We start from the raw sequence: 72,089 nt of genomic DNA, 5'->3' as shown, positions 1-72,089 counted from the left end.
AATAGTATTTAAAGAGGAAAGGATTATGCTGACCTTCAGTACAAAAAACAGAGACTATACCGGTGGAGGGTACGGTGGTCTGATGGTGGCAAAGGTCTCAGATTTTTCGCTCTCCACCATCTATGACAGATCGAATCTCTTCCTTTGTCGTTCTCTTTCTCTGTTGTTCTCCTTTTCTTTTCTTTCCGCAACGTATGTTTCTCTGAAGTCTGAACCGTGTTTTGGGTTTTATTCTAACGCAGTGTTTAGGTTTCAGCTTTTACACGTGTTTTAGCGTAACAGTGTAACTTTTGACATTTTTAATTGTAAACGTGGTTAGGTTTTTTTAATTGCAACGTTTCTTTCAATTTTATTTTAACCGGTTTTTTATTTTTAAGATACCAAAAAAACAGTCAAACGGTGTTTAGCTTGTGAGACAATATAATGTATCGCTTTTTAAAGTGAAATGTGTCTGACTTGTGAATAGGCAGTTATTTTATTTGTCAATACGTCCTTAAATGCAAGAATCAACTTTATCTGAGATTCATCTATTATTGTTTGGTATTATGCTGAAAATTTTAGTAAAAAGGTATGCTGAATGATTTTTTTTAAAAATTTATTTCAAGGAATGTAAAATGCCTTTTTTTTCACATTAAATCAATTTTAAATGGACAACTATAGTAACAAATTTTGATTTAATAAAAACGCTTCGTTGTTCTTATAAAGGTGGGTTTGGATAGGAGTCTGCGTCTGACGTTTCACGTTTGAGATTTTTTTTTTTTCCTTTCTGCGCACATGTTCCAACAGGAGACAGGATGTACTGTTCACTACTGTGCGTAAACAGTAACCACACAGTGGTGCACTATTTATGTACTTTTCAGATTTTTTAAAATTAAAAATGGTACTCATAACACTATTCACACATTTAAAAATTATTTTACTACAATGTTTTCAGTTTTTATTTTTCAGTTTTCAGCTGTATCCAAACAGACCCTAAAACCACAACCTGTTGTCTGTTTAGAACAAAGCTACAAGTAGTTGTTGAAGTCTTTAATATTGAGTTGCTCAAATGGCATGTTGTTCACAGAGTTATTCTTTCTCTCGCGTTTATCGGTAAGGCAACGCTGTTCTTCAAGACTGCACTGTCCTCACACTCTGAAGACTTCTCACTCACTCATTGGCCGAATGGCCTCATTTATTTATTATTCAGCTTTTCTTCTCTAGCTTGTAGGACACGCACAAGACAATAAATACATCCTTCGTAAATATGGCTGACTTTTGCACATAAAAGTTTACTTCATATAGTTCTTGACAAGCTTTTCTCACAAGCTCATTTAAGGAGCTTTGACAAAGAGTGTGGGCTGGACTTGTGGGTGTCAGCACCCAACAGTGAGTGCATCCCATTCTGTACTACGATCAAAATAAGGAGTAATAAACTCTCCTTCAATGAACTGTATGTTATGTTACATACAGAAGAAATGTCAATTATAGACAAAGATGAAACTTTCAAATATGTTCATCACATGGCAATGATGACTGTTAGACTTCATACACAAACCAAGGTTCATCAATGGAGTAAGCCAAAAGAGAGAGAAAATATCTGAGAATGTGTATGTACATTGATCATTAATAAACTAGCTCTGCTATTTATATCTAAAGTAGAGAGAAGCGGCAAAAATAAACTAACTATTCTACTGACCAATACAGAGATGCCACCTGTCTTCTAACTCTAACTAACTTCATTATACAAAAACTACTTGTAGCTTAGCATCACTATACACATAAACGACTTACAGTTTAGGTATTATATACAAAGCTAATAGATTTGCTACTCTACTCTACTAAACTACAATACATCGCAATGTGGAATTACAATACATCATCTAACACTCCCCCTCAAGATGAATTGTATTTGTTGATTAAGTTCATCTTGGACAAGAGATACAAGAATTGTTTTTACACTGAATTACTTATCAATATGAGAACTATCCTCAGACTCGCCTGAGGAAGAGTTTACACTGATTTGTTGTTCTATTCACTCCTATTTGTTACCTCGGTTCCATTAGTCTTAGACTTGTGATTATCTCAGCATTGCACTTGACTTAGAAGCTCACTCTCTTAAAAATTCATTGTTTGAACTTAGTTTGAAGATCTAGGCATCACTATTCTAAGTGGGCATGAGTTTTTCTTTATGAGTCATTACAAATATATATTTATTTAAAATTTTGAAAAAGTCTATGTAATATTCAAATATCACTTTTGAAATATAATATTTTTTCTTTTGTTAAAATTTTCGTTTATATTCAAATACGAGGTAAAGTGAAACCGCCAGAGTTTATTATGTAATATATATATATATATATATATATATATATATATATATATATATATATATATCAGAATTAGAAAAGGTAGGATATAGTGTGTAGAAAAGAAATATATATATATATATATATATATATATATATTTTAGTTTTATCATTAGCTATGGGTCCGAACCTAAGAAAACGGATCCAACGATTACAACTGACCTTAACCTCTCTCGTGTTAGTCATCTTTTAATTTTTAATTTTTTAGTTTTTAATGCTTGTATGCATTGAAAATTTGAGAGAGTAGAAAGAGAAAAGGGATAGTAATGATCTTTAGCCTATAACTCCTCTGACTTCTCAATTCAATCCATGAAACAGACTACCAATGGAATGATCACCAACTTTGTCAAATACCTTGAGGTTGAACTACAAACATAGTAGAAGAATCACTATTGACCAAAGAGTTTTGCACTTTGGTGTAAAACTTGAATGCGAAGTAACATGAAAATTCCACTGAATTTTCCCAAGATGTGAAGAATGTTATGAGTTAAGAAATAAGACGAGATGTGAGGACATATGGCCCCCAATTCATGCTAAAAACAATCAATTGAAAACCCACCCAACTTTGGTATTGAGAAAATCAAATGTAATTATACATGACTAGAGATATATCCTCATGGTTATTAATATGATCTGGCTATCAACTGCATGCTTCTCTCATCTCACAAAAGAGTAGGTAATGAACTCCCTTGAAGTAAAGTGAAATGGTTGATGCGGTATAGGGTTCCTGCAATGACAAATGGTAATTTATTAACGATAAGTAATACATGATGATTAGTTAATTTATTTGCAAGTAGTGATTGATGAAGGAAAAAAATATAAGGACACGCACGGTCGAGGGCCGTAAACTTTGATCTGCCGCACATGAGTATCCCTGCCATTCAGGTGGTTTGACAACACAGCAATTTGCAACATAAAAGTGTTGACAAAAGTTTCCCTGCCAAAAAAAATGGTGTAAAGAAGTTCACAATTCAATACAAAAATTAATGCAGACAAAAACTAACCACACAAGGATCAACACATCCCAATCAATTTCCTTGATCTCAAGGACATGAGAAATATAAGGAATCACATGGTTAAGTCACATTGTAATCAACTTTCACTCAGCAATGAAATGACAAATTAAGCACAAATGCATAGCATAATATACCAATGTCATTCCAAAATATAAAAGAGGAATTGTCTCACAAATTCTGTTTTGCTTTGGCACTGTACCATGCACGTCTGGTCCAGAACATTTACAAATTACAGGTGCTTGGATAGTAGAGAGGTAATCTTCTTTTAGAGACTATATTAATCATAGACGATAGCTGTTCTTGATAAGTTACGTGAACAATAAGTGATATTTCACAGATTCTTTATCTGTCAACAGATTGTAAAAAGATAGCTCATGGGCCTTGAAAACATCCACAAGATGTTTTGAAATGAATCTCTCATACTTTCCTATATGTAAGTTCTTTCACAGATTCTTTATCTGTCAACAGATTGTAAAAAGATAGCGAATGGGCCTTGAAAACATCCACAAGATGTTTTGAAATGAATCTCTCATACTTTCCTACATGTAAGTTCTTCTACTAATAATTTTGTGCATAGTTGCAATGATATAAGAAAAAAAGCACTCAAAATAAGATCCATTATTCACTGGTAATTCAAAACTCTCAAAACAAGAAAAGAAATTGAAGATCAATTTGCGAGTAGTTGAAAGAAAAATAGCAAAAATAGTACACGTAAAAGTAGCCTCAACTGCTTACCTAGGATCATTTCCAGACAAGGACAGATATACCCAACCACTTGGCTTGAGAAGTTCCACAGTTTTTATCTCCTAAACATATTTGCAGGGAGAAGAACCAGATTAAACAAATTGACTCTTGGTGAGCAAATTAAACCCAAAACAAAAGAGAAAAAAAATGTAGATTACTGCTTGTGTTAAACATGTTCCGATTAAATACTAGTAAAATTGATGCTTGAAGGGTATTCTTAAAAACCCAAATCAAAGAAATTACCTTCAGATTGTGGAAGCCATCGCCAGCACGAATGGAGATCTTACTGGGTGTGTAGCTCTCATCAAGCTTGAAATCCACATAAAGAACAATTAACTTCATAAACAAACAACCCCATTAATTGCTATTGACCCGCATACACAAACAAAGGAACTAAACAAAAAAATTTAAGATTTAAAAAAGGATTATTAAAAAAAAAAAAGAATCTGCATATGACATACTTGAAGCTTAACTTTCTTCTGAAATTGAATATTAACCAAATGAGGTTGTGCACCATCTGATCTGAGACAAAACAGAAAAAATGTAATCAGGGTTTGAAAGACAGAGAGAGAGGTTCGGGTACAGAGAGTTTGTAATTAATTACTGCCAATAGGTCTCGAGGTTCTCATCACGGAGGGCAGAGACACCATTGCCAGGCTTGCAAGAGCTTACACTCCAGGCAGCCTTTTTCCCCATTTCTCTAAGGTCATCTTCCACTATCAGCACCTGATTCCCACCAGTAACTTTCCCTTCTTCTTCTCCCTCTGACAATTCCGTCGCCATAAGCCTAACTTTTTACTTTGTTGCTATTAGTCTTTTCAAAATCTCTGAAGGAACCTGCAATCTATTGAGAGATCAAACATAAACCCTAAAAAATGTACCTGACCCTTGTAACAAAGAAGCTATTTGAATAAAAACCAAAATATTCAAACTTAAGAATCTAAAATTATCTATACATGTAATAAGTTTGTAAAATAAAATTGAAATAGACTACTGGGATTAATTTGGTATACTGCTGAGTGCTGGCTCCACTTGAAAAGGAAAGGGCTTGTAGGGTGTATATATTGAATTTCATGTTTCATTCAAAATCGTGTAAGAAATCACAGTTTTGTAATGTTATTTTCATCCCATGAGAACTACTAACTTAACTCCATTTCTTAATTTGCAGTTTTAAATTTCAAAACAGAATATTTATCTAAAACAGTGTATCTAGTGCTGACTAGTTCTAGCATGGTTGTTCCTTAAAACAGTCTTTTTCATGAGGAGATGGGGGAGGGGGGGGGGGATATGCCAATCAAATTATCCATGTCAGTTCTCTTGTCTTTTCTTTACTAAAAATTCAGTAAGTTCTACATATAACTACTAGAGATGATAGTAGCCCAATGTCATTCTTATCATTACTATATTCATTTATGCTAAAAAAAGTAGCACCAATACTTATACCAGTAGAACTGAAGATAACCATCAACACATTCCAAACCAACAAGGAGATTAACACATGATTATTATAGTTAGACATTAATTCCCTTATCAGAAATATTTTCTTTTACTTTTTATTTCCTTCAAAATTTCACATCTCCAAAGTCATTTCAATAAATGAACAAAGTCACACACAAACTAACTAACTACTTGATGAAAGACATATTATGTGGGTTAAAAACTTCTGAAACACACTTTGTCAACTACTTTTTCGTGAACCAGTAATCTAGTTTCTATTCTACAACAGTAAAAATTCTAAACAAACATAACAGCAACAAAAAAACAAAAAACAAAAAAATTTGAATGATTCCAGGCCCCAGGGTCATAAATTACAAGTAGCAAAATGAAAACAAATGAACCAATCGAAATTGGCATTCACATACCAACATCTTATCTGCACAAAGTAGATTATGTATCAACAACCCAACAACAACAACAATTAGACTCAGCCATTTACATAGTGGATGACCCAACTTATATCTATACTAGATCAGTTCATAATAAAACGCAAAATTCTTATCCATATATGTTTTCAAATATTAAGGATTGCAACCATGGAATTTATTATCATCCAAATATGCATGGCATCAGCAATAATTATTAATCTTATGAGGTGAGACAACAGAAAATACTAATTATGCAATCACCACATGCTGAGTACATCTTTTGCTTCAACAAAATGTATCCTTGCCTAGGAAACACGGACACAGGTACGACACGGTGAGCTGAGCATTTTTTGATAAATTTTAACATAAAATGGTTGGTACGATAAGGATACGAGTAAGAAACTATAGAATATATGGAACAACACAGAAAGATTTTGTTATAATGAAAGGAGGAGAAGAGAGCTATTAATGAAGGGCTCATCTTTATGATTTTGATCACTTAAATTGATTTCATTGAATTTACAGGTTTTAACCAATAATTAAAAACTCTTCTTCCAATTTGTCATTGATCAATGTTATCAGAAACTTGTATAGATTTTACAGCATCAGAAGTCAATAAATTCAGATAATTGTGGACTATTCAGGAAATTTTCTTAGATCTGCCCATGGGTATATCCAATCTGTGCAATTGAAGCAGTAGTTTTAGGTAGTTGTCAGCGTGTACTGGACCCTTTTCATGTGCTTTTTATCAGTAGTAGCCTCAGAAAGCTGCATTTCAACTTATCAGTAGAGAATAAAGAAAGTACTAAAAGATGACGATTTTACTTTCATGTATAACTCCTGATGTGGAAGCCCTTAAAAAGGACGTCTTTTCTTACATTTTCTACATCTAGATTATGGAAGATTATGAATTTATACATAACATCAAGATTATAGACTGTTAGACATGTTTAATGCATTATAATTTAAGATTCATAGTGTGCTCAATATCATTCAAATTTCCAGCCTTTTCTTATATAAATTTTAAAGCAGAAATTGATACTAGACAGAACCAAACTAATGGATCAATATTTTTTCTTTCCAAAAATTTTAAGTATATTGAAATTTTCTACAATTTTAAATTTATGCAGAACTAGATATTTTAATGATTGGACCCAAATTCCATACAGATTTAAGGCTTCCATTAAGAGCATACTACTAGTAATGGATTGCAATAGCACCAGTGCATTATGCATCCTTGGAGTTGATCAGCAGCATGGGTCAGAAAACAATTGTTTTATATTTAGCTACATTATAATTTTGATAATATAAAGGTCTATTTTAAAAACAACTAGCAATGGATGGATTGCTCAATTTTTCAATGCATAATTTGATTTGGTAACAAATCTCCTAATAAGAATTACCAAACTTAAAAAGCACTATTCTTATTTTATTATTTTGTTTCAAGATTTTTTCCATAACTGTATATAGATGATTAGACATACTAGAAAGCTGTGTAGGGGGGGGGGGGGGGGTTCATTGGTATGGTTGACTGATTTTAGGGTGAGACTTTCCACCACACCCACACGGTTTGTTTTCCAAAAGTGGAAACTAATGCCAGACCATAAAGATTGGAGAGCAAACTTCCGATGGTGGTTTTCTATCAACGAGCTTGGTTGCTGCCAGTGGGAAAAGAATTCACAAAATCAAAGGGAGGAAAGGGAGTTACTCATTAGCCACTGTAAGAGAAGGAGGCCTTGGCGAAGGAGCCCAAACAGAGGGGTGTCCAATGATTGAAGGTTAGAGGTTAGAGATTAGAGTGTTATTGCGATTGCTCTTGAAATTTCTCCCCTTCAAATTGGAGGTGGTGTCTGAGATGTAAGGGTGCAGAAAGGGAGATCTAAAAGAGCAAATGGCAATTTGAGAGGAGAACAGGGAGATCTGTGAGAAGAATTTGGGGAAATGGGAGGTGATCAATGCCCTTTCACTTGGTTTTTAAACCTACCCACCGACGACCGCACTGACCTTATTGGTTTTTTTTTTTTGGTTAATTTCATTTAATAGTTACAATAATGGGGGAGGGGAAATTTGAACCCTGGTTATCCTAGTAAAGGAGAGCAGGCTATACCACTAAGCTACAAGGCTTTTGACTAATTTCATCAGTTTTTTGGATTTTGGTACCGGCTGCTGCACCGATCTCGACAGAAGCTGCCATTGCCTTTTTTTGGATCAACGAGGTTGGCTATTATAGGTGCTGGTTCAGTGGTTGAGCACTCTTATGTGTGTGTGTGTAGTATGATATTACTTGATTTAATCCATGATGAAAATCATTGCCACCTAATTTATCTTATATCCTTACAAATTTACAAAGAAATAATAGAATGACCAGATCAGCTTTCCTTAAAAAACATTAATATATGCATGGATTCAAAGCCAAGTCCTTGGTTTATAAAGTATATACAAAATACTCATGATTTTTTATTCAGAATGGTGAATGGTAAGATAGCTAGGCCAAAAAGACAAGATAGTAATTGCTAGTATGAGTCACCAACAGCTGGGGCATGATATAGATGTGATACAACTACTACTGCCACAAAACATGTATACGAATAATAATGTCTTCCTAATAAATTTATGAAGTGTATAGCTTGCGCCAAGTCCATTAGAAACTCGACATCACAAGGAGCATCCATGTTAAACAAACAGAACATACATTGCCTTGGTGCTAGGATACAAATTGTCTGCAAAGGAGCTTCTCAAGAAGATGAAGAAAGCTTGGTGGAGAAAATCCATTTATGTAGGATAAACAACACAGGCTATCCTTGAGCAGAGAGACTACATTTCCAATCAATGCACTTTTCGCTATCTATGATAAGACGAATTCAGATTTTTGAATCCATTAGTTGCAGAGTGGATTCATACTGCCCTTTACTTAAAGGCAGGTAAAGATTGACCCCGCATCAACTATCAGAGGAAAGTCTACTGACTTTCCTTGAGTACTTTAGAGTTTCCTAAGGGGTCTCTTAGTTCAAGCATAATTATATAATTTGAACCGTGTATTTTTCTATTTTGTATTTTACTGAATTGTTAGACTGTCATTACTTTTTTTTATTTATTTATTTTGCACATATGGTAACGTACGACTATTTAAAAAAAAAACTATATACGTGTCAGAATTTTAAATAGGCAGTTATATTATTTGTCATCACGTCCTTAAATGCAGGAACCAACTTTCTCTCAGCTTCGTCTATTATATATAATATAGATAAACAGACAAAATACTAAAATCAAAGCATCAGTTATAGGAGGAAAAAGACTAATGAAGCATATTTAAATTTAAAAAGTTAAAAAAGAAAAAACATGGGAAATATTAAGAGGAACAAACTACTTCCTAACTTCCCAAATAGCACTTGAATTTACATATCCAGTAATTGAGTTGTATTAAATAAAAGAAAAATACATTAAAAAAATTTAAAACTCACATTTAAAAATTAATTATTTCATTCATAATTTTATATAGCAAAACGCAACAACATCCAACAATTTTGTTTTTCAATTTTTTGAAGTTATACCTGTTGGCAATATTTCCCCTGCTTTGCCTGTGTTTGCTCCACCGCCTTTCTCTTCCTTCTTCTCTAATTATGATTGTGACCGTTGATCAAAACCAATTTTAAAGCAAAACCTTAATAAGAAAACAAATCTCTCATATTTCTTTAAATGGTGTTTAGTGCAAGCCCTTAATATGGTTGATCAAACTTTAAAGTTTAAAGGATGCAATTGCGTGAATAATTATGTTGGTCAGGGGGTTTGTCACGTGAAATAACAAAAGGGAATTGTAATATTGTCTTCTACCCAGATTTAAGAAAAAGAAAAAAAAAAATCTTACCGGACTGTATCTATGTTTCTCTGCTTCTTTCATCGCCTCTCCCTTTCATCTGCTTCTTTCTCTACTTTCAACGCCTCTCCCTGATCGTATTTAACTTTGAATCCCTGAACAAAAAATAGACTTTTTTACACAAACTAAGCCAATCGTAACAGAGAACAACAAAATCCTAAACGAAAATTAGTATATATATATATAGATATATATTCAAAGAATTTTCAAATGGCAAAACCCAAGAAATTGTAAAAATAAATGGGAACGAAGAACTCTCTCCTTCTCTCTTATTTCTCTGTTTTTGCCCTCCGCAAACCTAAATCATATATAACCCCAAATTTCAAAATATCAAATCAAAACCTAAAGTTTCCCAAATACCTAAATAAAAATCAATCCAACCAAATTTCTCAAAACTAATTCATTTTTCATACCCAAACCCAGATCTAAGAAAGAATGAAAAAAAAAAAAAAAAAACTTACCGGTGGTAGTTCTTTCAATGTCTGTCTCCTTCTCATCTCTGTATCGCAAGGTTCATTTTTTTCTCCCTCTCTATCTCTGGATCGCAAGCATCGGTGTTAAGAAAATTGCAAAGGAAGCGAAAAGAACCCTCTCTCTTTCTCGGCCTCTCTCTGTTTCATCACCCTTCTCTCTATCTCGGTCTCTCTATTTCTCTTGATCTCTGTCCTTTCTCCGTGTAGCCATCTTTGTTTTTTGTTTTTAAAGATATCCGTACGGTACAATGGTTGGATTTTTAACCCTGCCACGTCTGACAATTAAAAAGCAAGAAGGAGTCTTTTGGTAAATATTGGTAAAAATAAAGTTTTTTGGGTTATAGTTACTGTTAAAAGTTATTTGGGGAAATGAGGAGAGGGAGTGAATTTTGGTAATAGTATTGCCGAAATTCGAAGAAAAGTATGAGAGAGAAAATCCAATTTGAGGAGAGAGAAATTTTGAGAATTTCGGCAACAGTGTTGCCGAAATTCCTTCTGCTCAGCCTGCCCACTTCACTGAGTGCCCATGCATGAGTGCTCAAAAGGAAAAAAATAAAAAAGGTTTGCGGCAATCCCATTGCCGAAAATGGAGGGAAAAGAAAAAAAAAATTGAATTATGGCAATGGGATTGCCGAAATAGGGGGGAAAGAGAAAAAAAAAAATTTGTGGCAATGAAATTGCCGAAATAGGGGGAAGAAGGAAGAAAAAAAAAGAAAGGAAATGTGGCAATGGTATTGCCGAAATAGGGGGAGAGAGAAAAAAAATGTGGCAATGGTAGTGCCGAAATAGTGGGAGAGAGGAAAAAAAAAAAGAAGGGAAATGTGGCAATGGTATTGCCGAAATAGGGGGAGAAAAAAAATGTGGCAATGGTAGTGCCGAAATAGTGGGAGAGAGAAAAAAAAAAAAGAAGGGAAATGTGGCAATGGTATTGCCGAAATAGGGAGAGAGAAAAAAAAATGTGGGAGAAAAAAAAATGTGGCAATGGTAGTGCCGAAATAGTGGGAGAGAGAAAAAAAAAAAAAAAGGGAAATGTGGCAATGGTATTGCCGAAATAGGGGGAGAGAAAAAAAAAGAAAAAAAAATGTGGCAATGGTAGTGCCGAAATAGTGGGAGAGGAAAAAAAAATGTGGCAATGGTATTGTCGAAATAAGGGGAGAGAAAAAAAAAAAAAAAAAAAGGGAAATGTGGCAATGGTATTGCCAAAATAGGGGGGAGAAAAAAAAAGAAAAAAAAAAGAAAGGTGGCAATGGTAGTGCCGAAATAGTGGAAAAAAAAAATGAAAGGGAAATGTGGCAATGGTAGTGCCGAAATAGTGGGAGAGAAAAAAAAATGTGGCAATGGTAGTGCCGAAATAGTGGAAGAGAAAAAAAAAAAAAAAAAAAAGGAATTGCCAGAGGGGAAAACGACAAACTCAAGTACGTTGAGTGTTTGATTCTTGTCTTGTCCGTCTGTTTGAAACAAATTCAAGTACCGTTTGATTATTATTCAAAGTACTTAAATTCTAAAAAGTACATGAAAGAAAATTATAGAAGAGAAAAAATGATTGATGTGTACCATAAATAAAAAATAAAATAAAAACTGAGATTTTTGTAAAGATTCTTTGTAGTGACATTGCCGAAATAAAAGGAAAAAAAAAACGTAAACAACATTTTTATTTTTACAATAAATTATAGGTGGTTAGTTGTTGTTGGTTCAAATTTGAACATAACGCTAAGATACTTTTTTGTCCTAACAATAACAACTAGTAATAACCTGACACTTATAATTTGTTGTGAAAATATTCACCTCTTCCTCTCATTCTTATTTTCTGCCTGAAATGATTCCATTCATCCTTCCCAATAAAACCATATCACGCCTAAAATTTGGTTTTAGAGATTCTTTTTACTTTTTATCCCTCCTCCCTGTAACAAGTCTCCTCATCTTTTTGGTTTTTTGTTTTTTTATGAACTGTGTTGTAACAAGTCTCCTCATCTTTTTGGCTTTTTGTTTTTTTATGAACTGTGTTGTATTTGGTAAATTTTGATTAGTACAATTTAAAGTACATAGATATTCTTATTCAGATTCTAATCCATGCATGAGAGAAATTTATGGAAGAAAAAATGATTGATTGGCACGGTGTAAACAACAAAAAAACAAAAAAACTGAGAATTTTGCAGAGATTTTTTGCAGTGGCATTGCCGAAATAAAAGGAAAAAAAATCGTACACAACATTTTTATTTTTACAATATTTTTACAATAAATCATAGGTAGTTAGTTGTTGTTGGTTCAAATTTGAATTCAACGTTAAGATACTTTTTTGCCCTAACAATAACAACTAGTAACAACCTGACACTTATAATTTGTTGTGAAAATATTCACCTCTTCCTCTCATTCTTATTTTCTGTCTGAAATGATTCCATTCATCCTTCCCAATAAAACCATATCACGCCTAAAATTTGGTTTCAGAGATTCTTTTTACTTTTTATTCCTCCTCCCTGTAACAAGTCTCCTCATCTTTTTGGTTTTTTGTTTTTTTATGAACTGTGTTGTGACAAGTCTCCTCATCTTTTTGGCTTTTTTTTTTTTTTTATGAACTGTGTTGTATTTGGTAAATTTTTATTAGTACAATTTAAAGTACATAAATATTCTTATTCAGATTCTTATCCATGCATGAGAGAAATTTATGGAAGAAAAAATGATTGATGTGCACGGTGTAAACAACAAAAAAACAGAGACACTTTGAGATTTTTGCAGAGATGGTCCTTGCTGTATTTGGTCAATTTCTATTAGTACAGTTTAAAATCTAAGAATTTAACTTATATTAAAACTTGCATCTTATTTAAACAGCATCAATATTACTTTAGTTTTCACGTTTCTTATTTTCCACTCTTTTCCCCCTAAAAATTATATCAGCCTTCTTCTTCACTCTTATTCCCCTCATAATTCTATCAACTATTTTCAATTCATGCGTGCCATACATTCTACAAACAATTATAAGGAACAACACTTGCAAATACCTATCCGTGGTTATCATTTTACAAGGTGAGTTACATCTCTTTAAGTAGTTACTTTTCTTTTTATAATATTCATGTTGATATGTTTTAGGGGCATAGCTAAGCATGAAAATTTTGTTTTTGTTAAATTATTTGTTCATGAAATCTTGTTTTTGTATTATGTGTTTTGCAACAAGAACTGATTTGTATGATATGTTTTAAATTATGGGTCTTGCCTAAAATTTCATATAGCAAAAATAAATTTTAAAATTGACATAAATTTTTCTTAAAAAAATTCTTACTTTGTTAGCCTAAAATATACATGTATGCTATAAGAAAACCCCAAAAAAAATAAGGTTAGTATATGCCCCTAAATCAAAAATCTAAGTTTTAGTTATAATAATAATAACAAAAATTATACGATATTATAAATATTTATCTATTATCGTAATGATGCATGAGAAATATAATCTGTCTTATTTTAGAAGAAGCAAAATGAAGAGTAACATAAAATAATTTACGTAACCATAACAGATCATTCTAAATAATTGTAACTACTATGATAGACAATAATAAATTATCAGTGAACCAATCCTCTTTAATAGAATTCTTTTAACTCTAGCTATTTAAACATTGAATATTTTTAATAGATTACCTTCTTGTATTGCATTTTAATGGTTGTGTAGTGTTAATATATTAATACTACTTTTATGTTTTAGTGTGAATGACAGAAAAGTTGTTCATTTTTCTCATCCATTCCGGTGGAATAATTAAACATGGCGAAAATGGGGTTTATTACCAAGGGTCACCTCCTTCTATGCTTTCATTAAGCAGGGGTGTGACATTTGAAGATCTATGTGATAGAGTGGCATCCACGCTTCATATAAACAGAGAAAATTCAAAACTTACTATTTGGTATAAATTTCCTTTTCAATGTCATCCACATCCTGTGAATTACCAACAAGTTTTGGTAGAAGATGATAATGGTGTCAATGTAATATTCGATATGTTAGACTGCCAATATGGTTTTGTAGGTGCAGAGTTGTACGTGGGTGTGGAGCCCATAAGAAGCCACCAAGATGTTTTTCCCATTCGATATGGCAACAAAGGACCGAGTGCACCGTTCAGTTATTCACATGGCGGGCACTTTCATGATCCATATGCCACTCATACTGGTCATTATTCTGAAGATGTGTCTCGTTCCCCAATCAACATTGGTGGTGCTGACTATCATGCTCCATATACCCATGTTGCAACTGAGGACCAACATGCTCCTTATCGGCCAATGAACACCAATGATGTTGACTATGATAACCTAACTGAGCATGTTGCACTAGAGTTTGAAGCTCAGTATGACCAAACCGCCACTCAGAGAGCTGCTAATGATCCCAATGATACACACCGCATAGCTGCTACTACTGAAAATACGGTCCATACATTATTTGAAAGGATGCGGGCCATAGATAGTAATGACCAACTTGATAACGACGAGGTCCTTGATGATGTTGGAGATGAACAGGAGCTTCCCGATGAACCTAATCATGAAAGCAGTCCAGCAATGGTGTTCCATCAACCTTCATCACTGAGCTTTTCACAGAACACGTGGGATAATATGATTGATCCAACCCCACCATTTGAAAAGCCCATTCAGAGTACTTGGGACCCTACCCAAGAGTTTTATGTGGGATTGCTTTTTGCTGATAAGGATGAACTACAAGCTGCTGTTAAACAATATCACATCAAGAGGAACCAAACATTTAGTGTAAAAGAGTCAGATCCAGCATGTTGGTCTGTACGTTGCAAAAATTGTTCGTCTTCGAGCATGCTTTCGGGCTACGCATGGGTTCTTTGAGGTTAGGAAATACAATGGTCCACACACATGTACGGAGTCCACGCTCACACAAGATCACGAGCAATTAGACATCCATATTATTGAGAAAGAGTTGAGAGATATTGTCAAAGATGATCCAAACATAAGGATTTCTTCGCTTCAACAAAGTCTTTACAATAAGTACGAATACCGGCCTTCTTATTTTAAGGTGTGGGAGGCGAAACAGAAGGCAATTGGTAGAGCATTTGGTGATTGGGACAAATCTTACCAATTATTGCCAAAATGGTTGAAAGCTTTGACTGATTCAAACCCGGGCAGTAGGGTTATTTGGAGAACGGTACCTGCTACTGTGCCAGGCTGTGCCATATTTGAGAGAGTGTTCTGAGCTTTTGGTCCATTAATTGAAGGTTTTCAACATTGTAGGCCAGTGATTAGTATAGATGAAACTTTCCTATATGGTAAGTACAGAGGTAAGTTATTGATTGCATCAACTTGGGATGGTGACAATAGACTTTTTCCACTTGCCTTTGCCATTGTGGAGGAGGAATCTGATGATAGCTGGTATTGGTTTTTGCGTTGTATTCAGAATAATGTCACTAATTGAGATGAGTTATGTGTCATATCTGATCGCCACCTTGGTATAAAGTCAGCGATATGGGTTATATGTGAATCAACACGTTGGCATCATCGTTTTTGCCTTCGCCATGTGGCTAGCAATTTCAATCAAAAAATTGGAAATAAAAACTTGAAGGCTATGGTAATGTGGGCAGGCATGGAGAATCAGCTACGAAAGTATCAAGTAACAAGGGATAGAATTACTCAATTAAATGCAGATGGTGATAAGTATTTAAGGGAATTACCAGTGCAGAAGTGGACATTGGCACACGATGGTGGACGTCGTTATGGGGCAATGACCACAAATTTGTCTGAAAAGCTTCAACGGTGTTCTAAAGAGTGCTAGAAATCTGCCCATAACTGCGTTAGTCGAGCTTACATACTACCGTTCTGTAGCCTACTTTGCCGATCGGTATACTAAGGCACACGCAGAGATTACAACTAGTGAACGCATTACAGCCTATGCAAAGAATAAATTCAATAAATGGGAAAAAAAGGCACCAAAGCATTCAGTTACTGTGTTTAGTCATGAAGATGGTCTATTTGAAGTCAGAACACCAATAAACCCTAACTCTGCATATAGGGGTAATCATCGTCATGAGGTAAATTTGAGGGAGAGCACTTGTAGTTGTCAAAAATGGCAGGTTTATAAGATTTCGTGCTCACATGTCATTGCTGTGTGTAAATATCAAGGCATCTCTACAATGCGATATATTGACCGTTGTTACTGTTTGGAAGAACAAGTTACTTGTTATGCACCTAGATTTCGCATGGTTCCAGACAGTATACATTGGAATGAGCCTGATTTCCCGGTCTTGTATCCTAATGTGAGGTTGCGCCGTGCAAAAGGTCGACCAAGATCAACTCGGCTTCTAAATGAAATGGATTTAGGGACAGAGCATCAACCAAGGCCACTGTGCAGCCTCTGTAGGCAAGAATACCATAACAGAAGAACATGCCCCACTCGAACTGTGGTTGGCTCCACTAGTGGCCAAACTGAATGACCCAACATAAGTATTCAATCTACTTCAGTAGATTGGTTGGACTGTTTTTTTTTTTTTAGGAGTTAGACCATATTGTTAGTTTGTATTATTTGATAGAACAAGTTGGTACTAATTCCATATGCTACAATGTTTTCTATCACTGCAAGTTTGATTGGGGTGTATGTTTATTTATTTATTTTTTTTTGTGTGCATGTGTGTGTGTATATATATATATATATTGCGTATTATAATTTAGGGGTTCGATAACACCTTCAAATATATACTTTTATGGAGTGCTTGGGTCCTTTACCATGTCTGAAAGCTTCAAATAAGGAAATAAATCAAAGGGCCACAATCTAAAGAGGAAAAATCATATTTGAGCACTAATCAGTATTTTAGACGTATCTCTCTCCTCAAAAACCAATTGACTTAAGACTAGATGGGCTGGAACCGTGACTTAAATATCTACAACTTTTATGTTTTCAGTTTTTTGAAATTCACATTTTTTGAAGGCCGAAATTAACTCACAAATTACTACTGTAAATTTGGACGAAAATTAGATGGTGAAAGTTTTATTTTTCTTTGACACTTTTACAAGGGTTTGGAAGAGAGGTTGTGGATTGGAAAATTATATTAAATAGATGTATGATTAAATTAATTGGGCACTAATTTCAAATACCAAATATGTGTACACATTTCTTATTTTTGCAAAGGCCTTACAGTTAGTAGTATAACATGATATATATACTATCTAGGCATAATATTTTTTGCTACAATGATGCATAAACAACGATAATACTTTAATATATTTTGTTTAATTGGTTAGTGATTTCCACGATGGGGTACATAAAGTTTTTGTTGTGTTCCACAACGTGGAGGATGCCTATTTACTCGTTGAGGGTACCTTCGTGCTTGCATAGGACTATTCCCCATACGCCTTGTCTGTGTTCTAATATCAAAATCTGTTTGATAATTACCACCTTCATCACTTTCATTATCTGATGACACCTCCATCTCTTCTGCATCTTCTGCATCTTCCCCACTATCCTCATTTGAGGCATCTTCCTCAGAGTCTGTTACAGAAGCCTCTTCCTCAGAGTTCGGAGCACATGCACATGTATTTGGTGGTGTGCAGAAATCACCAACATGAGGGGATGGTTGGGAAGGTTGTTCATAACTAAACTGAGCATCTTGGCCATAATTGTATTGCCCAGAATAGCATGGAGGTGGTGATGGATGATAAGAGGGAGGGGTTGAACTAGGCTGGGGATAGTGGTCATAACTAAACAAACCCTCTAATCCTTGTCCTATGGAAATGGATAATCCAATCTGTTGATATAAAGACATACAATACTCGTTGACATTAATTGGATTATACTTGTTGAGGGTGGTAGGCTCATTATGGGCAGATGTGGATGGCCTAGCTTGGGTAGAGGTGGATGGTCCAGCTTGGGTAGACGTGGATGATCCAGCTTCATCATTTCTACATTGTCTACCATGTCTTCCTTGGTGCCTTTGTTGTCGCCCAAAGTGTGTCACCCTCTCAGTAGGGACGGAGGAAATATCTGCTTCCATTGATAACTTCACTCGAGTAAGGCCCTCTACTATTGCCGGAAGGACTTGTTGTGCAGTCAGGTCAGCCCTCCCTTGGTTTGCAACAGCTGAAGTTAACATCTTATTAATTTCCGTTTGCTGCCACATAAAAAGAAAAAAAATTATTAGTGCAGTATTATTGAAAATGCTAAAATAATAATTTGTTATCAATATTAGTGCAGTATTGAAAATGCTAAAATAATAACCTGGTACATATGGGCAGCCGCCTCTGGTGTCGTAAATGAGTGGCCATGTTGGTGGTACCATGTTGTGTAGTCCACATCTAGATTAAAATTTTCATCTCCAACTATATTTTGAGCTCGCTGGTTCCAAAGTTGGTAGTAATGTGCATGATGCTTACACCAATCAACACCAGCCTTTCCTGTCAACTTTACACAATGTACAGATTTATCCAAATTGTCAGTAGGCCACTTTGGACATCTTTGCAACAATCCAAATTGTCGCATGACTCTCTCTGGATGGTAAATCTCAACAATTTGGAAACATAGTAATGGCGCTGTTGTAAGCCATATATGTTGTCTTGCAAGACACCATGGATGCAGATAATTATCGTATGGTGTCCAAATAACCTGCGATTTCAATTACAATAACTATGTTATAATCGATCAAGACAATAATATAACTAGTAAATTAACCATTGATGCATTGTAACAACATATATTACCTGATCCTTATTATGTGTATCGTGATTAGAACGGTACGCAGGTAGAACATGCGTTGGTGTGTGAGTATAAGTTCTCCTAGTATCCCACCTATACACAATTAATGATTGCCACTGATTTTAGGGTTTGGAAGTATCAATGATAAACGCTACAGTATACAATTTTGTATAGAAATAAAAAGTAAATATTATACCTGCAACCGTATGGGTCGTCACCATTTAAATTTATTGGAATTATTGGAATTGGGGTCAGATATGGAAGATGCTCCCATGCCCATAATTGTAATATGAAAATAGGACCTGCAACCTCCGTGGTTTTTTTAATAGAAGCAATACACAACTCTTTATAAAGGAAAGCAAGTGTGGCACTACCCCAGCTATATTGCCCAGCTACACCAAAGTTCGCTAACAGCCTGAGAAAGCAGCAATGCAATTTATTTTGGCTCTTATTTCCAAATAGTAAAGACAAGACTTGGAACATGTATGCCCTAGCATACTGTTGGGTTGTTATAGCATTGGCACCCTCTGGTAGGTTCAAGAATGTATTCCTAACCCATGTTACTTTAAGGCTACCATATGTCAATGCAGTTTCAGGTGGTGTCACTCCAAGTAAATTTTGACAAACTGGTCCCCATTCCATATTAGTGGGCCCGCACACCGCATTGCCATCAATAGGCAATCCTGTAATGATTGCTATATCTTGTAGAGTGATCGACATTTCACAATTTGGTAGGTGAAATGTATGAGTTTCAGATTGCCATCGCTCCACCAAAGAAGTGATAAAACTTCAATCAATATCTATATGTGGTAGGCGGGTAACACGGTATAGTCTATATTGATGCAAATATGGGGTGATACGCTCGCCTAACTACCGGGGGGGTGCAAACTGTTGGGGTCGCACTCGTAACGTGGAAACCTGAATTTTTTTTTAAAATGTACAATGTTATATTGCTAATGTTGAAATTATTTTCATGTAAATTGAATAATTGTAGATATTATTAGAATATTAATAAATTTGGTTCTTGCAACGTACATTGCCTTCCATTGCATCATTAGAGATGTGATATTGTTGTTGGGTTGGCAGAGAATGATCGAATGACCCAGGCTCCATTTCAAATATATCCTACATTAAATGCTACAATGAGTTAAACCATATCTGAAGATGCATGTTCACAGTATCTTTAATATATTGTACTACTGAGATTAAAAAATTACAATATCTGAAAGTACATTTTCTACAAATCATCTATATAAAAAATTACAAACTAAGCAAATAATTTCCAATTAAATTAGGGGCTGAGAAGCTTACTACAATTGTGATACGAAGTGAAGGAATGTAAGAATTATAGAGTGATGCTTGCAAGAAAAGAAAGAAAGAAAAAAAAAATCAGATAATCATAAATATCTTCTAAGAACAAAAGAACAACAATAAAATATAATAACTGTGGGGAGTAAAAGGACCCAAATGGGCATATGGGCCTTTGGACTGTAGCATGGAGGGCCGACCTGCTCCAGAATTAAACTATACGAATTGGCCCATACGCCGAGGATCCGAGGGTATAGCCGAGGGCGAGCTTCTCCTCGGACAGATCCCAGAGAATTCAAGACTTCATTATGAAGGTCAAGGCACAACTCTGGAAAGGCTAATGGTTAAAGGGGGACACCCTGAACCTTCTAGATGCACCAGTATTAAAGAAAATATCTAGGGCAAAGGCTGCCACCTCCGCATTAAAGGCTCTACACCTACCTCCCTGGCCGAATTGATGGGGAAGTGACCCCTGAACAGTAGAACCAAAATTTCTGGTTACTATTCAAAGCATTAAGAGAAGAAATATCTAGGGAAGAAGTATTAAAAGGGGGTGAAGGCCAAAGAAAAAGGGGATCAGCGAGTAATCAAGAAAGAAATTAAGAATTGTAACTTTTAAGAAAGAAAGAGAAATAATACAGAAGTGGTCCTCGGCTTACGTTCGAGGAGGTCCATTTGTTATTATCATCTTCTATTTACAATTATCTTTACACTATAGCCTGTTGTTAAGTTCTCAGTACCTCTAAAGTAGATTTCAAACCCACACTCTACAAATTTCATTGTTTAAGGCTCATTGGGCCTGAGTCCATAATATTGTATTTGGGTCCAGGTGCGATTGTGCACTTACAATTGGCGCCGTCTGTGGGAATCTAGTTTAGAAGAAGTTAGGATACCATGGCAGGCCTGGGTTCTCACCATGCAGAGTCACAGGGATCACAACCGGAGGATCTTTACGAGCGTCTTGAGCGTCGAAGGGACCGTGAGGGAAGTGTCCATACAGAATACCCTGGTGCTAGCCATACTCATGGTGGGGGTAGCACTACCCATGAGGATGGTGCTAAAGCCATGCAGAAGGAGATTAATCGTTTGAAGAGAAAGTTACGCTGCGCCAGACACAGGTCTTCACCGTCCTCATCTAATCCTTCCTCAGAGGAGGTACGGGGAGGTAGCTACAGCTCAAGGTCATGCTCACCCCCCGGTGCATTGTCCTCTGGTGAGGAGGACGACCAGCCAGCTCGCAGATGCAAGAAGCTTCCTTTAAGGGGCTTAGGGAACGATGCTATGAGTCGGGCGTTGCACCAACTCTCCAAATCTCCGTTTTCACGGAGGATTGAGAAGGGAAGGCTTCCCAAGAGGTTTACTCAACCCACCTTTACCATCTACAATGGCCGGACTGATCCGGTGGAGCACGTGAGTCACTTTAACCAGAGGATGGCGGTGCACTCTCACAACGAGAGCCTGATGTGTAAAGTTTTCCCCTCTAGCTTGGGACCTGTTGCTATGAGGTGGTTCAACGGCCTTAAATCGGGGTCTATAGGTTCATTTGGGGAGCTTACTAGAGCATTCGCTTCGTGGTTCATTACGTGTAGTAGAGTACCTCGGCCATTGGACTCGCTGTTATCCATGACCATGAGGGAAGGGGAGACGTTGAAAGCATACTCCGACCGTTACTGGGAGACGTTTAATGAAATAGATGGCGAATTTGATGAGGTGGCGCTTAATACCTTTAAGGTAGGTCTTCCTACTGATCACGACCTGAAAAAGTCTTTGACTAAAAGGCCTGTCCGTAGCGTACGTCGCCTCATAGACCGTATTGATGAGTACAAGAGAGTGGAGGAAGACCAACAGCAAGGAAAGGGTAAGGAGAAGGTTATCCCGCAAGAGAGAAAGGATTTCAGGTCGGACAGGTACCACAATAACAAGCAGAGGAGAGATTACGCTGGGCAGTCCTGCTCGGCAGCGCCCCAAGCCGTGAACACTGTGTTCCGAGAACCAGTACATCAGTTGCTGGAGAAAGTTCGTAAGGAGCCCTTCTTTAAATGGCCTGGTAAAATGGTTGGAGACCCTGCGAAGAGGAATCAAAACCTCTTTTGTCAGTACCATCAGGATGTGGGCCACACTACCGAGAATTTTCAGACCCTTTGGAATCACTTAGAGCAGCTTGTCAGTGAAGGAAAATTGAAGCAGCACTTGTGTCAACCTGGTGGACAGGGCAGTCAATCTGGCTCAAATAATCAGAGGAACGGTTCATCTCGGCCGGCGTTAGGAACAATCAATGTTATTTTTGCTGCACCTGGCAGGACCGGCTCGGGTCCTACCAGAGTGATGGCAGTTTCACATCCTCAGGCCGAGGAACCAGGCTGCAGGCCGAAGAGGTTGAAAGTGACCTTACCCGTCTTGGGATTTTCGGAGGAAGATAAGGTTGGTACCATTCAACCCCATGACGATGCTCTTGTGGTCACTCTTAGGATAGGGAGTTATGATGTGAAGAGAGTCATGATTGATCAGGGCAGCGGTGCAGATATCAAGTACCCTGATTTATTTAAGGGGCTAAGGCTGACGTTGGAAGATCTTACTCCTTATGACTCGCCACTCATAAGCTTCGAAGGAAGGGCCGTTGTGCCGAAGGGGCAGATTCGTTTGCCCGTCCAATCTGGCTCAGAGACGGTTGAGGTGGATTTCATTGTGATTGACGCGTACTCCCCATATACAGCCATCCTCGCCAGGCCATGGCTGCACGCTCTGGGAGCTGTCTCCTCTACCTTGCACGTTAAGGTTAAGTTCCCCTCGGGGGAGTGTGTTGAGGAAATCCTTGGTAGCCAATCAATGGCCAGGCAATGCATATCGGCTGCAGTGATCCGTCAGTCAGAAGCTGAGTCATCAGATTTGCCCATCCAAAAATCATAGCAATTAACAGCTCTGGATGTACCTGGAGCGATGATAGAAGATGAAACTGTTTGTGAGGAGTTAGAGAAGTTTGTAATAGCAGATGACCCAGAGAGGTTCTTCCAAGTTGGCATACGTTTGCCACACCAAGAGAAGATGGAGTTGTTGGAATTTCTGAAGAACAATATAGATGTTTTTGCGTGGGACCCTTATGAGGCTCCAGGCGTAGATCTGAGCTTCATTTGTCATCGTTTAAACGTCAATCCTGCCATTATGCTGAGAAGGCAGCCACCTCGGCGTTCTTCCAAAGAACATTCCGAGGCCGTGAAGTAAGAGGTGCTCAAACTCAAGAGGGCTGAGGCTATTAAAGAAGTTTTTTACCCCGAATGGTTAGCGCATACGGTTGTGGTTAAAAAGAAGAATGGGATGTGGAGAGTATGTGTGGACTTCACAGATTTTAACAAGGCCTGCCCCAAGGATTCGTTCCCAATACCGCATATTGATCAACTGGTGGATGCCACTGTCGGACATCCTCGGATGAGTTTTTTGGACGCCTTCCAGGGTTACCATCAGATTCCACTAGCATTGGAGGATCAGGAGAAAACTGCTTTCATTACTCCAACAGGGAACTACCACTATAAGGTCATGCCATTCGGGTTGAAGAATGCTGGGGCTACCTACCAGAGAATGATGACTAGAATGTTTGAGCAGCAACTAGGGAAGACCATTGAGGTGTATGTAGATGATATGGTGGTGAAGAGTAAAACAATACCTTCACACGTCAAAGATCTAGCCGACACCTTCCAGGTGCTAAGAAAGTACAAGCTGCGCCTTAACGCCTCAAAGTGCTCTTTTGGCGTGGGGTCCGAAAAGTTTTTGGGATACATGATTACTCACAGAGGCATAGAGGTGAACCCAGTGCAGGTCAAGGCTATTCAGGATTTGCAGCCGCCTCGGAACCCAAAAGAGATCCAGAAATTGACCGGAATGATTGCCGCATTGAATAGGTTTATCTCTCGGTCAGCTGACCGATGCCGTCCTTTCTTTCAATTGTTGAATAAATGGAAAGGGTTTCAATGGACCGAGGATTGCGTGTTAGCTTTTCAGCAGCTTAAGCAATATCTTTCTCGGCCACCCATCTTGTCTCGCCCCGAGGCGGACAAGGTCTTGTTTGCTTATCTGGCAGTGGCCGTCCACGCAGTCAGTCTGGTCCTTATAAGGAATGAAAGCGGGGTGCAAAGACCAGTCTACTACGTTAGTAAGTCTTTAAATGAGGCCGAGGTGCGCTATCTGCTCTTGGAGAAAGCGCTTCTGGCCATAGTTCACGCCACGCGCAAGCTTCCTCATTATTTTCAGTCTCATACCGTAGTGGTTCTGACCCAATTGCCTCTCAAGGCGGTGTTACGCAGCGCCGATTACTCTGGTAGGGTGGCAAAGTGGGGAACTATTTTAGGGGCTTTTGACGTTAAATACAAGCCTCGCACCTCAGTGAAGGGCTAAGTCCTCGCTGACTTGGTGGCGGAGTTTACTGAACCATTACTAGAAGAAACTCTAAAAGAAGCACACATGGATGGAAAATCAGTTGGTGTGATCACGGCCGCAGTGCCTTCGACTTGGAAAGTGTATGTGGATGGGGCTGCTAATCAGAGAGGGTCTGGTGTTGGACTTGTTCTAATATCCCCTGAGGGAATTGTCTTCGAAAAATATTTGAGGTTGACGTTCTCGGCTACTAATAATAAGGTTGAGTATGAAGCAGTCTTGGTGGGCATGCAGATGGTACGTAGGATGGGTGGAAAGGAAATCCATGTGTTCTCAAACTCTCAGTTAGTGGTCGGCTAAGTCATAGGGACCATGGAGGCTAGAGACCCCAGAATGTAGGAATATTTGGCCCAGGTCAGGCGTTAGCAAGCTGAATTTAACTCCTTCGTCTTAGCTCATATTTCTAGGAGTGGAAACACCCATGCAGATTCTTTGGCTTTGTTGGCGACGTCCTCGGCTCAGGATTTGCCCAGGGTTATCCACGTGGAGGATTTGTTGGAGCCAACCCTTACCGTTGTCAGCATAATTCACATTCATTTGATAAGGCCTAGACCTAGTTGGATCGACCCGGTTATATCTTTTCTTAAGAATGATACCCTTCCTGAGGACAAATCTGAAGCAGAAAAGATACGTCGAAAGGCGCCACGTTTCTGGTTGTCCGAGGACCAGAAGATGTACAAACGATCCTTCTCAGGACCGTACTTGTTGTGTGTGCACCCTGAATCAACGGAAGCACTACTGGAGGAACTGCATGAGGGGATTTGTGGAAGCCACACTGGGGGAAGGTCCTTAGCCCATAAAGCTCTGACTCAGGGTTATTGGTGGCCCAATATGCAGTGAGAGGCTCAGGACTATGCCAGAAAATGTGATCAATGCCAAAGGATCGCCCCTAATATTCATCAACCTGGAGGGGTTCTTAACCCTCTCTCCAGTCCTTGGCCTTTTGCCCAATGGGGATTGGACATAATGGGGCCATTTCCGAGAGCTGCAGGAAACAAAAGATGGCTTCTCGTGGGGACAGACTATTTCACTAAATGGGTTGAGGCCGAACCCTTAGCAAATATCAGAGACGTTGACTCCAAGAAGTTTGTCTGGAAAAACATTGTCACTAGATTCAGTATACCACACACACTCATCTCAGACAATGGCGTTCAGTTTGACAGCAAGGCCTTTAGGCAATATTGTGGTGACATGGGTATCATAAATAGATACTCCACCCCAGCTTATCCTCAGGGAAATGGGCAAGCTGAGGCCGTTAACAAGGTCATAGTTAGTGGGCTCAAGAAAAGGTTGGACGATGCGAAAGGCAGATGGGTAGAAGAGCTCCCTCATGTCCTGTGGACGTATCGGACCACACCACACAGGTCCACAGGAGAAACACCATTCTCTATGACTTATGGAGCCGAGGCAGTGATACCTCTGGAATCTGGTTTTTCCACCCTAAAGACGAGCTCTTTTAGCCCGGAGAATAACAATGGACTCCTGGAGAAAGGTCTTGATTTACTTGAGGAACGACGCGAGGCAACTATGGTCCAAATGGCTTATTATCAACAGAAGCTAAAACGGGGATATGATGCCCACGTGAAGCTAAGGCCACTTGCACCTGGTGATCTTGTACTAAGAAAAGTTGTAGGCACTTCTAAGAACCCAGCTTGGGGTAAGCTAGGACCCAACTGGGAAGGCCCCTATCGCATTGTTTCAGTAGCAGGCATAGGGTCATATCGGCTAGCTGACCTAGATGAAAGAATTGTACCACGCCCATGGAATGTAAATAATCTTAGAAGGTATTATTATTAATAAAATGTGCTTTTGTCAGTTAACATTTCAAAGTTATAAGTACCTCTGACGCTTGAAGTTACTATTCTTAAGAATTAAACAGAAACTTGGTTAAGCGTAGTCCTCGGACCACAAACCTTGTGGAAATTGATGTCTTGTCATTTGTTAAACAGAACCTTAGTTATGCCGGGTCCTCGGACCTCCTACTTTGGGGAAATTAACATTTGAAGTTACTATTCTTAAGAATCAAACAGAAACTTGGTTAAGCATAGTCCTCGGACCACAAACCTTGTGGAAATCGATGTCTTGTCATTTGTTAAACAGAACCTTAGTTATGTCGGGTCCTTGGACCTCCTACTTTGGGGAAATTAACATTTGAAGTTACTATTCTTAAGAATCAAACAGAAACTTGGTTAAGTGTAGTCCTCGGACCACAAACCTTGTGGAAATTGATGTCTTGTCATTTGTTAAACAGAACCTTAGTTATGCCGGGTCCTCGGACCTCCTACTTTGGGGAAATTAACATTTGAAGTTACTATTCTTAAAAATCAAACAGAAACTTGGTTAAGTATAGTCCTCGGACCACAAACCTTGTGGAAATTGATGTCTTGTCATTTGTTAAACAGAACCTTAGTTATGCCGGGTCCTCGGACCTCCTACTTTGGGGAAATTAACATTTGAAGTTACTATTCTTAAGAATCAAACAGAAACTTGGTTAAGTGTAGTCCTCGGACCACAAACCTTGTGGAAATTGATGTCTTGTCATTTGTTAAACAGAACCTTAGTTATGCCGGGTCCTCGGACCTCCTACTTTGGAGAAATTAACATTTGAAGTTACTATTCTTAAGAATCAAACAGAAACTTAGTTAAGTATAGTCCTCGGACCATAAGCCTTGTGGAAATTGATGTCTTGTCATTTGTTAAATAGAACCTTAGTTATGTCGGGTCCTCGGACCTCCTACTTTGGGGAAATTAACATTTGAAGTTACTATTCTTAAAAATCAAACAGAAACTTGGTTAAGTATAGTCCTCAGACCACAAACCTTGTCAATGTTCTTAATATCTTGTCACTGTTCTTATTCTTATCACCCGTTTTGTGGAAATCATTATCTCACCATTCATTAATTTGGATCTCAAGTTCTTCATTTTTAAGTGTTAAACAAATTTTTGTAAGGAATGGTCTTCGGACCTTACATCCTACTGAAAGCAATATGTCAGATTACAAAGGTTTAACTGTCATGTGAGTTGTCTAACTGTGACATTATTTGATGTCTAAATTAAGTTATGTGGCTGTTTTGAAGTCATAGTGGTTTGCATGGTGGAGTTATACTTATTTATTCTGTTTTCCCTTTAACTATTTGTTATTGAAAACTTTCATGGCAAGCAAAAAAAGAATAAAGTAAAATAAAGACAACATGAACGAAAGTTGAATAAAAATTTTCTTCATTAATTATATACAAAGAAGGGGAGTACAAAAAGTTCCTATACTAGGCCCTAAACTAGGGAAGGGGGGTCTTGAAGGGAGCTGCTGCCAGCCTCAGTACTCTTCAATTCCAGCTCAAAGGTGGACAAGGCTTGTTTCCCTTTGTCTGTTGAAGGAATGAGTGGCTCCACGCTTTGGATCTGCTCCTTCTCGGCTCCACCGCACTCGTCCTTTTCTTTATGGGAACCTTCAGGTTCTGTAGGAGCAGGAACGAGCTCTTGCACCACAGGAGGAAGGGCAGGAGAGGTAGCAACATGAGGGTCTTCAATTTCCTGTATGTCTAGGGGAAGCCAGATGTTCTCGGGCTTCCTCAGCTCGGAAGCCTGAGGAACCCCTGCTGCATTTATGGCCTCTCCCCAGACCTGGTAACACTACTCTCGGCACAAGGCCGCAAAAGCCTCTGTCAGCTCTTCTTGCGTTCTAGTCACCCCCTCCTGATAACTGGCCTTCTTCGTGGCCTCCAGGGTGTGCTTGTGGGTGCGAGCCTCTTCCATTACCCGCATAAGCTCCTTTTCCAAGTCAGAGCGTGCCTGGTGGACTTGGGCGAGCTCGTCATCCTTTTGACGGAGAAGCTTACGCTGCCCCTCCACTTGGGTTTCCATTGTCTTCAAGCTGGCCTTGTCACCATCTCTTTCTCTTTTCAAGTCGGCCAGCTGGGACGAGATTTTCCCATTCTCTGCTAGGGCCTGGCTTAAAGACCTTTCTGCCTCTTGCCTTAGCTCCTGCTCCATCCCAGCGCGCTTCCGAGAGTCACCCACGAACTTCTCGGCCGCGAAAACCTCTTGGATGGACTGCAAAAATGTTAGGAGGTTAAATGCAGTGAAGTGTTTACAAATAAATATAGAATATAAGTGTAAGATGGAACTTACCAGAGCTAAACCCCTTTTTAACGAGAGGAACAGTTGTGGCTGGCCCATCTTCTCCAAGGACTCCATGTCCTTGGGCAGCAGAAGAGGACGCTCCAACACCTCGGCTAGGTGGTGGGCGTGGCCTTGTTAGACTGCCCTAATGCTGGAGTGGCAGGGAATAGGGGCGCCGTCCAGCCTCAAGTCAAGAGACCAGGTGGCTGGTGCTCGGCATACCTTGGCCACGTCCCTGATCTCCCTACTTTCAACTGAACGGGCGCGCCCTTTGCCCTTGTCCAGCTTCTGCTGCTAGGCCGGCGGTGGCTGCTGTTTTAGCTTCTTTGGCTTCTTGCCACCAGCCCCCTCGGCATCCACTTTTCTTTTCTTCTTAGAATTGTCAGTGGGAGGTTTTGGCTCGGCTGGAGGAGGGGGTGGTGGCAAAGCAGGGGGAGCTTGGGACCCTCTTGTTCCCTTCTTTGCCACTTGGGCGTCTCTATCGGTCATAAGGTCCTTTAGCTTGTCCATCTCTTCTTCAACGGAACTGTCGTCTGGACGCGCTATCACTAGACCCACGATCCCAGAGGCCTCAGCTTCTTCTTCTTCCTCGTCGGAAAGGATAACAAACGGGTTTTCGCGAGGTCGTGGGGAGTCCTCGAGCCGAAACTGGTCTATCTCCTCGTCCAATGTGTTCGAAGAAGACACTCGCTCCTCTGGGACAACAATTGCCTGAGAGTGCACAGCGAGTGGGATGGCCGCGATGGGCTGTGTGTACAATATGGTGTGAGGGGCGTCAGGGATGTCATGATCGGCCAAAAAGTGAGGTCTGGCTACGTTGATTCTCCTACGCCTTCGGTCACCCGCGATTATTGCGTTCTCGATCTCCTGGAAGTCCGAGGAGAAGGGATCGTACCCCAGAATCAAGTGGGCCGCCCTAAGTTGTAAGTCTCTGCTGACAAACGCCTCGGAACGTAGCACTCTATTCAAATCTGCAACGTTGTAGTGGCTCAAGCGTGGGCGTACGTTTTGCTTATCTACAAAGAAAAACATCCAGATAAACAAACACGGTTAGATGCGTAGAACATATAATAAATTAAAGGTAAATGCTCAAGTAAATGCGAATGCACATTCCTAGATGATTTAGGGAGTTATGGGATGGGAAGTTAAATCCTAAAGGTGTCGCACCTGGATCTCCCCACTCAACTGGGCAGTGGGGGCCGTCGTGCCAGTTGCCAGAGACGATGAGGTAGTCATCCTTCATGCCTTTATTGGATTTGGGCAAACAGGAGATCAACCTAACTACACTGGAGCGGAATTTGATGTAGTAACCTACTCCAGTGAGTTTATGGCATTCGTACATAAAGACGACATCATGCCAGGTGAGGTTCAGGCCCATTTGCTCATTTAGAGCGTCGACGCTACCCAAAACTCTAAAAACGTTTGGGGCGCACTGATCGGGACACAACTGGTGGTTGCGGAGGTACTCCCTCGTTTCAGGCTTCATTGGGAGGGTCATCCCACCTTCTACGAAGGTTACCATTGGGATGATAACCTCTCCAGCCTTCCTAGAATCGGCCACGGCTTCCGCCGGGCAGTATTCTAAACCTACGTCGCTGGGAATACGATACTTGGCTTTAAAGCCTTCCATCCCAGCGGCGGTATCAACTAGACATTTAAACTTTCCCATCAGAAAGGAACGAAAAACTAAGTTCTAAGAGGGAGAACTGTTATGAGGGGAGCCGAGGACAGTGTCCGAGGAGAAAGGGTTAAGAGAAAAGAAATGAGAACTTACAAATTTCAAGTTGTGCAAATTTCCATGGATTTCTACAGACAAAAGGTGATTACTGATGTTTTGATGGGATTAGCCTCTGGAGAAATAAATGAAGGCGCAGGTTCCCGAAGCGTCACGGCGTGCGGGAAGCGGCCTCGAAATTGTATTTGTCCCGCCCAAATTTTTATGGAGTAACAAGGACCGTTGGATGCTCATCTCACCGTTGAACGTGGGGGACAAGGTATAACTTACGGTAATAAATGCGCGCATTTTTGAAAATAAAACCGCCAAGTGGCATCCTCTAGAACGCGAAACAGTCTTCACACGTGTAGTTATTTACAGAACGTGTGGGGAAAGCTTTCGTTGGATAAAAACCCTATTTTTCTCCTCGGATGATGAAAAATAGAGTTTTGAGGGGCTATTGTGGGGAGTAAAAGGACCCAAATGGGCATATGGGCCTTTGGACTGTAGCATGGAGGGCCGACCTGCTCCAGAATTAAACTATACGAATTGGCCCATACGCTGAGGATCCGAGGGTACAGCCGAGGGCGAGCTTCTCCTCGGACAGATCCCAGAGAACTCAAGACTTCATTATGAAGGTCAAGTCACAACTCTGGAAAGGCTAATGGTTAAAAGGGGACACCCTGAACCTTCTAGATGCACCAGTATTAAAGAAAATATCTAGGGCAAAGGCTGCCACCTCCGCATTAAAGGCTCTGCACCTACCTCCCTGGCCGCATTGATGGAGAAGTGACCCCTGAACAGTAGAACCAAAACTTCTGGTTACTATTCAAAGCATTAAGAGAAGAAATATCTAGGGAAGAAGTATTAAAAGGGGGTGAAGGCCAAAGAAAAAGGGGATCAGCGAGTAATCAAGAAAGAAATTAAGAATTGTAACTTTTAAGAAAGAAAGAGAAATAATACAGAAGTGGTCCTTGGCTTACGTCCGAGGAGGTCCATTTGTTATTATCATCTTCTATTTACAATTATCTTTACACTATAGCCTGTTGTTAAGTTCTCAGTACCTCTAAAGTAGATTTCAAACCCACACTCTACAAATTTCATTGTTTAAGGCTCGTTGGGCCTGAGCCCATAATATTGGATTTGGGTCCAGGTGCGATTGTGCACTTACAATAACATTAATATAACCATACATAAAACATATAATTTTTCCATCAAACACAAATGTAGGATTTATTGTACTAAAAAAAAAAAAAATACACATACATATCTTTATTATAAATCAACAAACATATTATGCAATATAGTTTTTTCCAAGTAATGATGTAATAACTGATAATAACAAAGTAAAATTGACTATAAAAATATCACAATAATACAATTTATTACAATTTTTGTGGTCATATACTACTAATAATAATAACAATAAATAATATTAAATAATTTCAAAATTAACAAAACATATACGTAAATTTAATTAGATAGAGAGTTGAGATACTTACGATAATTGTGATACCAACTGAAAGAGTGAGAATTATAGAGTGATACTTGCAAAAAAGAAAAAGAAAAACACAATTAGATAATAATAAATAAACACAAAATAACAACAATACTAAAAATATTTGTAGTACTAACCATAAAAAATTTATTAATCTAAAATTTGAATAAAAACAACAACGACGACAACAACAACAACAATCATAATCGCTGAAGCAAAAAGTAAAAAAACTTACATTCACCCAAAACTTACAATTGTATATGCTGAAGCAAAACTAAAGAAAAACTGAACAATCGGATAGAAGTGTTTTGTGAGAAAACTTCAAGCAGAGATGTAGAAGTGTTTTGTGAAAAGGAAGGCTTGCCTTTTATTACAAAGATATGAAATAAAAGACAAAAAAAATTCATTTGTCACGGAGACTAATTGAGTTCCAGTCTTTTTGTTACATCAATCATATTTCTCTTGCAGAAATTATTCTTCAAGTCTTGTTTGATTCTTAGCAAAGAATCTCAGCAATGTTTTATTCAAGTACGAGTCACATCAAAATATTTTTTTTATATAACTTTCATGTGTTAGAATCTATGTACTTGAAATTGAAGATGTAGATAAGAATCCTTCTATTTCGGCAATGTCATTGCCACAATTGATTTTCCTCTTTTTTTTTTATAATAATTTTTTTCACATTTTCGGCAATAGCATTGCCACAATACCCACAATTTTTTTCCCCTTTCCCCCTATTTCGGCAATACCATTGCTACAATTTTTTTTTCTTCCCCCTATTTTGGCAATCCCATTGCCATAATTCTTTTTTTTTTCCTCTTTCCCCCTATTTCGGCAATACCATTGCCACAATTCCTTTTTTTTTTTTTTCTCCCACTATTTCGGCACTACCATTGCCACATTTCCCTTTTTTTTTTTTTTTTTTTTTTTTCTCTCCCACTATTTCGGCACTACCATTGCCACATTTTTTTTTCTCCCCCTATTTCGGCAATACCATTGCCACATTTCCCTTTTTTTTTTTTTTTTTTTTTTTCTCTCTCCCACTATTTCGGCACTACCATTGCCACATTTTTTTTTCTCTCCCACTATTTCGGCAATACCATTGCCACATTTCCCCTTTTTTTTTCCCACTATTTCGGCACTACCATTGCCACATTTTTTTTCTCCCCCTATTTCGGCAATACCATTGCCACATTTCCCTTTTTTTTTTTTTTTTTTTTTTCCCACTATTTCGGCACTACCATTGCCACATTTTTTTTTTTCCCCTTCTTCCCCCTATTTCGGCAATTCCATTGCCACAATTTTTTTTTTTTCTCTTTCCCCCCTATTTCGGCAATCCCATTGCCATAATTCAAAATTTTTTTTTCTTTTCCCTCCATTTTCGACAATGGGATTGCCGCAAACCTTTTTTTATTTTTTTCCTTTTGAGCACTCACACATGGGCACTCAATGAAGCGGGCAGGCTGGGCAGAAGGAATTTCGGCAACACTGTTGCCGAAATTCTCAAAATTTCTCTCTCCTCAAATTGGATTTTCTCTCTCATACTTTTCTTCGAATTTCGGCAACACTGTTGCCGAAATTCACTCTCTCTCCTCATTTCCCTAAATAACTTTCAACAGTGACTATAACCCCAAAAAACTTTATTTTTACCAATATTTACCCAAAAGACTCAAGCAAGAAGGGTTACATTAAAAATAAAGTCCGTTTAAAAAAAAAAGAAAAAAACCATTTCAGTTAAAAAAATCCTAGCTGTCTGTTTTAATCAAATTACGTTTAATATCTTCTCTCTCTAAAATAAATGACCTACCGATACTTTGACTCAGAGAAAGGGAAGAAGGGGAAAAAGAAATTGGGATCCAGTGGACGTTCGTGCGGCCGGCCATCACGATTTGATCTTCTGCTTTGTTTCATCTCTTTTCTGCAACAAAACTTTTCTGAAGGTCAGCATCTTCCTTTTCTGTATATCTGTTTTCAATGAAAAATTCCTGTCGAATTTTCTAGGGTTCTTCTTTAACTCCTTTTGAAAAATAGATGGGTTGGTTCCTTTTTCTATGCAAAAATTATAATTTCGGGTTTATACTACATAATTAAGCATCTTAGTTTTCTATATATCTGTTTTGAAAAAAAAAATTCCTACCGAATTTTCTAGGGTTGTTCTTTTGACTCTTTTTGAAAATATAGATGGGTTTGTTCCTTTTTCTATGCATAAAATATAATTTCGGTTTTATGTCCTGGTAACATAAGGGATTTTGCCTTTGATTTTGCCATCGTCAAACCCATTTCCAGTTTCTGTTTTATGGTTTTTAACTTTTATTTTTATTTTAAATTTTTTTTTTAATTTGAATCATATCTGATTTAGATTGGGTTATTCTTTTTTAATATTTGTGCTTCTGAACGTTTGTTTATTTAATTAATAACTTTTCAACCTCTTTGAATTGCCGCCTCTCCTCTCTCCTTACTGTTTGTGCTAAAAAAACACGTTCCCTGTTTTATTGTGGATGTATATTTGTTTTAAAGAATCAGTGAATTTTTTTGACAGTATATTATGTTTTTATTTGCTTAAAATTATGTCGTTAAATATTTAGGGATTAATTCTTAAACACTGTTGTGTGGTGTACACATTAATATTTCGATTAGTTTGTTTATATTTAGAATAAAACTTTTTATTCTTCTGTTTTGAACAGAATTCCAGTAACTGATACATAGTAGAGCATAATGCCAATCTAGACTCAATTCTTATCCTTGAGCATAATCTCTTGGTAACAGAACTTTGTGATTTTTTTAAGGTTCCGCTTTATTATGGCTCACCATATATTCATCGAGAATGAACAATCACAAAACAAGTGATACCTGCTTTCAATTATCTTTTTACAAAGAACACACTGAGTATTAAGATTAGTACCCCATCGCTGTAGACTTAATCTATTGTGGATATTTTTTCTTCCTAATACAGTTTGATGCACCTGCACAAAAATGTCATTGTTTTCTCAGTAATCCAAATTAGTATATTTTCCCTTCGATATTAGTTTGTAGTTTATATACTATAGCTGTAGAAATATGTGTAAGTTAGAATTTAGTTGACTCAACCTATATCATCCTTTATGGACTTATAAATAAGTCTCTCTCTTTCTCCACAAATTTATTGGTTTTTTTCCTTTCTCCCATTAATTTGAGATCGATATACTACTAAATCAATGCAGTTGTTCCAATAGAATTCATCTTTTGAAAATAACTTTCAAATATTTACGACTGAAGAGTTTCTTTATTTTATCCCAGTATTGTTAATTAATTCCATAAGAATTCTCACATTGTGTCAAAAAGTGTTACTGTTTGATGTTAATTTTGCCATCATCATGTAGGAAATATCCAATAAATTGTTAAGAACTAAAACAATCTTTCATATTTTTTGCAACTTAAACCATATTACAATGTTTACTTCCGCTTCTTTTGTATTCTTGCTGTCATCTTTCTTTGCTGCAGTTTTAAAAAACTTCTTACCCTTTCATTTTGTTCAATGCTGAGTTTTTTGCCAGGTACAACACGGTTATTTTGCAAGAAGAGTTTCTGCATCAAACTAAGAGGTTTCGATAGCCTGATTTTCCCTCTATTTATCTCATAATTTGAATTAAATTTTCTCCGTTGATCTGTTTAGTTTTGATTAGGCTCTGACTTGCATATTTTACTCTACTTTTTCCTTCAATTTTTATTAATTTAATGTATTCTTATTTTGTATTTTACTGAATTGTTAGACTGTCATTACTTTTATTTATTTATTTATTTTGCTATGCTTTTAATGGCCTGCATTTGATGCCTCCATCATGTTCACGTATTGAATTAACTTGATTTCCCACATTCTTAAACAAACGGCACCTTTGTCAATAAAAAATTGACATCCAGTCTGTTTTGCTTCTTTTTTGTCAGCACCTGTACCCAAGGTCAGCATTTTGTTACTTGATGTGTTATATTCTTTACTTTGATACTTTCTTTTTGAGTTATTATAACCCAATTTTTTTGTGAGTGGCGTAATGGGGTTTACCGATTGAATATATGTAAGGAAAAACATGTTTGGCATTTAATAATAGTTGAATATTGATTTGTAATGAATATTAATGTTTATAGGACATGTTTGGCATTTAATAATGGTTGAATATTGATTTGTTATGAATATTAATGTTTATGGGATGGACAAGAATAGTAGAACCATCTATAAATCAGATTGACCTCTATATGTGCTGAATTTTGAAAAAACAGGCTGAACTTTTCATTTAAAAGGAACATTGGCAAGTTAATTGAAAATTAAAACCATTTTACAGTTTAGTACAGTTTGTTTAAATGCTGATATCCTTTTTACTTATCTCATATTTGGAATTACATTTTATTCATTTACTGTAATCCTGTTTTAATTGGCTTTGATTTACATGTTTTACCTAACTTCTGTCTTTACAAATTCATTTCTTCAGTCAATTCTCCCTTTTACTTATTTCACATCCTCACCACTATTTTTTATTTTTTGAATTTGAATTAAAATCCGGATGTTTATTATCTCTCTTCCAATGCTTTGGCCTGAGATTTACTGTGTTTTTTCAGATTGAACTGCATTTTCTCTGATTGCCTTTGTTGTTTTTCTTCTTCATAATTAATTTTATTATTATTTCATTATTGATGTATGACTCTAATTTACTAGAATAATTATTAAACTTTGTGTTTTTTTAAGCTTTGTACTGCTGCTTATTAAACTTTGTTTCCTTTAATTTTTGTACTGCTCAGGCCTTTGGGCACAGTTTATTAGCAGCCTTTATAAATGTTGATGTTGTTAGTTTTGTTTATTTTGTTTATTCATTTTATTTTTATTGTGTTTACAATAGTGTTTTGGATTGAATGCTTATAGATGCTTTAATTCTATTTATTTATTTTATAACACACTTTCACATATGTATAAGATCTCAGTTTATAGCAGCTCATTTCTGAAGTTTTGAAAAAAAAAAATGGAAAATGCAAGACAAGCACGATTAAAAAGACGGATGCTAATGTTTGAAAGACGATCCAGCAGAAAATGGCATGAAAGGAAAAATAGTTTACAAAATAAGCTTATCCAGGCTAGGAAATCCAGGGGAATGGTCATTGCTGAAAAGAGGAAAAAAAACAAGAGAGATAGAACAGCATTAACACATGACTGCTCTATGGTCCATTCACCTGGTACAAATATAGATTTTTATGGGTCAAGAGGTACGTTTTTGTTTCTGTTTCTGCCACTTTACTCTTATAAATTTTTTTAACATTTCTTCATAAAAAATTGAAAATAAAACTTTCTATTCACATTGGTTATTAGATATTGATGTTGGCATGGATCATTCCTATGAAGAAACTAGATTGAACATAAGTACGGATGATACTTTGGTAGAAGATGGATTCAATAATTGTGATATATCTCAACAAATCCAACAACCAGAAAGTCAGAGTGGTTGCGAAGAATTTCCAAGTAAATGACTTGACTTAAATTTACAAAGGAAAAAAAAATTATATTCTTTTTTGTTTATATCATTATTGTTGTTCTGATATTTTAAAATTCATATAGGAAAATATACTGAACCTTGGAATTTTGGCTCGCCTTCTTATATATGCATGCATTGCAGTTCAATTTTATGGTATGAAGAGAGAACAGTTAAATCTAAGAGGCCTAGGAACCCAAAATTCTCTCTCTGTTGTATGGAGGGTAAGGTTAAGTTACCTTTGCTTAAGAAGCCACCTCCTCTTATTGATGAGCTTTTAGATCCTCTTGGTAGTCAACGATCTAAAACGTTCAGAACTCAAATAAGAACTTATAATGCAATGTTCGCAATGACATCTATGGGTGGCAAAGTAGATAGTAGAATTAACGATGGAAGACACCCTTACATTTTCAAACTTAATGGCCAAAACCATCATAGAATTGGAACTCTTCTTCCCAATGATGGCCAAGATCCACAATTTGCACAATTATATTTCTACGATATTGAAAATGAAGTTGAAAATAGAATGAATATCTTTAGTACTGATGAAATTGATAGTGACCTTGATCCATCTATTGTTGATGCATTGGTCCAAATGCTTGATGAAACAAACACTTTAGTGAAGATATTTCGGATGTCTAGAGACCGTTTCTTTGATACTGATGTTCACCGTTTAAGATTGCGCCTTATTGGCTCACGAACTACAGATGGAAGAGAATATAACCTGCCTACATGTTCAGAAATTGCAGCAATTATCATTGGTGATATCGGTGCTGAGAATGCACATCGTGATATTATTGTTGAGTTAAAAGAAGGAGGGTTACAACGTATTAATGTGCTGCATCCTTCATACATGGCATTACAATATCCTCTTTTATTCCCATATGGTGAAGATGGTTTTAGGCTCGGCATTTTGTATAGTAATGTAGATGGAATCAGATCTGATACAACTGATTCTGTCACTATGAGAGAATATTATGCATATCGCTTGCAAGAACGTGAACATGAAGGACATACTTTGGTAAATGGTGGTAGATTGTTTCAACAATTTGTTGTAGATGCCTACACATGTATTGAAGAAATCCGGCTTATGTGGGTAAAAGAGAACCCAGACAAATTAAGGATAGAATTGTATAAAGGACTGAAAGATGCAGTTATGAGAGGAGATACCACCCCTGCATCTTCAGGCAAGAGATTTGTTCTACCTTCAAGTTTCACTGGAAGTCCAAGGTATATGATTGAAAACTATCAAGATGCAATGGCAATCTGTAGATGGGCAGGTTATCCAGACCTATTTATTACCTTCACTTGCAACACGAAATGGCCAGAAATTGATCTTTTCCTATCTAGGAAACCTGGACAGAAAGTAGAAGATCGACCTGATGTGATTGCAAGAGTGTTCAAGATAAAGCTTGATCAACTCTTATATGATTTAAAGCATGGTCAACACTTTGGGAAAGTAATTGCAGGTATACTAAACTTTATATTTTAAATATTTTTCCCTTCTTCTTTACTTGGTTTAATAGTAAATCTAAATAAATGTAACTAACTTACTATTTTGGTGGCAGTTGTCTACACTGTTGAATATTAAAAGAGAGGGTTACCTTATGCACACATTTTACTTTTTCTGCATCATGATGACAAGCATCCTACAGCAGCAAAAATTGATAGAATAATTTCAGCAGAAATTCCAGATTTGAATGAAGACTCTTTGGTTTATGAAGCTGTCAAACAATATATGGTTCATGGTCCTTGCGGCTCTATTAATTCAAAGGCAAGTTGTATGATTGAAAACAAATGTACAAAGCACTTCCCTAAAAAATTTTGTTCGCAAACCACTGTTGATGAAGATGGTTTCCCAATATATAGAAGAAGGAATAATGGAAGATTTGTTGAAAGAAATGAAGTCAAACTTGATAATCGATTCATAGTTCCATACAATATTGACTTATTGGTGAAATTTCAAGCACACATAAATGTCGAGTGGTGTAATCGTTCAAGATCTATCAAGTACTTATTTAAATATATAACAAAAGGACCTGATCGTGCAACTTTGATTCTTGAAGAAAATTTACATATTGATTCTTCTACTGGAATGCAGCATATGACAGATGCTGATGAAGTTAAGACATATTTAAATTGTAGATATGTATCTGCCATAGAGGCATGTTGGAGGATATTTGAATTTCCTATTCACCATCGAGAGCCTGCTGTTCAAAGACTGAATTTTCACAATGAGGATGAGCAACCAGTTGTTTTTGAAGATACTGATTATTTAAATAATGTTGTGAACAAGCCAGATATTGAAAAAACCAAATTTACAGAGTGGATGAAAGCGAATGCATTGTATGAAGAAGCAAGGGAATTGACTTATTCTGAATTTCCTACTAAATGGGTTTGGCATAATAGAGACAAAGAATGGAAATTAAGAAAATCTGGAAGATGTATTGGGCGTATATATTATGCTCATCCTGCAAGTGGAGAACGGTTTTATTTGCGGATGCTACTCAATGTTATTAAAGGACCTAGATCATTTGAGGAAATACGAACTATAAATAATGTTGTGTATCCAACTTTCAGATCAACATGTTATGCACTTGGTTTGCTTGATGATGATAAAGAGTGGCACGAAGCTTTGAATCATGCATTGTGCTGGGCTTTAGGAAAACAGCTTCGAGAACTTTTTGTTACAATGTTGATTTTTTGTGACGTTGTAGACCCATATAAATTATGGATTTCAAATTGGCAGTTGTTATCTGAGGACATTCTGCATCGTCAAAGAACAGTTCTACGGTTTGACAATCTACATCTTGAAGACTTCCAATTACAAAACTATGCACTATGTGAAATTGAACAGATTTTGATAAAGAGTGGCAGGTCTTTGCATGAATTTGAGACAATACCATATCCAAATACATTACTTCTCAGACAAAGTAACAATAGAGTATTACAAGAAGAATTGGATTATGATAGAAACTCTTTGGCAGCAGAACATATTAAACTTCTTGCTGGTCTTAATATTGATCAAAGAAATATCTATGATGAAGTAATTAATTCTGTTTTAGAGAATAAAGGTGGTTTTTTTTTTGTTTATGGGCATGGAGGAACTGGAAAGACTTATCTCTGGAAGACTATTATATGCCGATTGCGCTCAGAAGGTAAAATTGTAATTGCAATTGCTTCATCTGGCATTGCTGCATTATTGTTGCCTGGAGGGAGAACAACTCATTCAAGATTTCAAATACCAATAAATGTGACAGACAGTTCAAGTTGCGGTATTAAACAAGGTTCACAAATTGCAGAACTTATGTCAAAAGCAAGTCTTATAGTTTGGGATGAAGCTCCTATGGCACACCAAAATTTTTTTGAAGCTGTTGACCGGTCATTAAGAGATATATTGCGTTTTTCGAACTCAAACAGTGCAGAGACACCTTTTGGCGGAAAAGTAGTTGTTCTTGGCGGTGATTTTAGACAAATATTACCAGTGATATCTAAAGGACGAAGAGAACAAATAGTTGAAGCATCAATTAACAAGTCATCATTATGGAATAGTTGCAAAGTTTTCATTCTGACAATAAATATGAGGTTGACACAAAACCCAGGTGATATTGCAGCAAGGGAATTTGCTGAATGGATATTGAAAATTGGTGATGGTGAACTTAGTAATAGTGAAGATGAAACATTGATTGAAATACCGCATGATTTACTAATTCAGCCTGGTGCTCATCCTTTCAATGATATTGTAAAAGCTGCCTATCCTGACTTTGATACAAAATTCAACAACTCCAAGTATTTAGAGGAGAGAGCAATTTTAGCTCCAACAAATGAAGTAGTTGAAGACATAAATGATTACATGATTGATCTTATTAATGCTGATGAAGAGACATATCTTAGTGCAGATTCATTATGTAAAGCTTCAAGCAACATTCTAGACCAAGATGTCATGTATCCAATAGAATTTCTCAATTCATTGAAGTTCCCTGGTATTCCAAATCATAAACTCAGATTGAAAGTAGGTCTGCCAATAATGTTACTTCGGAATTTAAACCAAAGTAATGGACTTTGTAATGGTACTAGACTTTTGGTCACTCAATTATCAAAATGGGTTTTAGAGGCTCAAATAATATCAGGAACTCATATTGGAGAAAAAGTGTTTATTCCAAGAATAGTCTTATCCCCTTCTGATTCCAAATGGCCTTTTGTACTAAAAAGAAGGCAGTTTCCAGTATCTGTTTGCTTTGCTATGACAATTAATAAGAGCCAAGGTCAATCTCTGCAGCGTGTTGGACTTTATTTAGATAGACCAGTTTTCAGTCATGGACAGTTATATGTTGCCGTATCAAGAGTTACAAGTAAAGATGGTCTCAAGATACTCATTGTAGAAAATGATGATGCTGATCGTTTTCATACAAAAAATATTGTCTACAAAGAAATATTCGAAAATTTGCCTAAAGGTAACACATACTGTTTATTAAATTTATTTCAAATTGTTGATAATGTAAACTACATTGTCACTTATATTGTAAACAGTAGGTTTTTCTCCATTATTATATATAAATTTTACTAATGTTTAAAATGTTCTAATATTACAGTTTCATATCGCAATGGAGTAGAAAACTGTGAAGCAGATATCAGTGAATGTGAGATGGAGTTAACGGAGCAAACAACCATGATCTAACCAATATTGTTATGATCTTGGTTGATTAATAGGTAAATTTTAACTTTTTTTTAAACAACAGAACATAATAACTTATAGATGTTGATTTATCTCAGTTCTATAGATTGTCTTTGAATTCTGAACTGTTCTGGACCATATATATGAACTGCTTCATGGAAAATCGATAGGTTTCTGATTGGAGGATAAAAGAGTTTACATATATTACATCAGAAACAACTTTGGAACTTAAAGATTGCATTGCTCCTTTAAATTGGCCTGCCCCCATGACAATATGACCTTAGAAACTTACAATTAACTGGTCTTCAACTAATTATGTTTAATTTTTCTTACAAATTAAATCAAACTTAGCTATGACCTTTGTGCCTTGGTGATACTGTCCTGTCTTCCCGTTGGGTGAACCTGAATACATATTTCTCACCTCTCCCACTTGAAAAGAAAAAAAAAATCGAACTTCATGTCTTCAACTTCCTAAACTATTAAACCATGGCTAGAGTTTGGGCTGTCATTTACTTCTTATCAATTATTATGTTGTCTGCCCCCATCCCTTCTCTTCAACGGTGTATTCTGAAGGTCCGCACTGATTCGAACTTGAATTAAAATCTGGCTGTTTATTCTATTTTTTTGGATGCTTTGGTCTCCGATTATAATACCTGTTTACATGTTTTAATAACTTTAGGAAAATTGCCCTTAATTAACGTTTTATGCTTTCAAATCTAAAAGTTTAGTGTTCAATTATTGAAAGCTTAGTTGTTTGGGTTACGTTACGTTTTAATTTGTTTTTTTAGTTTCTCTCAAAATTTATCTTTCTCAATTTAATTTACAATAAGCCTATTAAATTATATTTGTTTTTGTTATGTTTTATAGATTGCTACAATTGAATTGTTATTTTTAGTTTTTTGGGTTTTCACTGTGAAGAAACAGAATGCTTATTAGGTTTTAGATTCATTAAAACACTGATTTCAAGTTTCTCAATATAAAAAAACTATTTTTATTCAGTATTTTCGGTAATGGATTTGTGTTGAATTTATCTCTTTTGAATTAACATCATTCGGTTTCTTTTTCAGCTGAAATGAAGTGGAAAGTTTCTTCAATCTATAACCTTTAATTTCATCAAAACAGAAGTAGAATTAAAGGTATTAATTTCTTTTCCTAATATTCTTTTCAATTATGGTTTGTTGTCCATTTAGGAATTTTGACTCATAACTCTTTTCCTCCCTATAAGTGGAAACACCCATCAAATGAGATCCTACATGAGTTTTAATTGTTAGTAATCCTTTAAAATCATTTCACTTTAATTGTCAAATTTTGTTTTCCCTCTTACCTGTTCTATTTTTTGTAAGGGGGATTGAAATTATTGAATTTTGAAATCTGAAATTATAATGTTTGGATGGAATTAGATTTTCGTAGTCTAAGGCATGTCCATGGCTTCAAGGCATCAACTTTGATCTTCCTCATGTTGTCTCTGTTGCTGCAGAGATCAGCGGAGTTGAAAATGTTGGGGGTGATATGTTTGAAAGTGTTCCAAAGGCTGATGCTGCTTTCATATTGGTAAGTTCATGCAAATGAAAATGGTGCCCTGGGTGTATAGGTTATTTATGTGTTTAGGAAGCCACTAAAGAAGACCTGCTGTTCACCTAACTGAAACACACATATAAAAGGTTTTGTAAAAGGTCTTCAAGTAGTTTCAACTTTCAAATCTTTCATACCTCCGAAATATATGCTATTAAGCCTAGTAGATAAGACAATGCTATGAATTTGAAAATAAGAAACATGAACAAGAGTTACAATACACGACACACAATATACAAAAATTATAGTAATTAATTAATACGTCTTTCGGTATATTTTAGTAATTTAAAAAAAATATTTATATTTAAGTTTTCAAAATAAAATCATTGAAATTATGTTTAAAATAGAAGGAATTTTTAAATAAGAAGTTATAATGTTTTTTTCTTCCAATGCAGAAAATTATCCTAGACATATTTTTGTTTGTCATGCTTGACAAGGACATGTCAAGGATTTTATTGAAACGTCCGAACTTCTTTAATTTAAAATAGCAATATTGTTACTTCAACCGTAAGCTTAAATTTTTCCTTGGCCCCCATACTCTATTAGAATCAAAATTGGTTTTGTATTTCTCAAGTTTAATTAAGTACACCCTTTTTATGATATCTGGTTCTTTGGCTTAAGTAGTTTACTTTGAATATTGCAGTGGGTTCTGCATGATTGGGCAGACAGAGTGCATCCAAATCCTTAAAAAATGCAAAGAAGCAATTCCAGAGGACAAGGGAAAGGTAATAATTGTTGATGCTATGATCCAAGAACAAGAGGAAACGGACAAGCTGACTGATGCAAGGTTGATGCTAGACATGGTGATAATGGCCCATACAACTACGGGCAAAGAGAGGATAGCATCAACAATTAAGTTTTCACAATTATAAAAGATTTTTTTCCCTCGTTTATTTCCATTTAAAAGATTTTTGTTAGGATTTCACTTTTCTTTCCTAATTGTCTTTAAGAGTATAAATTTGTTAATGATTTTTCTTAAACTAAAATTATGGTTTCCCTAGAATTATTTACTGTATATTAAATTCTGTTTTGCTGCATTACTTAATAAGTATTAGGTTTGAATACCTTTTTCTCTATTTTTCCAGTTAGTTTTTCAAATTCTTAAAATCTTTTTGTTTCATTTTTGTATTGAATAAATATTGTTTTTGTTTTACAGATTTTAAAGATGAGTATGGAATATACAACTTTGAAACAGATATCAAGGGACAAAGATAATTCAAAACTGAAAGTTAGAGTTTTACGAATGTGGGATGCAATTAATATAGCAAACAACCATGATCTGATCAGCCTTGATATGATATTGGTTGACAAAGAGGTAAATTCATAATTGATTCCCTTTTAGAATAAATTGTACTAATATTATTTTATTAAAACTTGAAACCAGATAATGTAAATTGATTGTTATTTACTGCTCCTATTGATTATAGAATAATATTACTTTATTAAAACTTGCAACCAGTCAATATAAACTGCTCCTATTGATTAAGGAATAATTCATTTGAAATATTCGTAGGGAACATCGATACATGCAAGCATCAGAAAGAATCTTGCTCAAAGTTTTCGTCCACAACTAAATGAAGGCAGCATATATACAATTACAAATTTCTTAGTTGAAGAAAATAAAGGGAACTATCGTCCAGTACATAATCAACTCAAAATACTTTTCAATTCAACAACTTCGGTCTCAAAATTCAACGGATTTGATCATTCAATTCCTCAATCCCAATTTGAATTTGCTGATTATGGAACAATAGCTTCCCGTTGCTATGACAATACTTACTTGACTGGTAATTTTAATTGTTTTACAATCCAAGCATCTACTTTTACAGAACTAAAAAATAATGAAATTCATATGTTAATACTGATTCTTACTTTAAAAAAAAATGTGTTCTTACCAGATGTGATTGGCATATTGGACTACATTGGAGCCATTGAGGAGATCAAAACAAGAGGGCGTCCAACAAAGATGAGAAACATTCAACTGTTGTTAGAAGAGTAAGATATATAAACATCTTTTCAAACTCATATGTTATAATTTTTAAATAACTCAAATTTACATATATACAAATTCAGGAGCAAATCAATTCGAACAACTTTGTGGGGAAATATTACACAACAAATAGATGATGATTTCTACAAAACAAATAAAGGGCCATTCATTCTAATAGTCACTTCAACTATTGTGAAATCTTTCAGAGGTAACAACTGATTAACTCATTTATTAAATACATAATATTTACGTATCTATAATGCTTATAAATTTTATAACTTTTTTGTAGGTGAGTATCAGCTATCGTCAACTTTTGCAACAAAGTTGTACGTCAATTTAGACATTCCAGAAGTTGTAGAAATTAGAAACAAGTAACTATTATTACACTTTCTCTTTTCAACAGTGTACCTACTTAGCAATATTCCTTAAGAAAGAAATGTTTATTTCAGTTTGCTTTCATATATATATACATATAGAAACTGTTCTGTTTATTTTTAAATGAATTATACCTAATTTTTTGTTAGATACACCACAATGAACATAACCGTAAAAGATATACTGCCAAAGGAACTACCTAAACCACAAGATGAAGAACTTGCCTTACATAATAAAAAAACAGTGGCTGAAATAAAGAACTTGGAATGGAACTCAAACACAAAGGTATCAACTATACTCTCACATTATGAATTTATCATAATTAGTAACTGTTTATATGTTTTATAATAAGATATAATTTTATAAACTGACTAAACTTTGTATTATAGGACTTACTGGTAACATGCAATGCCAAAATCATTAATGTCAACAACAAATATGGATGGTATTATGTTGCATGTCTTATATGCAAGACGAAAGTGAAACAAGTCAAAGGAGTTCTATGGTGTGAACGTTGTAAAAATCAGCCAAAATTTGCAGTCCCAAGGTAATTATTCTACTAACAACTTTATAAATTCTCAAACACACATAAAATATATATAATATTCTACTAACAACTTTCTATTTCAAACAGCTATAGAATTCAAGTCCAAGTACAAGATGAGACCGATTCAACCACATTCATATTGTTTGACAAAGGAGCTGAACGAATTATATCTAAAACTGCAAAAGAACTTGCAGAGATGCAAGAAGAGGTAATTTCATATATAAATGTCAGCCCCATATCTTTATTATCTGAAAACTGAAGTTTTAATACATTTTTACCAATGTTGTACACACAGATACACACACATATTGCTAATTGTATGAAACTTTTTTCAAACAGATTTTCAAATTAGATGGGAATACAATACCAAAAGAAATTCAAAAAATAATTGGCAACGAATATTTGTTCCAACTGCATCTTGATGAATATAATTTGAAGTATGGAAAAGAAAATTACACAGTTTCGAAGATTTTGGAGATAGAAATTTCACATAAGCAAAATGACTCATGTAAAGTTGAAGAGCATCAGGTAACTAAAGCATAATTACTTACTATATGATTCAAACATTAGTTTACTCATAATTTACTATATAAATCTAACTGATATATAAAAATGCAAATTATTGCAGGACACAATGGAGGAAATTGTAAAAAAATCAAGGAAGGACAAATACATAGCCAGTCCAAAAACAGAAATAGGAGAAACATCTGTTGAAAGACCTGAAAGAATACCGCTCCAAATGCTTCAAAAACGCCAGAAAAGTGCTAAGCAAAATGCAGCAAAAAAGAAAAAAAACTGAGCTCTAATGTATATACTACCTTACTGTACAAGTGTTTGTGTATTTCATTGTATTGTTATTTTTATTTTCTTTAGAAGAGTAAACTGAATGTTCTACTAAATTACTGCAACTGTAATATTTCGTTTATAAATTATCATATTAAAATTGTAATATTCACCAGGTATGATGAGAAATATTTATATGATAAGATTTTTTAACGTAGTGTTGTATGTTGTAGTATTATTGTCCTCTATTTTTTTTTCTCCACTTTATAGTGGTCCTCTGAAGGCTTATTGTTTTGATAAAGGTATTTGGTTACAATCTGCTTTCTTTAGGATATTTGTGTCACATTTGGTTTGCTTTTGTTTAGAGTATTTGGGTTAATTGGTTTTGGGTATTTGTCAATGATTTTTTAAAATAAATAAAAAGAAACTCAATTATGCCTTTTCTATTCATTTTTCTATTCCTACAGATAGCCATAAGTCCAAAAGGCCCATTGAACATCCTCTAGGTTTGAGTTTAATGGCAGAGTGAATTACGTCCATGGAAATAATAGTGATTTTAATGATACAATGTGAGTGTATGTGTGTGTGTGTGTATATGTATATATTTTATCCTTACTGTGTTTGTTTAATCCATATACTCATTGTTAAAATTAGAGAAATGCACATGTTTTGATCCTAGCCACTTTGAGATGTACATATATATTCTTGATTGCCGTCTTGATTTGTAGTTGATATTTCTCCACTTTGTTGTTTATTGTATGGTTCTCTTCATTTTAAAACATATTCACCAAATTGCAAGTTACAGGATACAAGAAACGAAAGACAAAGATGGCTACACGGAGAAAGGAGAGAGATCGAGAGAAAAGAAAGAGAAATAGAGAGACAGAGATAGAGAGAAGGGCGATGAAACAGAGAGAGGTCGAGAAAGAGAGAGGGTTCTTTTCGCTTCCTTTGCAATTTTCTTAACACTGATGCTTGCGATCCAGAGATAGAGAAGGAGAAAAAAATAAACCTTGCGATACAGAGATGAGAAGGGGACAGACATTGAAAGAACTACCACCGGTAAGTTTTTTTTTTTTTCATTCTTTCTTAGATCTGGGTTTGGGTATGAAATATGAATTAGTTTTGAGAAATTTGGTTGGATTGATTTTTATTTAGGTATTTGGGAAACTTTAGGTTTTGATTTGATATTTTGAAATTTGGGGTTATATATGATTTAGGTTTGGAGAGAGCAAAAACAGCGAAATAAGAGAGAAGGAGAGAGTTCTTCGTTCCCATTTATTTTGACAGTTTCTTGGGTTTTGTTTTGTCGATTATTGTTTTTTTGCTTAGAATTTTGTTCCTGTTTGGAAGTTTTTTTTTTTTGGGGAAGAGATATGAAAGCACAGAATTTTTTTTTGTAACTACCTAGGCAGAACGTTGCTTCTATAGATTAATTTAGGCATTCTTTTGTTTCTCTAAAGATGTGCGACTGTGTGAGGTGTTTGAGAAAGTTTTCTGAATAACGCACCTTCGCCCAATTTGAAAGTTTCAATTGGAGATCTGAAAAAAGTGAGTCCAGTAAAAGAGAATTAAAATTTCGTAGATTGAAATATGACTCAATAACTTGACAATAACTTGAATCAAAAAATTAAAATGGAACATAGCATTACAACCCCCAAAATGTTTTTGTAAAAACCAAAGGTTCACCACCGTTTTAAAAGAAAGGGTGAAGAATCAGAACCGAAGTTGAATTTTTTGTTTTTGATTTTTCTCATTGGCGGTGTGCATCTGTAACCATAGCTTTTACTAATCAAGTTTTTCCCTGTTTGCAGAAATACTCGGAAACAAGGCTTCTTTTCTACCTTTTAAAAATAATTAAAACAACTGAATCAATATACATAGCAGCGGAAATTATCTAAAAAAAATATACAATAAAATACATAATATAATGGGAAATAAAATAAGATACATACACAAAATAAAATAATAGATGCAAGAAACCATTGTTTGCAAGGGACTAAACCATTGTTCCAACGCTACTTTATATATATATATATATATATATATATATATATATATATATATATATATATATATATATATATATATATATATATAAAACACACACACACACACACCAAATAGAAAGGAAGAAACCAAAAAAATTAAAACAATAATAAATAAAAAAAGAAATAGGCATTCCCTCAGTTCCCAACTCTTGGTCTGTACTGAATCTAATTTAAGGAGATGACAGACATCATCAAATAATTTGCCACCAACAACAACTGTTTCAAAGGAGAACCCAATCTGGAATTCTTAGAAATTATTTTTAGCATTGCCACTAATTAGCTAATATCAGTCAGTTATATTCAAACTAACTAAATTCATTCATGCACTAAAGAATTAAACCTAGTATGTAAACATTATAAACTGGAAAATCAATGTGTATATAAATAATATCAAGGATAAATACTTGTAAACTAAAGTATCTCTTAATTAGCACACATACACAATGCAAATAACTCAAAATTCCATTTATACACTTCTTTGATTATGGGATTAAATCTAGGGCATGAATGAAAGGGGAAAAAAAAAAGAAAAAAGAAAAAAAGAGACTTGTTCTGAAAATGACCAACCTGGCATCAACACATGATTTAGAAAAAATGATAACTGAAATCTTATAAGTTATAACTGTAAGAGCTTGTACCTTTGAGTAAAACATTTGAATTTTAACCTTTGAACTATTCGTAGTTGTTCTGGTTTTCACTAATCATAATCTTGTGTTAGTGATATGGCTCACTGCTTCATTAAATTTTTCTCCAAAAAAAAAAAAAAAAAATCAACCAAATAAACCTAAAGCATAGCCAATTAAACCAAATACCCAAATGTAAAACATAATTAACACCTAAATTTCAAAAATAAAAAACAGAACATAATTCTATCTCTACCTTTCAACAGCAACCATCATATAAGGATTGAAGAAAAAAGAAAGAAGGAAGAGAAGAAAAGAAAAAAAAAAAAAAAGAATTCAGAGAATGAAATTGAAAGGCTTGATGTTTTAAAGTCAAATTTTTGTGTTCTTTTCTGGAAAATGGCAAATTTTTAAGTGGGGTTTTTTCCTACATGTAGCAACATCCTTAATTGTAGAGACTTACCTTCTCTTAGCTTCTGCTTTTATATATAGTATTAGATATTTGATTTGAAATCACGTCTATAAGACATTTGAAATGTAAGACCATGTTAATAATAATGCAAAGAGTACATTTGATCAAGTAATTTTAGAAACTGCATCAAAGTGAACACTATAAATGAGAAATAATATAGGCTCAGATGATGCATGTGATGTCTTAAAAATCGGAATTCAAAATACCATGAATGAAAAATGAAATAGTTATAGTGTGGAATTATGGCCATTAGATAAACTCAAAGAGACAGTTGGTTATCATGTAGTTTAATCCATTAATATCTCGTATGACTATGTAGCGCACCACTACTACTACCATGAAACCTTGTCATTTCTAAGCCTAAGAGAATGCATCAATTCATTTTTCTAAACACATTAAAACACAAATGTACAATCTGCAAACTTCCCCAATAATGGCAAGTTTAAAGGCTGTCTCTAAGAGAATATGTCAATCTCAAATCAATATTTTTTTCCAAACACATTAAAAGTTAAAACACATACTTGTACAATCTGCAAAATTTCAGATTTAAGTTTAAGTGTTAACATGTTCAGGCTTAAATATTTGTCTAATTTCACCTATTTGAAGGCTAAATCTGCTCCAACTAAAAAAGTTGTTTACAAATTGTCAAAAATTTACACATAAGATCATTATAAATATTAAGAACTAATATATTACGGTAATCACAATGTGCTCTTATATTTGGCTTAAGTTGCTCATAATGTGCTCTTATAGAATAATGATTGAGACCCAACAATTAAATTGCAGCAAATTGAAGGTAAGACCAAAATTAGACTATATTAAATGGATTAAGTTACCTGGGTTGCAAACTCTTATTGACTTTGCCATAAACAGCCATCAAGTTGGGTATTCTAATACCAAACAGAACAATTAATAAATAAGCAAATTTCAAGCATAGAGAAATTGATTTTGAAACGTAATCATATTTAATAAACAAGCTTAAATGTGGAGATAAAAAAAGACCCGAACAAATTTCAAAACCTGATTAAAATATGAAACTGAAAAGCCAAGAGAAACACTTAATTTGAAGATCCAAATCAAAACCAATCGAAACAAAACATCAAAACCTAATCATATTTAACAAACAAACTTAAATGCAAAGATAAAAACTCACTGGTAGTGGTTCCAGCCTCTCTCTATCTTCCCCTACATGGGACCTTTTTTTATCATTCTCCTCCAAACGGTAGGAAAAAAAAATGGCAGAGTTTGTTTTTTAACAAATCTTAGGCTTGTCTTTTTAAAGTTGTTCTAAATGGTGTCTAACTAATTACGTTTGATAGTTGTTCTGCTTTTATATATAGCAAGTTGTGCATGATATATTCTACAAAACCAACTTGAAAAAACACGTCTAAAAATCTCAATTCATGACAGAAGAACTTGATCAAATCATGCTTTGTATTCAAGAACTACCTAAATAAAATTGATCAATTTAAAAAAAAAAAAAATGCATGCATGATAATTATACAACTCAATAAATTTTTTTGGCTGAATTATTATTAAAAAAAAAATCACAACATAAGCACTAAAAACCTATAATTTGAGAAAACCCAAGCAAGATATGCTAAGTATCCTCTATCATTGTTACACGAAAGAAAGGTTCTTGATGTGTCCTAATTACATAGCATGTGTATGCCTATCTATGTCTATATGTGTAATGAATATTATGTTGGATTCATTGCCAAGAACATAAATCATAATCAATGGTTACTACAAATTAGAAGGTTTATATATACAATTTGTTCATATCATAAAAAAACTTCTAATTGTAAGTGAGGCTACTAAAGCAAGCTGCTAACAATATTTTAATATCAGAAATCTCTAGTTGTTGAAATTCACTTGCTGCATTATTGCAGTATGTTCACTTTATTCCTTTAATTGCAAATATACCCAATTATCACCTTTTAAAAAAAAAACATGAAAACAGAATATGTCACTTTTAAAATATGATTTTTGAGAATCAACATGGTGACATAAATATACACGTTTGTATGATCTAAAGGACAAATGATAGGGAACTTATTACAAAATCATTCCCACACTGCCATATATGCAAAAAAAGACTCTCATATATATATATATATATATATATATATATATATATATATATATATATATATATATATATATATATATATATTTAAAAGAGCAGTGGAGCTCAAAAGGGTACAACACTAAAATTCAAATAAATCTCATCAACGAACAAAAAATACCCATATCATTTTGTAATTAAATACATATGCTTTAAAGTAATAAAGTCACATGCTTCTTAATGCTCCCAAATTTTACTAAAGCACAATCCCGAAACGAGATAGAGAATATAGGATAATGTTTGAGACCCACCAATTAAGTTGCAGAAGATTGAAGGTAGCACAAAAATTAGACCAAATTATATGCATTAACTTACCTGGGTTGCAAAAGGGAGTTTATGATATAAATGTTGATAGTTTTTAGCCTTTCAAAGCAACAAAAACACTATCAACAGAAGTGAATAAATGGTTGGACTTGTCAACACCCACTACGTCTACAACCCCATCAGTCCATGAATTCAATTTCTAATTCATCCATCATCCAAGTCTATGCATAACGTATTAAAATAAACAATAACCAATATAGCAGATTTAGGGACAACATAAAAATTATTAAATGATTATCCCAACAACGTTGTGAAGACAAACAAATAAAACATATTGAAACCTTAACTATAAAATTAATAATTATTATCTAGTAATCATCCTAAACAGTTACATACCCAAAATTAAGCCTAAATCAAAAGCAATTCAATTGAAATACCAAAGCCAAAAACATATTTTGTCAGCAATTTTTAAAATCATAACTGAAAACTTTACAGGAAATGTTTCAGGAGGTATAACGGTGACTTGAAGGCGGAGTTTGGAGGGAGACCGGTCTGATAAAGTCCCTCAGATTTCCCTATCTCTCTCTCCGACTCTCTCTGGCTCTTTGCGACTTTGCCCCTTATAGCCATTCGCTCCCAACTATAGTGAAAACTGATAAGGGCTGGTGGGCCTTTTTTAACATTGTAAAGGTTTAGTAATTCCACCAAACCAAACGATTTAAGTACCGAAACGGATCGCTCAATATTGGACCAAGCGAATCTCTATTTTTTTTTTTAGGGTTTGTGAATGGATAAGAGATGGTAGTTTTGGTACGTTGAAGATGGTATCGAAAGAATAATGAGGCATGAAATATGTAAGATCAGAAATTAAGAATGGAACCTTTCTTGTTACAGGGAAGGAGCAGAAAAGTGGGAGAAGATGGAATTGTAGGCGACATTTTTTTTTTTTTTTTTTTTTTTTTTTCTTGAGAAACAAATGCAATGAATTTCATAAATGATCACTCAAACCAAACCAATCTAATTCAAGCCAGAACCAATGCAAAAATAATTTAAGATGTAAAAAATAAACAACCGGCCAAATTACGTATTAGAGGCATGCTAATGGAAGCCTAACTCAAAACCAAATCTAACTATAACTAAATCTAAACCAATCCAACCAAGAAATTCAAAACAAAATCATATTCAATCCTCAGATTTGAAAACGAAAAGGAAAAAAAAAAAAAAACAATAACTTTACCAGTTACAGTACACGACTTGTCTCTATATGCCTTACGGACTCTATTTGGTGCATACTGTTCCAGCAGGAAAAGCCTAAAATAAGTTTGAAGGAGGAAAATAAATGTTAGAAACGGAAATACCCAATGATTTCAATCTTACAATCTCAATGATTTAGTAATTTCAATAATCTTACAAAAAAAAAAAACAAACAAACAAACAAAACAAAAGCAAATATCTAGAATTAAGGAAACAAACTTTTTGATAGAAAACCCAAAAAGTCCAAAACAAAAGCAAATATCTAAAATTGAGGAAACAAAAATTTTGATAGAAAACCCAAAAACCCAAAACAAAAACGAATCAAATCTAAACCCATTCAACCAACTTCTGGAGTTTTAAGATGCATACGAAACAACCTTTCACAATTTAATTGGCAATGTGGATTAAGAATTCTAGAACAAAACAAAAGATCGATTAGTAATTTTATCAAACAAATTGCATATTAAAAATTAAGTTTTTCGTCTAATACATTCAGATTTTAAATAATCCAAGGTGAATTTTGACTTTTAACCACGGTAAATCAAGGGCAAAATCCCTAATGTTACTGATGATGCCGAAAATATCACCAGTGAGTTGCTAGCACTCCTCAAACTAAAGCAATACCTGCAAAAAGAAAATAAAAGACCCAAAAGAGAGCACCGGTGTGGTGCCGGCCAAAAACCCTCCGAAGGTCAAGTTAGAATCTTGTTTCTTTAACCCTAGAGTAACAGAGTTAAGAATATTGTGCGTACCTTCATATCTAGGGTTTCTGGGGTATTTATATTGGGTAGAATTGCCTTTCTTTTAGGATACAACTTCCCCCTCAAGTTCCTTTCCATATAGGAGTCTTTTCAAACGTGTGTCGCAAGAAGTCCCAGTATGCACGCTGGCGTGGGGATAAAGCAAAAGTTGATTTAAAGCATATCAGATGACACACAACCTGGAATCTTCAATTAATTAGTACATGACGGATACTCAGTTAAATTTAACTGTCATAGTCGCGTCACCTACGGTGTCGATCTGTCTACATGCCCTCCGTCCCTTCGTGTTCTATGGGAATACCCGTCTCCTATTTTTATCCACTTCAGTTGCCCCATTCAGTCCTTGGATCCGTCCTTGAAACCTGACGGATTCATGGAATGACTAAAAGCAATGTATTGAGAGGGGACGGTCTTAGTATACCATAACGGATGACACGTGGCCTGCATTTCTGACAAAGAACACGTGGTAATTGTGGATTGGCTATTTCCCCAAAACGAGGCGTCACTTCGTATCCCGCGCCCTTTGTTCTATAAAAAGTCAGACATTCCTCCCTTCATTTTCTCTTCTTATCAAAAATTTGTGAGCAGAGCGCAACCGTCACAACTATCGTGCCTTCCTGTTGCTTAGCAGATCCGTCCGTCGTTCCTCATTAGAAACCCTCTCGATCCGGTATGTATGCCAAACCTTTCTCCGTCTTTCTTTCATTTTCATTGTTACACATGTATAAACTTTCTTTAGATCCGTCGGTGTCTTAGGTTATACCGTCATAAATGTAGGTAATGTCTAGTGCGTCAAGTAACCAGTCGTGTGTCCGCGAGGAGGAGGGCTACGATGAAAGGTTTCCGTCAGGTCCAAGAGATCCTGACACTTCAAGTGAAGAGAGGAATCTGTCCAGTACCTCTTCTTCCCTTGATGGTGGTCTGGAGACGGAGAGTTCAGAATCGTCCAGTAGTAGCTTGGACGGTGTGGATCCCCCCGTCCAATCAGTAATCGGCCCAGATGGACTTAGAGAGTTTCTCATGCTGCCTCTTTGGACGGTAAATGATTTTAGGTCATCTATGACTGAATCTCAACTCAACACACTTAGGACCAAGTACCAAATACTAGACAACATCCATCTACGTCTACCCGAAAAATCCGAAAAATGTTACTATAGGGGGGTAGATGGTGTTGGGATCTATGAGCAAGCTTTAAAGGCGGGGCTCAGATTTCCATGAAATTCTCTTCATCGACACCTTCTTCAGTACCTTGGCCTGTTCGTCACCCAAATCTCCCCAAACGCCTGGAGGGTGTTCATTGGGGTTGAAGTCTTGTATAGGGCAATGTCTGACGGTGCTTGAAGGTTGACGGTGGAAGAATTCTTCCATTGCTATCGTCCAACGGAGATTGTCAAGTCCAAGGGGATGTATAGTTTTGCAGCTAGAAGCCCATTATTGAGGCTCGTCAGTGATACTCCAGACTCAAACAGAGACTGGAAGAGTCGTTATTTCTTTTTGGAAGGGGACGAATGGATGTGTCGTCCAGGAGATATAACTTACATGCCCGTCGACACAACATGGGGCATAATGCCTCCATCGGGTATGTATCCCTTTTATTTCCGTCCAGTCAGTCTTCGGAGTTGATTTATTTTTTAAGGTCTAACCGTCTTTTGCTGCAGCTCGGGACTGTCCACAAGTTAACTTGGAGCAGTGGAGTTTTCTGGAGAAAATTTTTAACAAGACAAAACTGCAAGAGAGGACTTGGGCTCAACTAGTCACACTTGATACTCTACACTGGTATTGTGATGGACCCGAACCTTCATCCGTTGCCCGTCAATACGATAACAGAATTCGAAAACGTAAGTTCGTCGAAACTCTACCCGTCTTTCTTCTTTTTTGTTTCTACCTTACCTTTCCTCTCACATCCGTCTTTGATTTACAGAGATGGACGCCGCTAAGAGGAGAGCCTTCATTAAACAACAGGCAGCGAAGAAGAAGCAGGAGGGGGGTCAAATAAAGGGGACGGTCCCACCTGTACCATAAAAACGAACTCAACATGAAAAAACGGATCGTCCACCAAAGAAGCAAAAGACCACCCCTGAACCCGTCGTTGCCTTGGAGGCAGAGAAAACGCCTATCAAGCATGGAAAGGGCAAAGGCTTGATGAAGGGTCCAGGACCCTCTGGCGAGAAACCTCCCGTTCTCTTTAGGGAGGATTCAAGCTATGCCCTCGAGAAGCTGTTGTCTATCCTGACAGCTGACGACTACACAGATCTCGGCAACCATTCAACGGAGGCGATGGGTGAGACTGGTCTTTTCACCCTTACACAGGTGATTTCGAATCCGTCTACTAGTGTTGCTAAGTTCCTTCACACCCGTCATATTCATGACGTTGTATTTCGTTTCTAGGCCATGGTGATGATGAAAAGGCTCTTTGGCCGTTGTCTCAATCACGAGACAACCATGGACCGTCTGAGAAAGAAAAACAAGACGATGGAGGATGAGCTTTACGAGCTGAAAACTTACAAGATCAATGTGGACAGAAAGCTCAAGTGCTCGGAGCAAGTCAGAAGTGAGGTGGAAAAGGAGAATGGGCATTTGCACGAGATTTTGAAGGACAAGGAGAAGCAGTTGACGGAGACAATGTCCAAACTCGACAACGCAAAAGAGATAGCCGTCCAGGAAAATCGTGATTCTGAACTCCTTCTGACGGAGCTTGGGAGCTCCTTTGCTGACGGATTCGATGACGCCATCCGTCAGGTGAAGTCATCGTATCCTCATCTGGACGTATCCCACATAACCATTGAAGCTCAAGGGCAAACACTTGCACAGTCCGTCCGCTCAGAAAGTACAGATGAAGTGTTTGCCGTCACTGCTCCAGCTGACGAAGGTGAAGCTCTTCCTCCTAGTCAGCCAATTGACGGTCCATTGGTCGGGAACTCTTCTCCAAAGAATGAGTAGGATACTTTTCTTTTTTGTAAAAAAATTCTTACCGTTGTAAGAGAACTTTGTTGAACCGTCGTTTGTAATTATTAAATTTAACTTATCAAATCTTTTATTGCCTATTGCTTATTATCCGTCGTATATTGTATGCTTGTTTACCTCATTCAGATAACCCGTCTACAAAGAAAATTTTAGGCGTCCGTCCTTTATTCGGACTTGGACTTTCAAATGTATTTTTAAGACCCGTCCACTTAGTGAACTAGATTTTTCATCCCTTTGGGGTGATCCGTCCATTTTATGGACTTGAACGTTTCCATCCCTTTGGGACAATCCGTCCACTTTGTGGACTTGTAGATTTTCATCCTTTGGACAATCCGTCCACTTTGTGGACTTGTAGGTTTTCATCCCTTTGGGACAATCCGTCCACTTTGTGGACTTGTAGGTTTTCATCCTTTGGATGATCCGTCCACTTTGTGGACTTGTAGGTTTTCATCCTTTGGGTGATCCGTCCACTTTGTGGATTCGTAGGTTTTTCATCCCTTGGATGATCCGTCCATTTTGTGGACTTATAGATTTTCCAACAGCATGCATTTCGTCTAAATAAAAATTCCTCTCATAAGTTCAACAAACCAAATTGTCAATGGAAAAGAAAACTTGAGTTTTAAAAAGTAAAAACCATGACTGTCTAAAATTAAACTAAAAATAAGGCAGTAGGTATCGTCTTATGACAGCTGCACTACTGGTAGTACTTCTTCAGGTGCTCCGCGTTTCAGGGATGGCCCAACTTCCTTCCATCTAATGTCTCCAAGTAGTATGTCCCTTTCCTATGCCATGAGATGATTCTGTACGGGCCTTCCCAGTTAGGACCCAGCTTTCCTAATGATGCATCTTTCGTAGCGCCAAGCACTTTTCGTAACACTAGATCTCCAACCTTGAAGTCTCGGTGCCGGACCTTGGAGTTGTAGGGTTTTGCCATCATGTTTTGGTACCGTGCAAGTCTCTGGGCTGCTGCTGCCCTGACTTCATCTACAAGGTCAAGCTCTAGACGTAATGCTTCAATATTCTTACTCTCGTCATAGCTTTCCACGCGGTAGCTCATCAATCCCACTTCTGCCGGTATGAGGGCCTCAGTACCAAATGCCAATCGAAACGGTGTCTCTCCTGTTGGCGTTCTTGCCGTTGTTCTGTACGCCCATAGCACACTTGGTAGTTCATCTGGCCATATGCCTTTTGCCCCCTCGAGTCGGGTCTTGATAATCTTTAACAAGGACCGGTTCGTGACTTCAACTTGTTCGTTGGCCTGTGGATGAGCAGGCGACGAGTAGTGATTCTTGATTCCCAGCTGAGAACAAAAGCCTCGGAATGCATCGTTGTCGAATTGCTTCCCATTGTCTGAAACGAGCACTCTCGGGATCCCGTATCGGCAAATAATACTTCTCCATACAAAGTTGCGAATGTTTTTCTCCGTGATAGTAGCAAGAGCTTTTGCTTCCACCCACTTGGTGAAGTAGTCGATACCAACCACCAAGAACTTCAGTTGTCTTGCCGCTATTGGGAATGGACCCATGATGTCTAACCCCCATTGTGCGAACGGCCATGGGGCCGTCATGGGTGTGAGTTCCTCCGTTGGCTGTCTAATAAGATCGCCAAACCGTTGACACTTATCGCAGGCTCTAACGTACATGTGGGCATCCTTCTGCATTGTCGGCCAATAGTACCCTGCTCGGAGTAGCTTGTGCACCAGAGACCTTGATCCGGAGTGGTTTCCACAAATTCCTTCATGAACTTCCCTCATCACGTAGTCTGCTTCGTCATGGCCAAGGCATCTCAGATATGGTCGGGAGAATCCTCTTTTGTAGAGGACATCTTTTATCAGTATGAATCGGGCAGCCTTAACCTTCAATATCCTTGCATCTTCCTTCCCGTCTGGCAGCTTGCCGTCCTTGAGGTACGCCACAATTGGAATCGTCCAATCATCTTTAGTGCTTAATTCCTGCACTTGAACGTTATCTAGCAGCGATGAATGTTGGACGAAGGACAGTACCTGCTCTGGGACGATCATTGGTTCGGCCAAAGCAGCCTTTGCGAGTCGATCCGCCTCTTGATTCTCTTCTTTCGGGATCTGAGCTATCGTGAATTGGAGGTCACTCGTTCGACCCTTCACTTCTCCGAGGTACCTTCTCATTCGTTCACTCCTACAATCATAGCTCCCATTAACTTGGCTAGCTACGATTTGGGAATCGGAGTAGACCACTGCCTTCCTGGCCCCAGCCGCTATTGCAAGCTCCAATCTCGCCATCAAGGCCTCATACTCCGCTTCGTTATTTGTACTAGGGAACTCCAGACGGATCATGCATTCAATCTTATCTCCTTCCGAGGTGTGGAGTACAACTCCGACTCCTCCCGCTTGCTTATTGGAGGATTCGTCTATGTGAATTCTCCATGTGGGCGTCTCTTCTGCCCCTACTCCTCGGGTGTAGTGAATTCCGCGATGAAGTCTGCCAATATTTGTCCTTTCACAGCTGTTCGTGGCTGGTATTGGATATCGTACTCACTCAGCTCGACTGCCCATAAAGCCATCCGTCCGGCAGTTTCAGGATTGTTCATTGCCCTCCGCAGGGGCTGATCCGTCAGGACTATTATGGTATGTGCTTGAAAATAGGGCTTCAGTTTTCGAGCTGCAGTTACAAGAGCGAAGGCAAGTTTCTCCATCCGTGGGTATCTCTCCTCTGCGCCTCTTAGCGCCCAGCTAACAAAGTACACGGGCTTCTGTATCTTCCCTTCCTCTCTGACGAGAGCTGCACTTACCGCTTCTGATGAGACGGCAAGGTACATGAACAATTCCTCCCCCGACGTGGACAGACTAAGCAATGGCGGGGCAGAGAGATACGCTTTTAACTCCTCAAATGCCCTTTGGCATTCGTTCGTCCACTCGAAAGATCTTCTTAGTGTTCTGAAGAAAGGTAGACACTTGTCCGTTGCTCTCGATACGAACCTGTTTAGGGCTGCTATCTTCCCTGTCAAGCTTTGTACTTCCTTTACCGTCCTCGGAGGAGATAGCTCCATAATTGCTTTCACTTTCTCAGGGTTGACCTCAATGCCCCGCTGGGACACCATGAATCCTAGGAATTTTCCAGCGGTTACTCCGAATGCGCATTTGCTTGGATTCAGCTTCATTTTGTACGTTCGAAGAGTGTTGAAAGTCTCCCAGAGGTCCCTCAGATGATCCGACACCTTTACGCTTTTCACCAACATGTCATCTACGTAGACCTGGACGTTCCGGCCAATTTGGTGTGCGAACATTTTGTTCATTAATCGTTGGTATGTGGCTCCTGCATTCTTGAGCCCGAATGACATCACCTTGTAGCAAAAAAGCCCTTGGCTCGTCACAAATGATGTTTTCTCTTGATCTGTTTTCTCCAACTTAATCTGATTATACCCCGAGAAGGCGTCCATGAAGCTCAACAACTCATGTCTTGCGGTGGAGTCCACTAAGGCGTTAATGCGTGGGAGCGGGTAACTGTCTTTAGGGCACGCTTTATTCAGATCCGTGAAGTCAACGCACATTCTCCACTTCCCATTTGACTTTTTGACCATTACCACATTTGCCAGCCAGTCTGGGTAGTACACCTCTCGTATGAAGTTCGCTTCTCGTAGCTTCTGCACTTCCTCTGCTGCGGCTCGATCCCGTTCGGGGGCAAACACGCGCTTCTTTTGTTGAACTGGAGGGAAGGAAGGTGATACGTTCAATTTATGAAATATGACTGCTGGATCTATTCTCAGCATGTTGTCATGGCTCCATGCAAACACGTCTTGGTTCTCTTTGAGGAACAGTAGGAGCGCATGTCGAACCGTTTGGTCAACCGAGGTCCCTATTCTGGTGGTCCGGTTGGGCTTCGAATCATCCAGTTGTACCTCTTCCAATTTCTCCACAGGTTCTACTACCGCTCTCTGTTCTTTGATGTTCATTGCCTGTACATGGTCATCCATTTCCATCATGGCAACATAACATTCCCGCGCAGCCACCTGATTTCCGCCCAGTTCTCCAACTCCATATTCGGTGGAAAACTTGATCATCAGATGATAGGTAGAAGTGACGGCCCTCCATGCATTGAGAGTGGGTTGCCCGAGTATGGCGTTATACGCCGAGGAGCAATCGACCACGAGAAAGGAAACATCCTTGACTATTTGCTATGGGTAGTCTCAGACTGTCACCGCCAACATGACGGACCCTAAAGGATAGATTCGAGTTCCACCAAAGCCAATAAGGGGCGTGCATGTCAGAATTAAGCGCTCTTTGACAATCCCCATCTACTGGAACGCGGGGTAGTAAAGGATATCTGCCGAGCTCCCGTTGTCCACTAAGACTCGGTGGATGTTGAAGTCTCCTACCTGTATACTAACAACAAGTGCGTCGTCATGGGGGTGGTGAAGGCGTCGGGTCTCTTCTTCAAAAAATTCGATACGGGAGCCGTTCCGTCGTGTTCTTTCCAGTGAAGGGCCCGTTGACTGGAGATTTTGTACTGTCTGTAAATTGGTCTTTCTGGCCTTTTTGGACGATCCCGTTGAAGTACTACCCCCTATTATCATCTGTATGTCTGCCACCGGTGGTCTGGGACGTTCGTTTTCCCGTCTAGGATTCTGCTCCTACGGTTGATCCGTTCTCTCCTTCCTTACGAACCTATGCAACCTTCCTTGCCTTATAAGGGCTTCGATCTGTTGTTTCAGGTCATAACAGTCCGTCGTATCATGGCCGTGGTCACGATGAAAACGGCAGTACCTATCTCTTGGTCTCTTGTTCGGATCTCCCTTCAACTTGCCCGGGAACGTCAAGCTTCCTTCATCTTTGATTTGCATTAACACTTGGTCAATTGGGGCTGTGAGGGGGGTGAAACTTGTAAACCTCCCTGAAGGTGATTTGGATCTCCGGTCTTCTCGTTGATCTCTGGTTCTTGCCATTTTTCGTCCATTATCTGGTTTCATATCTTCCTGTCTTTCCCTTTTTCTTGGCTTATAGTCGTCTCTGGCCAGCAAGGCATCCTCCGCGTTCATATACTTCGTCGCCCTGTAATATACATCGGACATAGTCTTTGGGTCATTCTTGCATAGAGAAAACAAGAACTTACCCTCTCATAACCCGTTCGTGAATGCTGCCACAAGTATCTTGTCATCTGTTTCGTCAATTAAGAGGGATTCCTTGTTAAAGCGGGCTATATAAGACCTTAATGTCTCGCCTTCGCGTTGCTTAATACCCAGTATACATGCAATAGACCTCTTGTGTCGATGACTTCCAATAAAGTGTGATATGAACTGTGCACCTAGTTCCTTAAAAGTGCCGATGGAATTAGGCGTCAGCCTATTGTACCAATCTCTCGCAGGCCCTTTCAGGGTGGTGAGAAAAGCCCTGCACATGATTTCATCCGGTACACCCTGAAGATGCATTAGGGTTCTGAAAGACTCCAGGAGATCCAACGGGTCTTTGGATCCGTCGTAGTTTTCCACGTGGGGCATGCAAAACTTTGGAGGAACGGGGCACGAATTCACCAACGCTGTGAATGGTGAATCCGTTCTATGGACAAGGTCGTCCAGGTTGCTGGATACCCGTCCTCTAAGGGCGTTCATCATCACATCCATGCGTTCCCTCATCTCCTGCATTTGGGCGGCTATGTGAGTCGGTACAGCGTCTGAGACTGATGGTTGATTGTTTTCCTGTCGCTCGGGTCTGGTTGGAGCGTTACTGCCCTCAGGTCTTTCTGCGTTCCTTCCTTCCGGACTAGCGCCCTCCTAGTCTTCTTGTGGTGCACTTGGGTGCGCAGTCCTTTGTCACAACTGTTCTTCCAAATCATGATTCTACTTGGTGAGGCACTCAGCCGCTACCACAAGCGTTTGGACCTGTCTTTCTAAAGTGGTGGTGTGTGGTTTGTCGCCTTGATTGTTGTTCGTTGCCATCGATTGAGTGAGTACCATGCAACTTTTTGTCTCAGAAATAGAGTGAGGCTAAAGTAATAAGGAGATTTTCTCTTTCCTACAGATGGCGCCAATTGATGATGTCGAAAGTATCACCAGTGAGTTGCAAGCACTCCTCAAACTAAACCAATACCTGCACAAAGAAGATAATGGACCTAAAAGAGAGCACCAGTGTGGTGCCGGCTAAAAACCCTTCGAAGGTCAAGTTAGAATCTTGTTTTTTTAACCCTAGAATGCCAGAGTTAAGAATATTATGCGTACCTTCATATCTAGGGTTTCTGGGGTATTTATATTGGGTGGAATCGTCTTTCTTTTAGGATGCAACTTCCCCCTCAAGTTCCTTTCCATATAGGAGTCTTTTCAAATGTGTGTCGCAAGAAGTCCAAGTATGCACGCTGGCGTGGGGATAAAGTAAAAGTTGATTTAAAGCATATCAGATGACACACAACCTGGAATCTTCAATTAATTAGTACATGACGGATACTCAGTTAAATTTAACCGTCATAGTCACGTCACCTACGGTGTCGATCCGTCTACATGCCCTCCGTCCCTTTGTGTTCTATGGGAATACCCGTCTCCTATTTTTATCCCCTTCAGTTACCACCAAAAAAAATATAGAGGGGCAATTTGAAACCAAAGCAACCAAAGAAAGAAAATCGACCCTTTTTTTTTTTTAAAAAGGGTTAAAAGAAGAACCCTAGAAAATTAAGTAAGGGGAACTACCGGTTTTGAATTCAAAAACATAGATATATTGAAGATTTAAGATTCTAATTCGAATAGGAAAAACAACGGTGAGGAGTTTCAGTCTTTCAAACAACAAAAATAGTATTTAAAGAGGAAAGGATTATGCTGACCTTCAGTACAAAAAACAGAGACTATACCGGTGGAGGGTACGGTGGTCTGATGGTGGCAAAGGTCTCAGATTTTTCGCTCTCCACCATCTATGACAGATCAAATCTCTTCCTCTGTCGTTCTCTTTCTCTGTTGCTCTCCTTTTCTTTTCTTTCCGCAACGTATGTTTCTCTGAAGTCTGAACTGTGTTTTGGGTTTTATTCTAACGCAGTGTTTAGGTTTCAGCTTTTAGACGTGTTTTAGCGTAACTTTTGACATTTTTAATTGTAAACGTGGTTAGGTTTTTTTAATTGCAACGTTTCTTTCCATTTTATTTTAACCGGTTTTTTATTTTTAAGATACCAAAAAAACAGTCAAACGGTGTTTAGCTTGTGAGACAATATAATGTATCGCTTTTTAAAGTGGAACGTGTCTGAATTTTAAATAGGTAGTTATCCTATTTGTCAACACGTCCTTAAATGCAGGAACCAACTTTCTCTGAGCTTCGTCTATTATATATATATATATATATATATATATATATATATATATATATATATATATATATATATATATATATATATAGATATAGATAGTATTAGATTAGATTAGATCCTTAAAAATAAAAACTTAACCATATTATAAATCAAGCAAGCTATCTCTAAGTTAATATTTCATATCATACTTCATGGCGACAGCCATAATAATAAGAGAAGTGGCAAACATTCAAAAGAACAGAGTCCAAACATCAAGTGCAAATGACAAAACAACTTTTCTTTGATGAAAATATGCTATTGGTCCCTAAAAATTTGGGTCTAGTTCTATTTTAGAACCTGAAATTCGAAAGTTCTGTTTTAGTCCTTGAAAAATTGTAAACTTACCAAGATAGTCCTTCCATAGCCTTACCGTTATAACAAAGGGCCACGTTGCTTTGTCAAATTTTGCCACGTAAATAAGAATTATAATGGCAAGCCTACGGAAGAACCAAGACTAAAATAGAACATGACAAAAATTTTCGAGACCAAATGAATATTTTTACGCAATGGACCACCATCACTCAAGTGCAAATGATAGATAAACAAATATCAACCTATAAAACCTCAAAACGCATTTAAATCAAAAACCAAAACAAAAATCATAGAATAATTGCAACTAACAAAACAAATCTACAACAAATACAATACTCCACGAATTACATATCTTCTCAAACAAATGTCTACTTACCAATTGGGTAATGAAGAGATAGTTGTTTAGGCATTCACCCCAATCGTTCTTTATGCACATAATTTTTTTAATGAGTACTAAGCACTCTAAAAGATATATTATACTCCGTTCACAACAACCAAAAAATCAACTAATCCTTTGACATTACCAAGTCTTCCCGTTGAAAGCATTCACATATGACAATTCTTAAATCCTAGAGTGGAAATGAAAGTTTAAAACTTTCAACTTTGTATCACCCTCAAATCTAATTTTTCATCAGTGGATGGGTATGCCACAACATTACGGTTTGCAAAAATTTGCCAAGCACTAATTCTACTTTCTCCGAATTCGATTAACAATAATAAAAAAAACCAAAAACAAGTTATTCTAACTAACTTTCCAAAGCTCCCTGCCTATTTATATTTAACATTTATTTTCACAAAAACTGGATTTTTTTTTAATTATTTAAAGTTTGGTCTTTGAATACGTTTTGCTTGTTTGATTAGCACAACAGTTACTCTGAAACCAAAACCAATGGCCTCTTTGAAATACTGCACCGAATTTTAAGGATTTAATCTCCATAGAAAATAAAACCCTAGAAATTGAAAGTTCGGAAAACCGATTCCGTCTTGAATTCGATTTTCCGTTGTTTGGCTACCTCACACGCTAATAGATTTGGAATCGAATTCCAAAAATTCTATGCATCTCAAATCCACATTAAAAATAAAAGATAAATAAACTTAGAGTGAGAGTTCAGAGTTGTGCAAACCAATTCTCATGCTTAGAAAAAAAAAATATTAAATTAAAAAAGAAAAAATTTTACACGCAAATAACTGCAACTACTGAAATTGAATTGAATAGTATAATATATAGTATAGAGTTTGAAAGGATATTTCGATTACCGATTAAAGAAGATTGGAGATTCCTGGCGATGAAGAGAGACGAGAATCGAGCTACGGAACAAGATGAGAATTGATTTCTATTAGCGTTTTTGTAATATATATAGACTCACTAAACTACGTCATTTTTGTTTATATACATAGAAAACTTATGCTAAATCACATCCTATAATATAGTGTCCTTTTGTTTTTTTGGTAGAATATAATATAGTGTCCCGTTTAATATAGAAATCTTTTACAAACAAAATAAATCTACAACAAATACAACACTCCATGAATTACATATCTTCTCAAACAAATGTCTACGTCCCAATTGGGTAATGAAGAGATAGTTGTTTAGGCATTCACCCCAATCGTTCTTTATGCACATAATTTTTTTAATGAGTACTAAGCACTCTAAAAGATATATTAAACTCCGTTCACATCGACGAAAAAATCAACTAATCTTTTGACACTACCAAGTCTTCCCGTTGAAAACATTCACATATGACAATTCTTAAATCCTAGAGTGGAAATGAAAGTTTAAAACTTACAAATTTGTATCACCCTCAAATCTAATTTTCCATCAGTGGATGGGTATGCCACATCATTCAGCTTTGCAAAAATTTGCCAAGCACTAATTCTACATTCTCCGAATTCGATTTGCAATAATCAAAAAAACCAAAAACAAGTTATTCTAACTAACTTTCCAAAGCCCCATGCCTATTTATATTTAATATTTAATTTCACAAAAACTGGATTTTTTTAATTATTTAAAGTTTGGTTTTTGAATAAGTTTTGCTTGTTTGATTAGCACAACAGTTATTCTGAAACCAAAACCAATGGACTCTTTGAAATACTGCACCGAATTTTAAGGATTTAATCTCCATAGAAACTAAAACCCTAGAAATTGAAAGTTCGGAAAACCGATTCCGTCTTGAATTCGATTTTCCGCTGTTTGGCTACCTCATACGCCAATAGATTTGGAATCGAATTCCAAAAATTCTATGCATCTCAAATCGACATTAAAAAAAAAAGATAAATAAACTAAGAGTGAGAGTTCAGAGTTGTGCAAACCAATTCTCATGCTTAGAAAAAAAAAATATTAAATTAAAAAAGAAAAAATTTTACATGCAAATAACTGCTACTACTGAAATTGAATTGAACAGTATAATGTATAGTATAGAGTTTGAAAGGATATTTCGATTACTGATTGAAGAAGATTTGAGATTCCTGGCGATGAAGAGAAAGGAGAATCGAGCTACGAAACCAGATGAGAATTGATTTCTATTAGCGTTTTTGGAATATATATAGACTCACTAAACTACGTCGTTTTTGTTTATATATATAGAAATCTTTTACTAAATCACATCCTATAATATAGTGTCCTTTTGTTTTTTTGGTAGAATATAATATAGTGTCCCATTTAATATAGAAATCTTTTACAAACAAAACAAATCTACAACAAATACAATACTCCACGAATTACATATCTTCTCAAACAAATGTCTACGTCCCAATTGGGTAATGAAGAGATAGTTGTTTAGGCATTCACCCCAATCGTTCTTTATGCACATAATTTTTTTAATGAGTACTAAGCACTCTAAAAGATATATTAAACTCCATTCACAACGACCAAAAAATCAACTAATCCTTTGACACTACCAAGTCTTCCCGTTGAAAACATTCACATATGACAATTCTTAAATCCTAGAGTGGAAATGAAAGTTTAAAACTTTCAACTTTGTATCGCCCTCAAATCTAATTTTCCATTAGTGGATGGATATGCCACATCATTCAACTTTGCAAAAATTTGCCAAGCACTAATTCTGCTTTCTCCAAATTCGATTAACAATAATAAAAAAAACCAAAAACAAGTTATTCTAACAAACTTTCCAAAGCCCCATGCCTATTTATATTTAATATTTAATTTCACAAAAACTGGATTTTTTTTTAATTATTTAAAGTTTGGTTTTTGAATAGGTTTTGCTTGTTTGATTAGCACAACAGTTACTCTGAAACCAAAACCAATGGCCTCTTTGCAATACTGCACCGAATTTTAAGGATTTAATCTCCATAGAAACTAAAACCCAAGAAATTGAAAGTTCGGAAAACCGATTCCGTCTTGAATTCGATTTTCCGCTGTTTGGCTACCTCACACGCCAATAGATTTGGAATCGAATTCCAAAAATTCTATGCATCTAAAATCCACATTAAAAAAAAAAAGATGAATAAACTGAGAGTGAGAGTTCAGGGTTGTGCAAACCAATTCTCATGCTTAGAAAAAAATATATATTAAATTAAAAAAGAAAAAATTTCACACACAAATAACTGCTACTACTGAAATTGAATTGAACAGTATAATATATAGTATAGAGTTTGAAAGGATATTTCGATTACCGATTGAAGAAGATTGGAGATTCCTGGCGAAGAAGAGAAAGGAGAATCGAGCTACGGAACCAGATGAGAATTGATTTCTATTAGCGTTTTTTTAATATATATAGACTCACTAAACTACGTCGTTTTTGTTTGTATAAATAGAAATCTTTTACTAAATCACATCCTATAATATAGTGTCCTTTTGTTTTTTTGGTAGAATATAATATAGTGTCCCGTTTAATATAGAAATCTTTTACTAACAAAACAAATCTACAACAAATACAATACTCCACGAATTACATATCTTCTAAAACAAATGTCTACGTTCCAATTGGGTAATGAAGAGATAGTTGTTTAGGCATTCACCCCAATCGTTCTTTATGTACATAATTCTTTTAATGAGTACTAAGCACTCTAAAAGATATATTAAACTCCATTTACAACGACCAAAAAATCAACTAATCCTTTGACACTACCAAGTCTTCCCGTTGAAAACATTCACATATGACAATTCTCAAATCCTAGAGTGGAAATGAAAGTTTACAACTTTGAACTTTGTATCACCCTCAAATCTAATTTTCCATCAGTGGATGGGTACGCCACATCATTGAGCTTTGCAAAAATTTGCCAAGCACTAATTCTACTTTCTCCGAATTCGATTAAAAAAAAAAAAAAAAAACCAAAAACAAGTTATTCTAACTAACTTTCCAAAGCCCCATGCCTATTTATATTTAATATTTAATTTCACAAAAACTGGATTTTTTTTAATTATTTAAAGTTTCGTTTTTGAATACGTTTTGCTTGTTTGATTAGCACAACAGTTACTCTAAAACAAAAACCAATGCCCTCTTTGAAATAATGCACCGAATTTGAAGGATTTAATCTCCATAGAAACTAAAACCCTAGAAATTGAAAGTTCGGAAAACCGATTCCGTCTTGAATTCAATTTTTCGCTGTTTGGCTAACTCACACGCCAATAGATTTGGAATCGAATTCCAAAAATTCTATGCATCTCAAATCCACATTAAAAAAAAAAAAAAGATAAATAAACTGAGAGTGAGAGTTCAGGGTTGTGCAAACCAATTCTCATGCTTAGAAAAAAAATATATTAAATTAAAAAAGAAAAAAATTTACACGTAAATAACAGCTACTACTGAAATTGAATTGAACAGTATAATATATAGTATAGAGTTTGAAAGGATATTTCGATTACCGATTGAAGAAGATTGGAGATTCCTGGCGATGAAGAGAAAGGAGAATCGAGCTACGGAACCAGATGAGAATTGATTTCTATTAGCGTTTTTGTAATATATATAGACTCACTAAACTACGTCGTTTTTGTTTGTATATATAGAAATCTTTTACTAAATCACGTCCTATAATATAGTGTCCTTTTGTTTTTTTGGTAGAATATAATATAGTGTCCCGTTTAATAAAGATATCTTTTACAAACAAAACAAATCTACAACAAATACAATACTCCACGAATTAAATATCTTCTCAAAAAAAAGTCTACGTACCAATTGGGTAATGAAGAGATAGTTGTTTAGGCATTCACCCCAATTGTTCTTTATGCACATAATTTTTTTCATGAGTACTAAGCACTCTGAAAGATATATTAAACTCCGTTCACATCGACCAAAAAATCAACTAATCCTTTGACACTACCAAGTCTTCCCGTTGAAAACATTCACATATGACAGTTCTTAAATCCTAGAGTGGAAATGAAAGTTTAAAACTTTCACCTTTGTATCACCCTCAAATCTAATTTTCCATCAGTGGATGGGTATGCCACATCATTTAGCTTTGCAAAAATTTGCCAAGGACTAATTCTACTTTCTCCGAATTCGATTAACAATAATAAAAAAAACCAAAAACAAGTTATTCTAACTAACTTTCCAAAGCCCCATGCCTATTTGTATTTAATATTTAATTTCACAAAAACTGGATTTTTTTTTAATTATTTAAAGTTTGGTTATTGAATATGTTTTGCTTGTTTGATTAGCACAACAGTTACTCTGAAACCAAAACCAATGGCCTCTTTGAAATACTGCACCGAATTTTAAGGATTTAATCTCCATAGAAACTAAAACACTAGAAATTGAAAGTTCGGAAAACCGATTCCGTATTGAATTCGATTTTCCGCTGTTTGGCTACCTCACACGCCAATAGATTTGGAATCGAATTCCAAAAATTCTAAGCATCTGAAATCCACATTAAAAGAAAAAAAAGATAAATAAAATGAGAGTGAGAGTTCAGGGTTGTGCAAACCAATTGTCATGCTTAGAAAAAAATATATATTAAATTAAAAAAGAAAAAATTTTACACGCAAATAACTGCTACTACTGAAATTGAATTGAACAGTATAATATATAGTATAGAGTTTGAAAGGATATTTCGATTACCGATTGAAGAAGATTGGAGATTCCTGGCGATGAAGAGAAAGGAGAATCGAGCTACGGAACCAGATGAGAATCGATTTCTATTAGCGTTTTTGTAATATATATAGACTCACTAAACTACGTCGTTTTTGTTTGTATATATAGAAATCTTTTACTAAATCACACCCTATAATATGGTGTCCTTTTGTTTTTTTGGTAGAATACAATATGGTGTCCCATTTAATATAGTAATCTTTGACAAACAAAACAAATCTACAACAAATACAATACTCCACGAATTACATATCTTCTCAAACAAATGTCTAGGTACCAATTGGGTAATGAAGAGGTAGTTGTATAGGCATTCACCCCAATTGTTCTTTATGCACATAATTTTTTTCATGAGTACTAAGCACTCTAAAAGATATATTAAACTCCGTTCACATCGACCAAAAAATCAACTAATCCTTTGACACTACCAAGTCT

General features: G+C 36.5%; 4 protein-coding genes and 1 long non-coding RNA gene across 18 annotated transcripts in view; 2 read left to right on the top strand and 3 right to left on the bottom strand.

Moving 5' to 3' along the window:
• The window catches only part of LOC142640784 (ABC transporter F family member 4-like), a 10,328-nt gene extending 10,095 nt beyond the window's left edge, over positions 1-233 (bottom strand). For 3 of the 6 annotated variants that reach the window (XM_075815047.1, XM_075815086.1, XM_075815054.1), the window contains exon 1: positions 34-233. The gene's annotated coding sequence lies outside the window, so the exon portion shown is untranslated. The remainder of the gene's footprint in view (positions 1-33) is intronic. The other 3 variants (XM_075815062.1, XM_075815093.1, XM_075815079.1) reach the window with 1 other exon arrangement.
• A 2,545-nt stretch (positions 234-2,778) lies between these two features.
• On the bottom strand, positions 2,779-10,558 carry LOC142616013 (anaphase-promoting complex subunit 10-like). Of its 9 annotated transcripts, none has more exons than XM_075788912.1 (9): positions 10,309-10,558; positions 9,839-9,942; positions 9,525-9,587; positions 4,713-4,952; positions 4,570-4,630; positions 4,352-4,444; positions 4,100-4,170; positions 3,181-3,285; positions 2,779-3,075 (listed from the first exon to the last, which is right to left on the bottom strand). In XM_075788912.1, the coding sequence occupies exons 4-9, from the start codon at positions 4,889-4,891 to the stop codon at positions 3,006-3,008; spliced, it is 579 nt and encodes a 192-aa protein (XP_075645027.1). In that variant the 5' UTR covers positions 4,892-4,952; positions 9,525-9,587; positions 9,839-9,942; positions 10,309-10,558; the 3' UTR covers positions 2,779-3,005. The 9 variants fall into 9 exon arrangements, with proteins under 9 accessions (XP_075645027.1, XP_075645023.1, XP_075645050.1 ...); XM_075788908.1 differs by having other exon boundaries at positions 9,525-9,634; positions 10,309-10,522; XM_075788935.1 differs by having other exon boundaries at positions 4,352-4,417; positions 9,525-9,634; positions 10,309-10,522.
• A 26,614-nt stretch (positions 10,559-37,172) lies between these two features.
• LOC142629052 (uncharacterized) lies at positions 37,173-42,225 on the top strand. The gene is made up of 5 exons (XM_075803049.1): positions 37,173-37,284; positions 37,388-37,537; positions 37,634-39,016; positions 39,203-42,001; positions 42,140-42,225. The coding sequence occupies exons 1-5, from the start codon at positions 37,173-37,175 to the stop codon at positions 42,223-42,225; spliced, it is 4,530 nt and encodes a 1,509-aa protein (XP_075659164.1).
• A 2,312-nt stretch (positions 42,226-44,537) lies between these two features.
• Positions 44,538-47,544, top strand: LOC142629044 (replication protein A 70 kDa DNA-binding subunit E-like). Its single transcript, XM_075803043.1, has 11 exons — positions 44,538-44,597; positions 44,951-45,109; positions 45,308-45,581; positions 45,693-45,789; positions 45,868-45,992; positions 46,074-46,155; positions 46,309-46,444; positions 46,549-46,706; positions 46,794-46,914; positions 47,046-47,234; positions 47,335-47,544. Exons 1-11 carry the CDS (start codon positions 44,538-44,540, stop codon positions 47,503-47,505), a joined length of 1,572 nt encoding a protein of 523 aa, XP_075659158.1. The 3' UTR covers positions 47,506-47,544.
• Positions 47,545-52,685: 5,141 nt separating this feature from the next.
• On the bottom strand, positions 52,686-64,945 carry LOC142640778 (uncharacterized). The gene is made up of 3 exons (XR_012845236.1): positions 64,786-64,945; positions 54,265-54,338; positions 52,686-52,712 (listed from the first exon to the last, which is right to left on the bottom strand). It is a non-coding gene; the product is annotated as an uncharacterized LOC142640778 (long non-coding RNA).
• Positions 64,946-72,089: the final 7,144 nt, after the last annotated feature.

Source organism: Castanea sativa, chromosome 1, assembly GCF_040712315.1.
Source record: "Castanea sativa cultivar Marrone di Chiusa Pesio chromosome 1, ASM4071231v1".
Classification (NCBI taxonomy): domain Eukaryota; kingdom Viridiplantae; phylum Streptophyta; class Magnoliopsida; order Fagales; family Fagaceae; genus Castanea; species Castanea sativa.
This window is presented reverse-complemented; position numbering and strand designations above follow the sequence as displayed.

Bases quoted from the DNA above. Each gene is read 5' to 3' on its own strand.
- LOC142629044 (XM_075803043.1), top strand. From the start codon at position 44,538: ATGATCCAAGAACAAGAGGAAACGGACAAGCTGACTGATGCAAGGTTG. The intron at 45,110-45,307 runs GTAAATTCATAA...AAATATTCGTAG, and splicing joins TGATATTGGTTGACAAAGAG to GGAACATCGATACATGCAAG. The intron at 46,156-46,308 runs GTAACTATTATT...ATTTTTTGTTAG, and splicing joins GTTGTAGAAATTAGAAACAA to ATACACCACAATGAACATAA.
- LOC142629052 (XM_075803049.1), top strand. From the start codon at position 37,173: ATGGTCATTGCTGAAAAGAGGAAAAAAAACAAGAGAGATAGAACAGCA. The intron at 37,538-37,633 runs GTAAATGACTTG...AAATTCATATAG, and splicing joins TGGTTGCGAAGAATTTCCAA to GAAAATATACTGAACCTTGG. The intron at 42,002-42,139 runs GTAACACATACT...CTAATATTACAG, and splicing joins ATTCGAAAATTTGCCTAAAG to TTTCATATCGCAATGGAGTA.
- LOC142616013 (XM_075788912.1), bottom strand. From the start codon at position 4,891: ATGGCGACGGAATTGTCAGAGGGAGAAGAAGAAGGGAAAGTTACTGGT. The intron at 4,171-4,351 runs GTAATTTCTTTG...AAATATGTTTAG, and splicing joins ATGGCTTCCACAATCTGAAG to GAGATAAAAACTGTGGAACT. The intron at 3,286-4,099 runs GTAAGCAGTTGA...TTTTTTTGGCAG, and splicing joins TTGTCTGGAAATGATCCTAG to GGAAACTTTTGTCAACACTT.